Source organism: Nicotiana attenuata, unplaced genomic scaffold (genome assembly GCF_001879085.1).
Source record: "Nicotiana attenuata strain UT unplaced genomic scaffold, NIATTr2, whole genome shotgun sequence".
NCBI lineage: Eukaryota > Viridiplantae > Streptophyta > Magnoliopsida > Solanales > Solanaceae > Nicotiana > Nicotiana attenuata.
Window position 1 is genome coordinate 17,930 of NW_017674635.1, and position 72,089 is coordinate 90,018.

General features: G+C 38.6%; 2 protein-coding genes and 1 long non-coding RNA gene across 5 annotated transcripts; 1 reads left to right on the forward strand and 2 right to left on the reverse strand.

Annotated features, from left to right (window-relative positions):
- Positions 1-7,355: 7,355 nt before the first annotated feature.
- Positions 7,356-11,888, forward strand: LOC109219045 (calcium-dependent protein kinase 24). Of its 2 annotated transcripts, XM_019383450.1 has the most exons (10): positions 7,356-7,729; positions 8,270-8,612; positions 8,723-8,770; positions 9,263-9,386; positions 9,503-9,646; positions 10,357-10,509; positions 10,700-10,815; positions 10,924-11,091; positions 11,218-11,451; positions 11,552-11,888. In XM_019383450.1, exons 1-10 carry the CDS (start codon positions 7,545-7,547, stop codon positions 11,696-11,698), a joined length of 1,662 nt encoding a protein of 553 aa, XP_019238995.1. In that variant the 5' UTR covers positions 7,356-7,544; the 3' UTR covers positions 11,699-11,888. The 2 variants fall into 2 exon arrangements, with proteins under 2 accessions (XP_019238995.1, XP_019238996.1); XM_019383451.1 differs by lacking the exon at positions 8,723-8,770.
- A 579-nt stretch (positions 11,889-12,467) lies between these two features.
- Positions 12,468-36,340, reverse strand: LOC109219044 (probable E3 ubiquitin-protein ligase ARI7). 2 transcript variants are annotated; one of them, XM_019383448.1, is made up of 15 exons: positions 35,850-36,340; positions 34,935-35,059; positions 34,588-34,693; positions 34,362-34,452; positions 33,135-33,307; positions 31,884-31,988; positions 31,714-31,802; positions 18,469-18,576; positions 18,066-18,156; positions 17,830-17,919; positions 16,464-16,511; positions 15,988-16,059; positions 15,022-15,121; positions 14,794-14,920; positions 12,468-13,037 (listed from the first exon to the last, which is right to left on the reverse strand). In XM_019383448.1, exons 1-15 carry the CDS (start codon positions 36,027-36,029, stop codon positions 12,875-12,877), a joined length of 1,668 nt encoding a protein of 555 aa, XP_019238993.1. In that variant the 5' UTR covers positions 36,030-36,340; the 3' UTR covers positions 12,468-12,874. The 2 variants fall into 2 exon arrangements, with proteins under 2 accessions (XP_019238993.1, XP_019238994.1); XM_019383449.1 differs by having other exon boundaries at positions 35,865-36,029.
- Positions 36,341-62,926: 26,586 nt separating this feature from the next.
- Positions 62,927-64,568, reverse strand: LOC109219046. Its single transcript, XR_002066885.1, has 2 exons — positions 64,164-64,568; positions 62,927-63,057 (listed from the first exon to the last, which is right to left on the reverse strand). It is a non-coding gene; the product is annotated as an uncharacterized LOC109219046 (long non-coding RNA).
- Between the last annotated feature and the right edge of the window lie 7,521 nt (positions 64,569-72,089).

A 72,089-nucleotide genomic window follows, 5' to 3' on the forward strand; every position in this document is an offset into this window, starting at 1 on the left:
TTAGCTAACAATAATATCCTTAGATGGGATTTTCAAAGAACCAATAAATACTGTGCAAGTTACGGTCGGACAGTGGCAGTGGTATGTAGTGAATATTCCACAAATCAGAAATAACAATATAGCATTTAACAACAATAAACAGCAGTAAATGGCATTTAAGTAAATAAAATGAATGTGTCACCCAAGAAAGGATGGAATGAGGGGATGTTCTTTCTGACATGATGAATGATAGACAATCCCTTGTATATTTGAGTTATTCTCGGATCTAGTGGGAAATTGTAGACAAGAATCTCATTGAAAAGGTGATGTTTGTATCTTAGCAAATGAGATCTGATTCTCTTTCTCAAGTCAAAGTGTGTGTTTTACAAATGAATATCACCTCTCCTCTATTATTGTCTCTTTTTCTATTTATATATGGGACATGTTCCTAAGAAACCCTAATAGTACAAGCGCAGAGAATATTCACTAGAATATTCTCTTTAATATCCTATCATTAAAATTAGTCGTTACAGCTCTGTCAACGGTACTCGACCTCGACCCTTGTTGACGCCTTGACTACGGCTCTCGTTGACTCTTCGACCATAGACTTCGCTGCTTCTTGGGCCATTTCGACAAATGACGACTTGGGAACTCTTCCCTTAGTACTATCATTGTTTGACTTAAAAATTATTGAACAATTTCTAAGCAAATCAATTAGTATACAAGGAGGGGTAAATCATAGTCAATCATAATTGATACCAGATCGAAAGACAGAAGAGTAAAGCGGAAGCCTTCGTAGAGATAAAAATTGGGAGATTTTTATTCATCATCGGAGTTTATCCTGTCTCCTCTTGGAGGATCCAAGAAATTACAATTTTTGTTATTTTTTCTGAGAGTAGTCGAGAAAATGAATCCTCTTCTTTTTTTCTCCCTTCCCGCTCCCCTTATATAGCGGAGGGGCTCTGTATTTACTACCATAAAGATAAAGATAAAATAAATACTATAGAGGGACCGACGTGGTTGCGAGGTCGTCCTTTGTACAGTTCTTGAGTCATCCTTTTCAGCCGGACTTGTGTGTATACGGTCGGTCGTGCTTACTTGGGGACGTGATCATTCAATTCGGCCCCATACAAGTACCGTCGTGACTGAGTGGTCAGATTTTGACCAATACAGTTAGTCCCTCCGTCTGTCGGGGTCGTATCCTACCGATCTCGACGGACGAATCATGTTTGTGACGTACCCATATTGAATTCGATGTGCGTATTATTCCTTATTTCATGTCGCGAGTTTTCGGAACGGCCCGAAGGGATCTCTCTGATACCCTCGTACCGTTGCGACGATATCGAAGCTGAAGTGACGGCTGACAAATGGAGCAGCACTTCGTGTAAGTAGTTATAATAGCGCGTGTTCCCGAGAAGTTGAAACGTTTCACGCCTGGTCAGATCCTAGTGGCGGCCGTTGGTTTTCGTGCTCAGAGAATTCGTGTCCTATAAATTGGATGAGCCTTGTCATTTTTCTCTCGCATTTCTTCGCTTGTCTTCGAGAGGGTTTTCTGGGTCTCTCTCCTTTGGTCAATTTAAGCTTTTTCTTTGCCTCTTCTCTCGCAGCACTCCTCCACTCTCCAACAAAGTTCTCTCCTCTTCTTCTGGGTTAACGATGGCGGGAACTTCCTCTCACGATAATCTTCCGGCTATCCCGCTGGCGACTGGGGATCACGCTCCGGCGGACGGGGATTCAGACTTGATGGAAAACGAGGAGGTCCCTTCAGTAGAGGAAATTTTGTTCCGCTCGGGGAAGGTGGTGGAAGATTTCAGCGCCGGCATGGAGCATGTAGATATTAAACCCCTTATGGAGGAGGTCGGAATAAAGGAGTTGAGGGAGAGATGGGGCATTCCCAGTTACATCGAGATGGTACCGGCCACAAACGATGAAAGGGTCCAGATAGACCGTCCCGGGTTCTGCTCGTTCTACGCTTATCCCTTCCTTGTGGGGTACACACGTCCGCTTCCGATGTTGGTGGTCGACTTCTGTCGCTATTATGAGGTGTGCCCTGCCCAAATTTCCCTTATTTGAACAAGCTTTTCCTTATATTCATCAAGTACGCGGAACTGGCCGATCGTGAGGTCACTCTGAGGCACGTGCTCAGCCTATTCGCTCCTCAACGGATTCGCGGCACAATGATCCACGCACGTCCTCGGGGGTCAAAAGGTTTGGTGGTCAAGATGGATGACAGGACCAATCGCCATTTTTTTGATAATTTTTTCTATGTGCGGACAGAGCATCTTGTAGCGGACCTGACTGGGTTTCCGGTAGTGTGGAATTTTGCCCGTAAGCCTTCGTCCTTGGCCAACAGAGTCTGTTTCGACCTCTTCCTCCCTATATCTTGCGTTGCATATACTGATTTATCTCAATGTTTTGCAGCCGAGAAGGCGCCACCGCCTCCTTTGGAGGGGATTCAGGAATGGGTCGAGGCCATCCTTCCTCATACAGCGGGAGTTCGTACGTGGGCGACGTTTCATCGGAGATTTGGACGCAGGCCCCTTACAGGTGAGATAACATCTTTACCTTCTGACCTTTCTTCTGTATCGGTCTTACTTTTCGAGCTTTGTTTGCTGTGACTAGGGAGGGTTCGCAGAGTCAGGGCCCCTCAGTTGGCGTTCCGTCGCCCGGCTGCATCCGCTCGTATCAGTGCGGCACAATCGGCTCGTCCTTCATTGAGGGCGGCGTCTGTGGAGTCAGTGGCCTTTACAACTCCCACCCAGACTATGTCTCGGGATGAGGGTCCATCTGGCGTCGTCCGTCCTCAAGTTGACTCGTCGTCGATCGGAGAGGAAGAAGGGTCGTTGAAGAGGCGGAGAGTTGGTTTCGAGATGGCTCCTCCGACAGTGATCAACTTGGATTTTCCCCCGATGAACCCAGAGGAAGGTGTTGCAGGAGCATCTACCGCCGAAGGGGAGCGGATCGTCGGGGTTGCTCCCGTTAGCCAGGGCCAGGAGGACTCTGCTGCTACTACGGCCCGATCGGGAGTTCTTGCTGCGGATGTCGAAGAACATCTTGTTGTAGCGGAGGATCGTTCCCCTAATGCCGCCGTCGCGACCTTGAGTACGCCACTATCATCTTCATCAGCGGAGAGGGGGAAGAGTGTAATGGTCGATGAATACGAGTCTGAGTCTGACTTGGACCCTGATGACGTTCGGATGTTCGAGGATGGCATTACCCACTCGGTGGTCAACGCAGGGGGGTCGGCCCGCCTCGTTGAGATTCCTGCCGATGTGAACTTGTTGACTCAAGGGGGCAGCCTGGTTCCTCAATTCAATCTACTGTGTTCTAAGGCTGAGAATGAGTCCCTGAGGAGTGTTTCGGCTGTCGAAGTGATGGACGAGGTGGCTGTGATGGGTTTACGGGTATGCTATATCAGAATTCGGTTTATTTCCCCTTTATTGCGGAGTGGGCATAAGTTTGACTGTTCTTCTTGTTTTGCAGACGTATATGTTGGAGGTAGAGAACATTCGTAAGGCCAATGTCCGGTCGAGGATCTTTTTGCAGATGCTGGAAAAATACCGTCGCTATCGCGATAGGTGTCGCGAGTTGCATGAACGTTTAAGAAATGATCCCCGCAACCGGGCATTGGGCGAAGAGTTGGAGAGGAAGGACCGTGAACTGGCGCAGGTGCTCCGCAGCAGGAGTGAGCTTGAAGAGCAAACCGCCTCAAGAACGAGGAGCTCGAGGTGGAAAGAGGGGTCGTCGCGGAGTGTGAACATCTGCAGGGCAAGTTGCGAGCACTACAGTTGGAAATTGAGCAAAACCAGGCCAGAGCTACGAAGGTCGACTCTGAATGGAGAGTGAAGCTGGCTGTACTGGAAGGCAAGGTCGCCGATTTGGAACGCTAGGAGAGGGATGCTTCGACGAGGGCGGCGGCCTTTGAGACGGCGGTCTGCGTTCATGAGTCCGAGCGAGAGTCGGAGAGGACTACTACGGCCCTTAGAGAGGCGAGACTTGAGGAGCGGATCAGTGAGATTGATCAGGAGGCCCAGGACTTGTCGGATAAGGTTGCGGCCTTAGAGGAGGAGAATCAGCGGTTGAGGGCCCTGGTCGGACCGTCCCGTGCTGATGTTCCTAGCCAGGCTCATGAACTCTAGGTTTATACCGAGGCTAAGCGTGACATTTTCAAGAACTTGTTGGAGGCGGGCATCGTGTCTGAGGCGGCTTTCGAGGAGGCATGGCAGAAAGCTCGGGAGGCTCGAGCCAACTGCGGATATGATGTGGCGACGCCCGAAGCCGATGGTGGTGCAAGTGGCGATGATGATGGTCCTTATGGAAGTGATGATGGCGACGGCGGTATTGGCGCCGAATGAGAGAGACTCTTGTTTCGTTGTTTGTGTTGGTTTGTTTTCTTTGGTTACGCCGATGGGCGTTTGTTTGTTCCTTGTTTTCTTTGTCGATTTTCTCTCTTTTGGCTGGTTCGGACCGGATGTGAGCGGCGATGGTCCGCATTTCTGATTCCATTAATAAAGAATTCTTTCTCGCTATTTGCCTTGCATTTCAGTTCATCGATTTGTGATTTGGTTGAGGGGGGCGGAACTCGTCTTAGTTCGAGTGAGGTTGAACTGTACTACTTTGATGGCGAAGGCACCTAGCCTGAGTCCCGGTTCGAGCGAGGTCGAACTATAATACTTTGAGGGCGAAGGCACTTGGCCGGAGTCCCAGTTCGAGCGAGGTCGAACTGTAATACTTTGATGACGAAGGCACTTAGCCTGAGTCCTAGTTCGAGCGAGGTCGAACTGTAATACTTTGATGACGGAGGCACTTAGCCTGAGTCCTAGTTCGAGCGAGGTCGAACTGTAATACTTTAATGGCGAAGGCACTTAGCCTGAGTCCCAGTTCGAGCGAGGTCGAACTGTAATACTTTGAGGGCGAAGGCACTTAGCCTGAGTCCTAGTTCGAGCGAGGTCGATCTGTAATACTTTGATGGCGAAGGCACTTAGCCTGAGTCCCAGTTCGAGCGAGGTCGAACTGTAATACTTTGATGGCGAAGGCACTTAGCCTGAGTCCCAGTTCGAGCGAGGTCGAACTGTAATACTTTGATGGCGAAGGCACTTAGCCTGAGTCCCAGTTCGAGCGAGGTCGAACTGTAATACTTTGATGACGAAGGCACTTAGCGTGAGTCCCGGTTCGAGCGAGGTCGAACTATAATACTTTGATGGCGAAGGCACTTAGCCTGAGTCCTAGTTCGAGCGAGGTCGAACTGTAATACTTTAATACGAAGGCACTTAGCCCGAGTCCTAGTTCGAGCGAGGTCGAACTGTAATACTTTGAGGGCGAAGGCACTTAGCTTGAGTCCTAGTTCGAGCGAGGTCGAACTGTAATACTTTGATGGCGAAGGCACTTAGCCTGAGTCCCAGTTCGAGCGAGGTCGAACTGTAATACTTTGATGGCGAAGGCACTTAGCCTGAGTCCCAGTTCGAGGGAGGTCGAACTGTAATACTTTGATGACGAAGGCACTTAGCCTGAGTCCCAGTTCGAGCGAGGTCGAACTGTAATACTTTGATGGCGAAGGCACTTAGCCTGAGTCCCAGTTCGAGCGAGGTCGAACTGAATGATTATCTGTTTGACCGTGACATTCAGGTTGCTTCAGGGTAATTTTTGATTCCTCGTTTGCAGTGCCTTTGCCTCGGTTTCCGCCCTGACACGGTGTGAGGATGAGGGGGAGTCGAATCGGGGGGAGGTTCTTCACCTCCACGATCCGGGAAGAACCTCTTGGTGTCTCTTTTTGCTTCGATCCGGGAAGAACTAAGTGCTTTCACTAGGAAATCCCCACAGACGGCGCCAAATTGTTTGACTTAAAAAATATCGGACAATTTCTAAGCAAATCAATTAGTATACAAGGAGGGGTAAATCATAGTCAATTATAATTGATACCAGATCGAAAGACAGAAGAGTAAAGCGGAAGCCTTCGTAGAGATAAAAATTGGGAGATTTTTATTCATCATCGGAGTTTATCCTGTCTCCCCTTGGAGGATCCAAGAAATTACAATTTTTGTTATTTTTTCTGAGAGTAGTCGAGAAAATGAATCCCCTTCTTTTTTTTCTCCCTTCCCGCTTCCCTTATATAGCGGAGGGGCTCTGTTTTTACTACCATAAAGATAAAGATAAAATAAATACTATAGAGGGACCGACGTGGTTGCGAGGTCGTCCTTTGTACAGTTCTTGAGTCGTCCTTTTCAGCTGGACTTGTGTGTATACGGTCGGTCGTGCTTACTTGGGGACGTGATCATTCAATTCAACCCCATACAATTACCGCCGTGACCGAGTGGTCAGATTTTGACCAATACAATCATGGATAAATATTCTAAAGACAGATTTTGACCCATACAACACTAATTCAATAAGGACATGAGATGTATGATCGTGTAATCAGTGAATTTGAATAAGCTTTTTTCTAAAATCCGATCATAGTAGTTTAACATTTACTACCTTCTTTGTAATTTTTGGCTTCTTGCTTTGAATTTTTACTTCGTAACAATTTTGAAGTCTTATTATTAGTGATGGTGCAACTTTGTGAAATTTAATTTGATGAATTTGGCATCTTTTCATTTTCTTGCTTTTGGATTATAGAAAATGACTCCACGGGCTAATCAAAATGCAAAAAAAGCTGCTCTGAAATTACTTGAGTATCGTTGTCAAAGAGATCATGCACGTAAAAGGTTCACAAATTGCAGTCATTTTTGTAGATGATAATAGGGATCGGTTAGATTTAGAGCCAAAGGAAAAAAGAACAAAACTTTTATCTATTATAATTACGGTGTCCAGGTCAATTTGCACATATACCTCTACTAATTTTACGAGGTATAGTTGCTACTTCCACCAACATAAATATCAGGTAACTCTACCTATAAATAGAACTTTCTCCTTATACATAGAGTAACTATTCCTACATAAAGGGAACATATATCGAACAAAAAAAGAAAGGAAAAAAAAGGGGGGGGGGGGGGGGGGATACCATGTACTATTGAACAATCTAATAACATATAAAAGCTTAGTTAGTTGCTTCCTCGTATCTCATATCTAATTACTTTGTATTATGGAAACTTCGATTGTCTTAAATACAGTATAAGATATCAAAAAAAAAATAATAAGAAAAATGAAACATTGTTACCGATAACGCACAAGTAATTAAATGCATATTGCTAGTCTTCTAGATGGGACTATATATTAATTCTCTAATTAACACAACAAATAAAAATTAAATAGGATAATTCCTCTAAATTTGTAAGTTTTTCTGCATTTGTATGCCACAAGAGAAAAGTGGTCAAAGGGACTGAGACAAAACCGGGGAAATCAAGAAAACAACATAATACCCCTGGCTTAAGACTTCATCAACTCCCTTCCCCTAAGATTGGGGTTTCCTTTCTCTCCCTCGTCCTTCCTCTCTCTCATTGTTTTCCTTCACTGCATTTAATTCTTTTGATCTTCTGTTCCCTTGGGATGTTACGTTCAAGCTAATCTAGCTATACCTACATTATAACAAAAGAAAAACAAAAATATATAATCTAACATCCCAAAAAATGGGGACCTGCATGTCTGTACAAAATGCAAATTTCTTGAAAAGAACAAAAATGAGACCTACTCCTATTGATCAAGAAACTTGTTCCAAGATCAACTCCAGCCGCACATCCGTTCCTAAATCCCAGAAATTCTCTCGTCCCATAAATGTCGTTAAGGATCCATCTGGAGATGACATTTACAAGAGGTATCATTAGATAGTTGTAATATATATATAAACTTTGGATTAAGAGACTTGGTATTTTCCGTTTTCATATAAAACCTAAATTTAAACGGAAAAATATAAATTTAAGTTTTGTATTTAAACGAACATGTTTGTTCATTAAAATAAGATGATTATTCTGAATCAAAGGCGAACCCAAGATTTTAAGGCGATGGGTGCACATGATTCTGCTCAACCATTGCCCCCTAAAGATTTTAGTATCCAGGATGTCAAATATCAAATGTCAAGTGACTTAAATAAATCATTTTCAAAGAATACCTATAGTATATAAGATTTCTGTCAAAGTTTACAGGGTCTAGTGACCCCTCAATAGTACATGTAAATCCGCTATTGTTTTGAATAGTCTTCTTTTAATTATATTAATTCATGCGAGAAGTCATGTCTAAGTTGGTTTGCAGTATACGACTTTCTTTTATGTTGAAGGACTTGTATGTATTTTTACAAACAATACCTCTTTAAGAAAAGTTGTTTGTGTTTTAGTTTATGTGATTATTCTTCTAACAGGTACGAGTTTGGGAAGGAGTTAGGAAGAGGAGAGTTTGGGATAACATACCAATGTGTAGACAAGGAAAGTGGAGAGAATGTGGCATGTAAGACAATAGCAAAGAGCAAGTTGAGGACAGAAATAGATGTGGAGGATGTGAGGAGGGAAGTAGTGATAATGAGGCATTTGCCTAAACACCCTAATATTGTTAGCTATAAGGAAGTTTATGAAGATAAAGAGGCTGTTTATCTTGTTATGGAACTTTGTGAAGGTGGTGAACTCTTCGATAGAATTGTTGCAAGAGGACATTATACTGAAAGAGCTGCTGCTCGTGTTACAAAGACTATTCTTGAGGTTGTCCAGGTAATTATATTAAGTATTCTCTTCTCCATTTGCCTGTTTTGAATGATTTAACCTGAATAGCCACCCATGTGACCTTGGCGTAACCGGTAAAGTTGATGTCATGTGACCAGGAGGTCACGGGTTCAAGTCGTGGAAACAGCCTCTTGCAGAAATACAAGGTAAGGTGCGTACAATAGACTCTTGTGGTCCGGCCCTTCCCCGGACCCCGCGCATAGCGGGAGCTTAGTGCACCGGGCTGCCCCTAGCCACCCACCCAACTGCTTATAAAAATACATTAACTTAAAATAGCCAGCCACCCAACTGCTTAAGCTAAAAATAGCTGACGAATGTGTAATAGACATATAATCTATGTATACTGGCTAGAAAAGTAAACAATGAATATGACCGGCTATTTGTGCAAGATCCTAAACTAGCTAAAAGTAGCTGGTAGGTGCATAATATATGTATATGTTATGTATATTATGTGTATAACCATGTATAATTAATATATAGACAATTTTAATACTAGCTAGGAAAAGTAAACAGTGAATCTGACAGACTATTTGTTTACAAAACCCGGAAGGTGTTTACTCTTCTTTCAATTTTATGCACTTAACTATATGCTCAGTTATTTGCAATTGCTAAACAAAATCTTGTATGCTTCGTGATAGGTATGTCACAAGCATGGCGTAATTCATAGAGATCTTAAACCTGAGAATTTTTTATATGCCAATACAAGTGAAAATGCTCAGTTGAAGGCCATTGACTTTGGCCTTTCTATTTTCTTTGAGCCTGGTAAGTCTTTTTCATCTCCAAAATTATACTAGTGTTTGAGTTTGTCGTAATTAATAATTATCTTGAGCATTGCTTTGGCATCTTATCTAAGTGAACATTATAATTTTATCTTTTAGGCCAGAGATTTGGTGAAATAGTTGGAAGCCCATATTACATGGCTCCAGAAGTTCTTCGAAGAAATTATGGACCAGAAGTTGATGTGTGGAGTGCCGGTGTTATTCTTTACATTTTGTTATGTGGCGTTCCCCCTTTTTGGGCAGGTAATTCACCATTTAAACTTAATTAGTTCACCATTCTGATCTTCTTTTCCTTGAGCCGAGGGTCTATCGGAAACACTCTCTCTACCTTCACAACGTAGGGATAAGATCTGCGTACACAGGGGTGTACGCAGAAATTTTTTGTAAGTGGTGCATCATCTAAAAAATAAACATTGTAATGACATGAAAAATGAAAAGTTGAGAAGAGTTCGCCTACTCATAAGTTTAATAATAGAGAAAGAGGGGTAAGTTTTTTTTCTAAATTAAAGTTCTAAATCCGTTTAAGTTATACTATAATTGCATGTTATATTTGTTAATTTTTTATCACTTTGATTAATGTATAACGAATATAGTGTTGGTATTGGTTTAACCAATGTTTTTAGCTTAGAGGACACCAAGTAAGATCGTTTGTAAAGTGGTCCCCTTTTATTGTTATATTCGTAACACTGTTTATATTGTATTAGTAAAATTTTCCGATGAAGCGGCGACTTCGACTAACGTGTCGTCCGCTCATGTGAGTATACACTATCTTCCCCGGATCCCATAATTATACTAGATTTTTTGTTGTTGTTATTGTTGTTGTTGTTGGTTGATCTTCTCTATTGTATGTTTTTCCAAATGGGGTTGAATAGTTCTGTTAGTTTTAAAGATTATGTGAACTGTCTAATTGTCTTTTCCTTATATATGGGGTTTCTTGGTTGTGATTAGCACAGAAACCGAAGAAGGAATTGCACACGCAATAGTAAAAGGTACAATAGATTTTAACAGAGATCCTTGGCCAAGAGTATCAGATGAAGCTAAGGACCTTGTCAAAGGAATGCTTGATCCAAATCCTTATAATAGGTTGACAGTTGAAGAAGTCCTTGGTAAGTATTACTATCACAATATCATTATATTAGACCCGTGTATTTTAATATGCTATAGAATATTACCCATCTTATTTTTCAGGTTAGTAGTTGTTAAACTCGTATCATTTCAATTATTTCATCATGTTTGATCCTGAAAGATTAGGAATTTGCAAATTCAGACTAATTGATAAATTCTTGATGTTTAAAGAACATCACTGGATACAGAATGCTGAGAAGGTCTCTAATGTATGTTTGGGAGAAGGTGTGAGAGCGAGGATTAAGCAATTTACTTTGATGAATAAATTCAAGAAAAAAGTTCTCAGAGTAAGTCCCTAATTAAACATTCGTCGTCATTCATTGGAGTTGTTGTTTCTCTTTCTTGGACGTACAACAAGTGTATCATGAATATTTCACGCATAACTGTATTTACAGGTTGTAGCAGATAACTTACCACAAGATCAAGTTCACGGAATTAAACAAATGTTCTATATGATGGACAGTGACAAAAATGGAAACCTAAGCTTCCAAGAACTCAAAGATGGTCTACATATGATGGGGCAATCTGTTGCTGATCCTGAAGTCCAATTGCTAATGGATGCTGTAAGCTTATAAATAATGCTCTCTTTTTTATTACTCTGTTACTAATATTTAAGTACTCTATATATGTTGATATAACATATATATACCTTCTAATTAAGAAAATTTTGTTTTGTTATAATGGAAAAGGCTGACGTAGATGGAAACGGAATGCTAAACTGTGAAGAATTTGTGACAATGGCTGTACACTTACAGAGGTTAAGCAACGACGATCATCTCCGCCAAGCTTTCCTTCAATTTGACAAGAATCGAAGTGGATACATTGAGTTTGAAGATTTGAAAGTTTCTTTATTTGATGATCATCTTGGCCCCAAGAATGATCAAGCGATCCACGACATCATATCTGATGCTGATTTGGATAAGGTAATTAACCTTAACACGTCTCATATTGTCAGTGCATAGAGAAGTTAAATTCTATTCTATTTTGTTATTGGGTTGCTTCATTTTGCTAATATATATGCAGGATGGAAGGATAAGTTACCAAGATTTCAAGGTCATGATGTCAACAGGAATGGATTGGAAGATGGGTTCACGCCAATACTCAAAAGCAATGCTAAATGCACTCAGCATGAGACTGTTCAAAGACAAATCCATCCAACTGAAAAATTAACTCTTCCATTCTTGAGTTTTTCTTATATCATTTCCCTAACCTGAGAAGAAAATTAAGGAATGTAAAGAAAAAGAAAATGAAATGTATACAGGGTTTTGTTCCACTTCTTTGATTAATCAAGTATATATACGTCTTGTTTCACACTCTGTTTTAAAGGCTAGTAATTATATGACATTAGATATTTTGGGGATGACTGATCTTTCTGCTATTAAGGAGAAGATAGTGATCTAAGAAGCTTTTATACTCTTCTTTTAGCTTCTATTTTTAACCGAAATTCACTCTTAGGAAATCGAGAAAAGTTTTACTTCTACAAAAAGGAATCCAATTTGTGTAAATTAATTTCAAATTGGTAATCGAACTTTACCTCAAACAACTAGAAAACTATTTGTTGTGACATTAAAATAACTAGATTTTACCTACTATAACACTTGAAGACATAAAACTACCTTCTGTGAAATCAAAGTAGCCAAACTTCATACAGTATAACAGCATAGTCACAAAACTTTAATCATTATAACAATAAGATCACCTTAATGGGTAGAATTGACTTTATTGCTATAGTAGATAAAGCTTCGTCACTTGACTATTATAGTCACTTTACTATTATAGTGAATAAAGTTTAGGGTGATATTTCCAGAGGCAAAACAAGTCATTCTCCGAAAACATTTTCGGGTAATACCGAACAGGCCGAGACGGCGAGACAGACCGAGATCAGTCAAAAAGGCTGACATGCTACTCAAATACGTGAAAGGATTATCTGCATACCAGGGAGAAAGAAACTTAGAGCAATTCCAATAACAATGTATATAAGCAGCATATATCATTATATACACACAAGGAACCCTTATACACAAGTGACCAGTAAGAACAACAGCACAGTTATGTTTGCAGCCACTGCCCACTTCCCCTGAAAGAGGTGAGTTGATAGTCCTGCACCTAACTATCACAGACTATTTACAACAAAACCATTAGTTTCCCCTTGAAGATGCACAAGAGCAAACTTCATTGTCTGGGGATCTTTTTTACCTCTATGCTGTTCTCTGACAATTGGCTTCAATTAGAGAACATCAACCCCTCGTTTGCCTCTTGTGAGCACAAGTGTTTAACATACCCATCTGAACATCATATTATCCCACAAAATCCCAGTATATAGTCATCCAAGTATTCACTTGAGTCTCATGTCCGAGTGGAGCTCTTACCCCTACCACCTCCTTTGGCCTTGCTGCTCCCAGCTACGTTCTTTGAGCTCGGTGCCTTACTACAAGCACCTTGGGAATCCACATCTGCAAGACCATTCTCCAGTGCTCTAACCAGATTCTCAAAGTAATTTCGGGTAACACTGTTGCAATTACAGAAAAACAACTGGTCATTAAAATGTTTATATATCAATATGAACTATCAAGCACAAAATCATCTTATCTCTTCCACATGTTTGAGAGGCGAACTTCCACAGGAGAGTCAAATAAGTTCGTTACACAGTAGTGTTATCAAAGGTGAAAAGAGAAAAAAGGGGTTTTCAGGTCTATTTAGGGTTTAAAAGAAAATCTCAAATTAAAGCGATGTTTTAATGAAAGAAATCGCAAACGAAAAAAGAATAATAATTTTATGCATAACTCAAGATCAATAATTCGTATCATGAAGAATTATATAAAGAAAGGAGTTAAAAATTATAATTAAATGAAAAAGTTATCGTTTAGTGATGCCCTACTCAAAAAGGTGCTCATGGGTGAAGAGAAACACACTTTAGTGATTCGATGCTTGAACTTGAACCAAAGCGCTATGCTAAGTGAGGCAAAGTACTCAGCCTACTTTTGCATCTAGCTTGAGGACTTAGGTGTGCCACATGCACCTTTGACAATACTGTTACACATGCGTTAAAATGGTAACATCTGAAGGAGATTATCTGAGCATATGGCATCATTGCTTAACAAGAACTTCAGAGTAATAATATGTCCGATCATTTATGTAAAGGCAGAATTTAGCCTAAGAAAGCATAAATGGTTAGATCTTGTATGCACAACAGCACAAGCCATTCCACCACTCTAACCCCTAATTTGTTCTCTCCTCACATCCTCATCTATCTCCTCATTAGTTCTCCGCCTCCAGCCTAGAGATTCATCTTGCCCAAACTCCCTGCCTTACCACCCCCACTACACCCGGAGTCGGGAGGGGCGGAGCTAGTTCTTTGGTAATGGGTTTGGTCGAACCCAGTAACTTCAGTTCAATCACTGTATTTGTCTCAAATATTCATTGAATATGTAAAATTTATTAATTTAGAACCCACTAACTTAGAAAAGACTAGAATCCCAAATCCATAAGCTTCAAATCTTGGCTCCATCTCTTTGGTTATGCGCTTTCCTGGTTAACCCTTCACAATTTTCCCGATTAACGTATTCATTTTTGTCTAAGCTACGGATTTATTTCCCCATGAGGATGTGCTGGAAATCAATTGATGAAACAAACAGTTCAGTTTTGTAAATAAGAAATTGTTGCATCAAATTGTTTTATTTTTGTACATAAGTGTAAAGTGTGTACATGTCCCAGTGCTTAAGGACTAAAATTGTGATCCAATTGCAAATAAAATGCAGGATCAAACTAGCAATGAGACATCTCTACCTTAAAATCATTTAAGCTAACATGAGATGATAAACGGTATTTAACCCATTCGGGCAAGATTGTAATTCTCCCTTGTGCAATGTAGCTATCAAATGCTTCCTTAGTCTGAATGAATCTAGGCTGATCAAGAAATTACCCGCAAACAGTAATTCTCCCTAAAGCAAATCGAAGCACCAGCACTCATGACCCATCACAACCCACAAAGACTATCCAACCATCATTGGACCAGCCTAAACCCCCTAGCTATTTGCTCTGCAGCCTAGGGACTGCAAGTGCACAAGTAAATTAAATAACCACAGGGGAAAACACTTCCACTTCCCAAAAGCTGAATCATATACCTGGACTATGCTATCTTCAATAACAATCACATTTAAGTAAAACTGTTAAACGAGAACTCCTGAACTAATTCAGCAGAGTAACTCTTAGCTGAAGAAATGTCCATAGTTAATGCTTCTAGGCAACTCTGTCAGATAAATTACCTTGTTAGACCAGCGAGCTTCGTACGAAAATCATTGAAATCCTTGGACGATCCTGTAGCATTAAGGTAAGTTTGGAGTTCCTTTTCAGCACATTGATGAAGCCTCTCTAAACCAGCCTCTGCCTCACCTGTACAGATGGTTGCATACAAGAAATAAACAGAAACATGAGACAAGTTCATTGTAGATGATTCAAGAACAAGCAAAACAGATGATCAAATCTTTAAATACCTTGTAAGTACTCAAAAAACTGCCTTTTTGCATGCTCATGTTCGGGTAGGTAGTATCCATATGCATAAGTCCATTTTAACACTCTCCTACATTCAACTATCTGCAATTTGTAAAGGGAAACATCAATTGCTCCATATTACAAGCCCCAAGAAAAGAACAATTCCAAAGTTCAGAATAACTAAAGCATTAACTACTGATTACCGAATGATAATGTCCGACTTAAAAAATCCTATAAAAAAAAATGAGCTTGCCAATATCAAAAGGTTTACGCATCCCAGTGAGTAGGTTTAGGCATATCAAAAGTACAGAGGATCATCCCAGTGAGCAGGTTTAGGCATTCACATATTACTCATTTTCAACCAAAGCCTTTAATGGGAAATAGCTGTAGAGAATTGCACACGAATCGGAAGCCCTATGGATGAAAATTATTCTTGCAAAAACCGTCTATAAATAGAAACTATTTTCATGTCTTTCATCTGAATTTGCAACCTCATGTGAGGCGCATATGGAAAGGAATGTGACGGACAGAAAAGATTACTCAAAAGGGACCAGATCCAAATTTCATTTGATGTGTGATGCAGGAACTTAACCTTGAAAGACGAATCCCCAACCCCAGATGTATGGTGCCAAGACTTATCTTTGAAAGACAATTCCCCTCGCCCTCATCCATTATCATGGATAAGGATGCCAGAGTAGTACAAGCTTTGGATACCAACTGTCCTCGGACATAGGTTAGGAAACCAATTCAAAACAGGGAAAGGGATGAGGCTGATGATTTCCTACAAAAGATACAAGCGCATGTACCACTCGAGAGTGAAAAGCAAATGTGGATAAGGCCAACCATGAAATGATTCCCAGGGAAGTCATATTATAAATTCTTATTGTTCAGAGAATGCCATTTTGAATAACTTATGTTTTGTATGATGTAAATGTGAAGACGAAGAGGAAGATGATTGCAGTGTTCACCTGTTGCCAGGATTCTAAAATGAACTTCAACTGTGACTCGGGTTGGCACTGTATTTCGCTAAGCTTTTCAAGCTGCAGAGATAAACCAAAAGCTTACATTAAACACATATTTGAGTAGACATCACAATGAAAAACAAATGTTATGCCTTGAGAGATAAACTGGAGCAAAGAAAAAAAAGTTCCAGCAAACAAATTCTTCAGCATTGAGACTCTTACGATGTCATTTCATTAGCCTGTGTATAGTAAGTGGAGCAAAATCACAACCAGGTATCAAATATAAATCAAAACCAAGTAGTACAATAGTAATACACATCGGTCCCACAGCAAACCAAGATCAAATCAAACAACAGCCACACTTCATAGATTCCACATCAAATTTACGACTGCAGCCCAGTTTCAGGTATCTTCACATAAGCGAAAAAAGTACACCATCGTAGCAAGAATAACTGTTGGATATAGCAGATATCATTACTTACATGAACAGTTTGCATTTGATGCAGATCTGCCATTGCTTTTTGCCTCGACTGCCATTAGGAAAACAAGGAATATTAGGTTTACAAATAGTGAACGAAAACTCCAATTTCACAAATTAATGTAAGTTTCACCATTATCGAGAAGTATACAACGTTAAGAGGAACTTTCAATTCCACAAATCAATGCATGTGTCACCATTTTCAAGAAGTGTATAATCTGTTTCCAGAAAACAGTAGAAGAACTGAAGAAGAGAAAGCTCACAAAAGATAAAAATCAATGGCATCAGCTGATAATCTCATTTCTATTCTAGGCATCAATCATCAATAATTCCAAAAGGAAACTGTAGATAGGGAATTCCAATTCCAGTATCTACAAAGAGAAGAACCAGAAAGCAGCAGCAAACAGGGTAAATACCACATAACCCTAATCCTCCTCTCACACTCCATAACAGATCTTCTCCATGCACAAAGGGCTACGGAAAAAATATTGGTGCAGCTTCAACCAACACTGACAGATTTAAATGTTCATAGAGAGAGATGTTTCGGCCAACTGCAAATCTCCGGCAAACAAGGCATGATAATTTGATTAAGCTGAGTTTTGGTACAATCAAAGGAAAGGTGATTGGATTAAAATTGGTCTAGGCAAAGAAAAATGTATCTCATAGCTGGTAGCAAACCCTTTGACATTGTCAAGAAAGCCCCCGACACGGACATCTGTATGGGTGGGTAGAGAGGCTGAGAAGCTTCAACAGGCGAATGATGATTAGCAGACCGACTGTTACCATGGGTGTATGACCTAAAAATCAACAAAAATCAAACTCCCTTGACATGCATAAACAGGACGCAGATGTGCCTACGCATGACTAATACAAGTATTTGTAATTCATTTTGGTGTTATTAACACTATAGACCATGGTGGACTGTCAAGCTCCGATTTTTACAACTTGTCAAACTCACTTGTTTCCTTTTCATTGTGTCAACATGGTTTCTGCTTCAATTCTATAGAGATGCAAAAACCTATCCAGCTGGCAAACACCTCTCACAGGTTCTAATGACTAAAAGATGTGGCACAAAAATATAGGAGCAGACTCACATACTACATTTTTGTATCCTGCAACCCAACCTAGAGCATTGGGGAGCCACTAGACCATTAGGCCAACATTAAGGACATTTAGGAAAAAGATATCCCCCTTCTTTACCAGTTTTCTTTAGCAGTCAGTCTCAAAGACAATAATTAAAAATGCCCATGGATATTGAGTGAAATCGATGATTAGAGAAAAAGGAAGTACTAACAAATAAAACCAACTAGAGAATACCCACTTACACAAACAAGAACTGAAAATCTTTAGCCAAACAGAGTTATTCATACCGATTGGTTGGTTGCCCAACGTTCGTAGTAATGCGTGTATCTCTCCAGAGAGTTTTTGGCCATCTCTCTCCTCCTCTCGGCTTCATCATACTATATGCAACAATGTATACATGAGTATATAGCACATCATCTATTACGTTCAGGATCAACAATTACAACAAACCCAAATTCAAAGAATAGGTTGTAAAATAATAAACTGCAATTCATTTATGCACAAACCAGAAAAAACAACTCACCACGCCCTCTTGTTTTGCTGATTCATAGCGATTACATGCATAAAATCCACCAGTCCTTTCACCATGGTCTGACCACGCACCAAGACATAACCTACGAGATATAATACACCACGAGTAAGGACCTTTGGGTAACCACATATTTCAAAATGAGTATATCCGGTGATCATCTTCTTTAACATGTATAACAAACAAGGAAAATCCTTGACAAAGTAAGCCCAATGAATGCCCTAGAATAATCTTCGAAATCACCCTGAACTTTTTATCATGTAGAACTTCAAGACATGTTCATTGATAGATATGTTTCTTTTTTTTTTGCGCTCCCACAAAAGAGTACAAGGTAGGTAGTGAAGTTCAAGAAAGAGCAATCTAATGTACAGAATAGGTCTAGGTGTCAAAGTCTTACCAGCAAAACTCAAATTTACATGGTGGCGTACAAGTCATGTGCATACACCCTTGGTTCTTCTCAATTGGCCGCTTGCACTTCGGACAGGGCTTGGAATTAGCCAAGATCCTGAAATCACCACAAAGGAAAAGTTAAATGTCACACAAACAAGCCTGTTTTTATCTGGGATCTAATAAGAGTGAGATCTCAGCATATTAACCAAAACAATTTCAACCCGAACTGCAGTGGATAACAAGAAACACTGAACAAAATATATAGATCAGTATAACACGTTATCCACTCCGTTGACATTATATATCACAATTACTAAGTGTTGTAGACATATAATAAAAATACAAGTGTTCTATCTCTATCAACTTAAGCTTTCAGATGAGACGGTTCATGTACATCAACATGATACTAGAGCAAAGAAGATGTGAATTTGAGTCCCTTTGCAATCGATCAGCAAAATATTTCCACGTGTTTGACCCAAAAAAACCAAACCACGTGTCTGGGAACGTGGTGACATAAACTAAAACAAACAAAAATGCTAAGCTGCTCAGAATCTTCAAAAATACCGCCAAGTGTGTGTCGAATCCTCCGAAACTAATGCTTTTTGGAGTATCCAACACGGGTGCGGCTGCATATTCGAGCAACATAGAAAAAATGTCCACACTCTAATAACTAATTCTTTTAGATAGACAGTTCATACACTTCAAGACCGAGTTTCCTTGACATCGAGACAACGGTTGAACATAATCATATTTTTTCTACTATATTAGTATCATTGTCTCAACAGCAAGGGAAGAGCTTGTTAATAATCAAAGCCTAAATCTTTATTCATAGTTGTCTGTAGTAATTGGCACATAAAGTCCTCTTAAAGTGTAGAGAAAGACCAAAAAAGTCCCACCAGCTTGTGGGAGAGAATGTTCGAGTTCTCTGGAAGCTCCCCTATGTCTTTCCTTCCAAATGATCCTCATAAGCCTCGAGCTGCTTCTCATGTTATACCCACTCCTCTGCCTCTTCTAAATTTTCAACCTTGCATCACGTCTTCTACACATCAGCATTATCAAATGAAGTCCGAACATGTTTCACACAGTTGATAAGCCTCCAGGAACTGGGGAACTGAAGTAATAGATGATTGATGTCTTCTCATGCATTTTAAAGATGAAGTACCACTGACACAGACATCCTTCTTTTTTCCATGTACTATCAACTGTTAAATGGCTTGCTATGCTGCTGCTCATGCAAAGAGATGCATTCCTACTTATTCCGAAAATCATTTTTTTTAAAAGGATTCAAAAGTGAGAACAACCGATGAAGCTTTTTGTGCAACTTCATAAGTGCTCTTCGGATTCATAGTGAGAGAGGAATGTCACCACCCTCTCTCCTTATTAGGCTGTTCTAAAAATACCTCAGTATAAATATGCTATGCTCTCTGGTCCACCGCAAGGAAAACACTATCCAAAACTACTACTATTTCTCTTCTATTTTATGATGAAGTCTACTCTACATTTTTTTTTCTGGGGAAGAGAGGGGCAGGTAATGGTTTCAACGGTAAGGCATCCAGAAATGCAAACTTATAAAAATTGGTTCTCATGTATAAGATAAAGAGTCGACAAACCTAAGAAGTTGCACTACATTTTTTTGGAAAAATAGATAAATCATATATTTCGTTAGTAAGAGTACAAAGAAGGTACGGCAGAAAAATCATCAAGAGATAAAATTGCACAACGTTATTTACATCCAAAATGTTTTTCCCAGCAATATGAATTCAAAAGGCAACTAGCTTTTAGGGAAGGGATTGATCTGGTTTTCCTTGGAAAGATATCTTTTTAATAAATCGACTTTTCTTTTTTCTTGAGTTATCGTGATGGTTCATTAGACAAGGCTTTTTCAGTTTTTTATAAGGGCATGGGATTCTTCAAAGCTTCAATATTTCATGTTCTAAATCAATAAATAAGATAGAAGTCCATAGCTGATTAGTACAACAATACAATTGATTAGTGACCTTTAGCCCATGCTAAGCACGGACCCAAGTGCATGCAATAAATTAGAATTGTTTTTAGACTAAAACTATAGATTTAATACATACATAGATTTTATGAGATATACACCAAGTTATAATATTGCAACACTGTATCATGGTAGTTGCTCTTTCGTTCGGTTCAGTTTTTTGCTATTTAAAATTGTAATATATTCTTTGATAGTAGCTTAAAATTTTACCTTTGGTTGTGATTTTCAAATAAATGAGCTATTACAATTATTTCATATTTAGTCAATAAAAGTTATAACATGGAGGAGCGAAGTTGTTTTCTAGCTATGTGTGCATAATCAATTATATTTCGTTAGATGAACTTGGCCTTAATTTCCCTGTATTGACATTTATTCCTGGAAAAACCTATTGGACTCCAAGGAATGCGTTGAGAAAAAAAAAGACTAGTGCCTTCCCATGAGATTCTGTCTTGCTGTGAAGCTATTATACTATGGCCTTCAATAGGTTCAAAAAATCATCACACTTCCAATCTTGTAGGTTCCTTCTGAAAGTGACATTCCATGTGCTCCCTTCTCTATTATCAGCAATAGTGGAGTCAATAGTGGAGTCAGGATTGCATGCAATTGAGGCAAGTGCTGGGTATGATTATTTAAGTACAATGTTCCCCAACCATTTACCCTTCCAGAACTAAGGCTGTATTCTGGGCCGGGGCCGGGCCTAAACGGGCCGAACTTAGGCGGGCCGGTCTTTGGCGGTCCCGGTCCTAACGGTCCCGGGCTTCACGGTCCCTATGGGTGGAACCGGCCCACAACGGTCCTAAGCCCACATGGTCCCGGGCTAAATGGGCCTGGCCCACTGGCCTAACGGGCTTTTCATTCCGGGCTATTTTTTTTATTTTTTTTATCTAAAGCAATTTCTTGTAAAATATATATATGTATATACTAATATAAATTGCTTATATATAGCTATATAAATATATATAGTATATATTAAAGTTTGCATTTAAAAAGTAAATTAACAAAAAAATAGTAAAACTAAATTTTCATGCATAATAAATTAATAATACTTCAAATTAATCTAACAAACTAAAACATTAAGCATAAATACTTCTAATAATTTTAAAATAACACAAATTGTCGAAAAATCTTAAATACGAATTTCCGGATGACGCTCAAGACAATACTTTATATGCCTCCTTAAACTGCCTGTGCCAGACCCTGAACGAAAATTTAAGACTTGACCACAGTTCTTGCACTTTAATTTCTGACCTTCTTCATTTTCTTCTAGCACCTCAAAGTGTTGCCAAACAAATGAGCGCACTCTTTCCGTACGAGGCATGATTTAACTTGAGATTTGAGATTTGAGAATTTGAGATTGAGACTTAAGTGTTGAAAATTGGAGAATGAGAGAATGAGAGAATGAGAGAAATTGAGAAATAAGTATTGAGTGAAGAAATGAAGAAGAGGGGGGGGAGGTATTTATAGTTTTAGAGAAGGTTAGTTTTGTAAATTGAAAAAGTGTTTAAAAAAAAATAGGCTATCTGTGCAATATTACCGTTGGCAACGGTTGGTGGGACCCACCGTTGGTGTGTGTATATATACTGCATATATACACACACACACACACATATATATATATAACACACATATATATAGTATGTATACATATAGTATATATATATTAATATAATTTCTTGTAAATATATTATAGCTTAAAGTTTGGGGGCCAAATGGCTATTTTTTAAAGTCCCAAACGGCTCTTTTTTGATGGCCAACGGCTAGATTTTAAAATCTGACCGTGGGTCATTTTTTAAAAAAAAAAAATTTTTTTTTTAAATTATAGCCGTTGAGGCCCGTTTGGCCCGGTTGAACCGGCCCAGGCCCGCCTGCCGGTCCCGGGCTCGTGGGCTAATTGTTCGAGACCGGCCCGCTACGGGCTTATCCGGTCCACTTAGACCGGCTCATTAGGCCCGTTTGGCCCGCGGTCCCGGGCCGGTTCCGGGCTGGGCCCGGCCCACAGTTCAGCCTTGTCCAAAACTTCGCATGTGCTCCACTCCCAACCTTGTATGATATGTTTTCGAAGAACTCATCCCTGAACCTAGAGTATGTGCTTCCAAACACCAGTACCGTGTGCTGATGTAGCTCTTTTTGTGAACCAGCTGTTCTGAGGTCCATACTTGGCCGAGATTACCTTTTTCCAGCAACCAGAATCCCCTTGCCCATACCTCCAAAGCCATTTGAGAAGCATGCTTTTGTTGTGTAGCTTAAGATCGCTTATACCCAGGCCCCCCATTGCCTTGGGCCGAGTACATCTGCTCCACTTTACCAAGTGGAATTTGTGCTCCGGGTTGTTACCATCCTATAGGAATGAGCTTCTCATATGTCGAGCTTCTTAATTACTGAACTTGGCATACGGAAGAAGTCATGTAGTATGTAGGAATGCTGTCAAGCACACTGTTGATTAGTGTCAGTCTGCCCCCCATGGATAAGTATTGCTTTTGCCAAGTGGCAACTCTCTTCTCAAATTTCTCAATTATGCCATTCCAAATCCCTGTTGACTTGAATTTCACTCCTAGAAGTAAACCTAGATAAGTGGTAGGAAATGTGCCGGTGCTGCAGCTGAGAATCCCAGCAAGTTCTTCTAGATTTGCTACCTCTACCTCATTGACGGGGTATATAACACTTTTCAACATATTGATGCGCAATCCAGATAAAGCTTTAAAAATGAGGAGTGTTAGATTGAGATTCTGAACTTGTAGTTTGTCGGCTTCACAGAAAATAGGTGTCATCTGCATAAAGAAGGTGGGAGATGTTAATAGTATTCAAAGGATCTCTTCCAACTTGGAACCCCTGTACCCACCGCAATTGCTTTGCCTTGTCTAGCATTCTTGTTAAACCTTCCATAGCTAGAATGAAAAGGAATGGAGAGTGAGGATTCCCTTGCCTTAAACCCTTTCGTAGGGAAAGAAGCCAACTGGTTCCCTGTTCACCAGCACCGAGTACTTCACAGTCTATAGGCAAAATTCAATCCACCTTATCCATTTAAAACCAAACCCCATTTTCTTTAACATGTTTACGAGACAAAACCATAGTATTCAAAGGATCTCTTCCAACTTGGAACCCCTGTACCCACCGCAATTGCTTTGCCTTGTCTAGCATAAACCTTCCATAGCTAGAATGAAAAGGAATGGGGGGAGAGGATCCCCTTGCCTTAAACCCTTTTGTAGGGAAAGAAGCCAACTGGTCCCCTGTTCACCAGCACCGAGTACTTCACAGTCTATAGGCAAAATTCAATCCACCTTATCCATCTAAAACCAAACATCATTTTCTTTAACATGTTTATGACCAGTTCAATTGATCAAAAGCCTTTTCAATGTCAAATTTACAGAGAATCCCAGGCAAGCCACTTTTGGTCCTCCAGTCCAGTACTCCATTAGCCATAAGATATGCATCAGAGATCTGTCTACCCTTTATGAATGCATTTTGCTCCCCTGAGACCAGCTTCCCCACCACCTTCTTTAACCTTTTAGCCAAAACTTCAGCCACCATCTTGTAGACACCACCAATTAAACTAATTGGTCTATAATCCTTTAGTTCCACTAAACCTCTTTCCTAAGGAACAAGTGCTACGAAAGAGGCATTATAGGATCTAACCATGTGACCTGTTTGATGGAAATAATTCATTCCATTCATAATGTCACATTTAAGGAATTCCCAAGCTTTTTGAAAGAAAGCCATGGTGTAACCATGCGGGCCAGGCGCCTTGTCTGGTGCACAAGATCTTAAGATTGCCAAACACCTCTTGCTCTTCAAAAGGAATTTCAAGGAAATTTCTTTCCTCCGGTGAAAGGGTAGCTAACCCTTCGAAGTCTACTGTTGGCCTCCATGGTTCAGATTCCGTGTAAAGCTTCTTATGGTAGTTCAAAATTTCAGCTTTTATGCGATCTTTGTCCTCTGTAATCTCCTCACCAATTTGAAGCCTTTGTACATGATTCTTCCTTCTGTGAGAGCTTGATAAGCACCTAGATTTCTGTCTCCATGAAGTTTCTTCAACAATAGCTAGCTGCTCCAATTCTAACTTCAGGTTGAAGGCCCTTTGTTTCTCATCTTGAGACTGCAGTCTTGATTCTGTTGCTTGTTCTAGTCTACACAGTTCATCAAGAGCCTTGCTTCTTTCCTGTCTACAAGCCCATATACTTCCCTGTTCCAAGTAGAAATATCTTTTTTAAGCATTCTCAATTCTTGAGTCAGTATGAAATCAGAGGTGCCTTATATTTGGTATGACAGCCACCATCCTCTGACCATGTCCAAGAAACCTTCTACTTGGAGCCACATATTTTCAAATTTGAAATAGGAAGGAGATGCTTCCCGGTCCTCAGAATTGGCTTGTGATCAGATAAAACTCTTGGCATTGCCACCTACTTCACAGACCTGAAGCATTCATTACACTCCGGAGAGATTAGAAACCTGTCAGTTCTCGAGGCTTGGAGTTCTTCCTCCCCTCTTGACCAAGTGAATTGGCCTCCTTGAAGAGGAAGATCAATGAGTTCCCGGTCTTGAATTATTCTTGAGAACCCTGACATTGTCCTAGATATCCTTGAACAATTGAGTCTTTCACTTTGGAATCTGCACAGATTGAAATCTCCTCCAATTACCCACAAATCAGACCATAGCCCTCTAACTGCAGCTAGCTCCTCCCATAACTCATCCCTTTCAGGATTTGTGTGAGGTCCATAGACTCCCGTGAAAACCCACTTGAAATCTTCTTGGAGATTTTCAAGTCTATGAGATGGTGAACTCACTTTGTTGTATGTCAACACACTTCCAGTTTCTTTTGTCCTATAAAATGATAAAATGATGATTCCCCCACTGTTGCCTTGTGCATGCAATACAGCCTATGTAACCCATCTATTTCCCCAAATTTCTCTAACTAGTCTAGTTGACCACTCCGCTGCTTTTGTTTCTTGCAGACATATGATATCTGCCCCCCCCCCCTTTTCTTAATCAAAGATTTCAAAGTACTCCTCTTTTTCCTTTTGTTAATCCCCCCGAATATTCCAGCTGATGATTTTAACCATCATCCGAAAGACTTTTGATGAGACCTGCCCCAATCACTGCTATCATTCAATCCCCATGTTAGTCAATTAAGTTCGAGTCCTCCCTTTTTTCTTGCTCTTTTTTGGTGTGACCGAATTTGATTTTTTACTCAACTGAATTGCTCTTTTTTCCTCCATTCGCAGGATGATCCCAAAAATTTCGCGTTCAAACCCAGCAAAATTGACCCAAACACTTTGTATGCCCTAACCATAGCCATTTTCGTCCACTTTGATGTTTCAATCACTAAGGGATTTGCAAATAGCTGGTTAGTTGAAGTTGCCCCTTCATACCAACGCAATGGGAGAAAGTCGTTGAAGGACTGAGAAGATAGAACTGAGTCAACATCACTAACCCCTGACCACCCCTGCCCTAATTGAACTTCTTCAGCCTCATTGTCTGGAACTATACGGTCACCATTTGGAAAATTGGGTGTGCTTGGAACTCTGCGGAGACTGGGTCAAAATAAGTTGCGTAATCAAGATGGGATGATTTTGTTAAGCATGGGTCAGGGGGCCTCTTCGCTTCCAGAACTTTTTAAGTTTTTAGTATTTGGGCCTTTATTGTCTTGGGCCTTTGAATAATAACCATAGAAGCAAGTTTATTTTTCTTAGGCTTATTAAAGAAAGTTTTTAGCTTGACCCAGGACTAGTTTGTAAGGCCTAGAGATTTGAATTTTGAATTGATAGCTGGGGCCCTATTGCGGCCCTACTGCTGGAGGCTACTGGTGCCCAGGGTTCGATTTTTGCCCTAGGCTCAACTAGTGTTTTAACCACCGGATATACACCAAATGTCCTTTCTTGTCTAGCAATTCCCACCACATTGCTAAAAGTTCCAAATTTCTCAAACACAACAGCAATTTCATGCCTCTATTCTCCCAATCTGATTCAATCGTTGGTGGTGGCTTCGTCCCTGTGCTTTTTATGCATATTCGAGCCCCAAAAAATGGGTACTGCCTTTTAGGTCTTCATCAACCCCGATGAACCCACCACACTTTTCCCCAATAAACTTGAAGGTTTCTAGAGACCATGCATTCAACGGGACCCTGAAAACTTTAACCCAAATACTCTGCGGAGGTGCTTGCCCTTTATTATCACCGGAGTCCGGTGACCACCATTCAAGAGTCAGATGCCTACGACTCCAAAACCAATCACCTGCTATGATTCTGCTTGCCTCTTGCCTTGAGGGGAACTCGAAAAGGAAAAGATTGAGGTCAATTGGAGTCAAAATCAGACCTGCGGGAATTTTCCACCTCGAGACAAACCATTTTTGGATGGCCTTTGTTTTGTGGTTGTGGTTGAAAGGGTCATTGAACCTTCCAATTAGACATCTAGAGATAGGATGATCGTTTTCATGCCCAAGAGGAGCCGGTGCTGCCTCTACTGACCAGCTTGGAATAGTTGCAGCTGCATAATAAGTTTTCAGTAATGGCGTTGGAGGTGCGAAATGGTTTCGATTCCCCAGAAGACGAACTATTTTGTTTGCATTTTCTACCCGGCCATAGTCATATTCAGATTCCAGAATGATGATGGCTTTTTTCCGGTCCCCTAACCAAGCTTCCGCCCGCAAGAATCGACCATATACGTTGCAGTTTTGGCTCCAATATACGTGTAGGGTGAAGCACCAATGAAAGTGAACCTTTATTGTTTCTTTTTCTCTTCGAAGCGATTAGAAGGAAGGCAGTAGCTCCTCCTACATATTCGTATGTAGATCCTAAACTAAGGTATGATTGCGAACATTATTGAGGTCAGTCTTCTCGGATTACAGGTGAGAGGCGAATGCCAAAGTCCGAAAGGTATGAGCAGTTTCCACTCTGCTCGTACTGAATACGGGTAATTCCCCGCCACTTACCCAACATTTTAATAGAGGGACAGCCAGCGGTGAGGCCATTGGACAAGTAAACAATAGGCGCAAATATCTTGAAATCAAAAAGAGACCCGGTACAGATTTGATTGTTGATTCCTTCCCCATCTTCTGTATAAATCCCCTCTTCCCCTAGATGCTAGTTGAAGCACTAAACATAGCCACCGGAGGTTACTTTCGGCGATCTTGATACTGCTCGTAAATCGTCTGCCTCGTTCAGTAATGGAGAACCATCTGCTCCGATTATCGCGAATATTTGTTAACGCAAAAGATTTATCACCTGAAATAAAGATTAGTCTATCACCCATAATAAAATGACACCTTAGCCATCAAAATGCTTACAACCTCCCCCACCACATAACATACCAATGCTATTACTTCTACCACTTCGATATCCACCAATTCAACCGCAAGATACATTGACTTATGTGGCACTATTACTATTTAAAGAGTTGAAGAGATATTTATTTCACCGCTATTTTTCATATACAGGTATTTTTAACTATCGACTATCGTGACCTGTAGTACTTGTTATGTAGTTCTAAATATGTAAGTTTTATTTCAAACAGCAACAGCAACAACAACAACGACCCAATAAAATCCCACAAGTGGGGTCTAGGGAGGGTTGTGTGTACGCAAACCTTACCCTTAGCCCAATGGGGCATAAAGGCTGTTTCGGATAGACCAACGGCTCAAGAAGACAAAAAAGACAAGAAGAGATAATATATCAGTACCGTCAACAGAAACCATAAAAATAATAATAACATAAGAACCAAAAAATAAATGGCATGCAATAACAATAACCAGTAAATAAGGCCCGGTGCTATGAAAAACGGAAGGATAGCGAGAACACAACATTAAACACTAGCCATTGAAGATCAACCCTATCAAACTAGCCTCACCCCCGGTTCGAAGAAGAAAATGCTCGACTACCTCCTAACCTACAATCCTAATGCTCGACCTCTACACCTTCCTATCAAGGGCCATGTCCTCGAAAATCTACAGTTGTGCCATGTCCTGCCTGATCACATCTCCCCAATACTTCCTAGGCCCGTAACCGCCAAAGCCAACCATTCACACCTCCTCACCGGATCAATAGGACTTCTCCTCCGCACGTGCCCGAACCATCTGAGCCTCGCTTCCCGCATCTTCTCATCCATAGGAGCCACACCCACCTTCTCCCGAATATCTTCAATCCTAATCTTATCCATCCTAGTGTGCCTGCACATCCACCTCGATCCTCATTTCTGCTATTTTCACCTTCTGGATACGAGAGTTCCTAACCGGCCAGCATTCTGCCGCATACAACATGGCCGGTCTAACCACCGTTCCATAAAACTTACATTTGAATATCGGTGGCACTTTCTTGTCACACAGGACTCCAAATGTTAGCCTCCATTTCATCCACCCCATCCCTATACAGTGTGTGATCGATCTCTCCGTCACCCTGGATAACCGGACCAAGGTACCTGAAACTACCCCTCTTGGGGATGACCTGTGATCCAAGCCTCACGTCCATTCCCACTTCCCTCGACTCGGCGCTGAACTTGCACTCCAGGTATTCTGTCTTAGTCCTGCTCAACTTGAAACCCTTAGACTCAGGAGTTTCTCTCCAAACCTCCAACTCCCGCCAAATAAAATAAAACGGAGGTCGTATTTAGAATTTGCAATTATTTTTGTTCTTATTTAAAAGTATTTGTTCTAAGAGAGATTGCACATATAAAAGTAAACATTATATATGTAAACTCAATAGAAAAAAATTAATGGTTTTAGTGAAATAAGATTGGTGAGCTAAATGTAAGGAATGAAAATTCATATTGCCGCCCCAACTTGTTTGAGACTGAGGTATAGTTGTTTGTTGTTGTCGTAGAGAAATAACAACAACAACAACAACAACAACAAAAAACCTAGTGTAGTCCCACAAGTGAGGTCTGGGGAGGGTAAAGTGTACGTAGACCTTACCCTTGCCTTTAAAAAGGCAGAGAGGCTGTTTCTGGTAGACCCTCGGCTCGCAAAGGAAAAAGAATTTATTCTTATATATTTATTAGTTTCTATATATATAAGCGTATGTTATGTTTATCATTTTACAATCATATTCAAAGCTTGATCAGGGGTTGTGGAACAAAAAAGCTTGTTAGAGCATTGCTGCAATTTTCCAAAAGGCGCAGCCACTGGGAAGTAAAGCTGTGGAAGTTCAAGATTGGAGGAAAGAGAGAGAAAAGGAGAAAAGTAGAGACAAAAGCAATGACGTGGTGCCCTTATCTAAACATCTAAGAGAGAGTTGCTAGTGTCCTCACACCACCTTTTGATGCTATCGAAAGGTCATAATTGTCCCTGTGAGGACGATGAAAACTTCTTATTCTCATTTATATATACCTCTCCGTCCCAATTTATGTGGCATCTTTCCTTTTAGTCAGTCCCAAAAGGACACCTTTCTGTATTTAGTAATTAGTAACAATATTTTTCGTTAAGTTGCCCATTTTATCATTGTATAGACAGATCTATGGCTCATTTAAAACCACAAGTTTCGAAAGTCTTCTTAAACTCAAGGCCCAATCAAATATCGTCATATAAATTGGGATGGAGCAGTGTTTTTGATAGCGTGCGGCGACAAATAGCGACGAGGGCCCGCTTCACTGAGGCAAGAGTCGTGCAGCGAAGCGCTCGCCTTTTTTATGTGAAGCGACAATTTATACAAAAACATAAAATATTATATACATCTAGCTAAAAACTCAATAACAATAATATATTAATAAATATATCATTCAAAAACTAAAGACTCAATAGATAGTCAGACTCATAGTAGATTCATAAGTTAAAGTCTAATAGTCTAAACTCTAAAACAAGCAACATCTATCCTTCTTCAACTCAATATTCAATTAATTCTACTCTATAAGACTATAAATCTATAATTGAAAAAACAGAGCAACAAATAAAATAAAGCTACTGCCTCTCCTCGATTTTGAAAAACAGAGCAACAAAAAAAAATTAAAGCTACTGACTGACTGCTTCTGCTCGATTTAGAAAAACAGAGCATCAAAAAAAAAAAAAATACAGCCTCTGCTCTGAAAATCAGAGCTGAAAGAGATGATGGAAGAAACAGAGCAAAGAAACCCAAAACAGAGCAAAGAAAGAAAGAAGAAGAAAAACAGAGCAAAGAAAGAAGAAGAAAAACAGAGCTGAAAGAGATGATGGAAAAAAGAAAAACAGAGCTGAAAGAACAAGAAAAACAGCGATCACTGAAGAAAGAAGAAAGAAAAAGAAAAAAAAAAAGAAGACCAGCAATGGTGGTCGACCAGAAAAAGAAGAAAGTAGAAGAAGAAAGGAGAAGAAGAAGAAAAGAAAAGAAAGAAACATACCTGGTGAAGAAGGGGTCGCTGATGGCTGACGATGGAACCCAAGCCCTAATTTTGTGAACCCAAGCCCTAATTTGTCGAAGGAGAACTAGAGAAGAAGGTCGTTGCTCGTATCGTGAGAAGTGTTTTAACCCAAGCCCTAATATGTTGTTTTAGACTTTTAGTAATAAACAGATGCCTTCTCTTGCGTTATATTCAAATAGCGACGCCTCGAATCGCTTCTCGCATCGCAGCGCCTCTCGCTACAAAGGCAAAGGCGCTCGCTTTTCTTCATCGCAACGCAACAGATCAGGAATGGCGACACTACCTCACATCGCATCGCTACACGCTTTTAGCTTTGTAGCGAGCGCTATTTATAACACTGGGATGGAGGGAGTAATAAAATATTGATCACTCACCAACTCTTGTGTCACATGTTTACCTAGTCACCAGCTAAGTATCCCTTCCCTCTATAAGTGGTATTATGCTCCTCTGTTCCACTTTATATGAAACGCTTTCCGTTTTAGTCTGTTTCAAAAAGATTGACACTTGAATACTCTTTAAATTTCAAAATTCTTAGTTTACCCTTAACATGAAATGTTGAAAACCACAAGGTTCTAAAGGTAGTTTTGGTATGTTATACTATATATTTGATGTGCCAATGGTCTTCCTTTCTTTGTCAAATTTTGTGCCCACAAAAGCACTATTACATACAAGTAAAAGGAGCGAATACTCTTGGTACTGATCTAAAACAGAAAAGATTAATCATTCTGGATAGGAACAACAGAAGGCAAACCATCAAATACAATTATACAACAGCTTTAAACTGCACAAATATATTACCCAAGCAAACACCAAAAAGAAACAGAAGCTCTCTGTTTTTTTATCTCAAGAACAAAATGTTCTCATTCATCAAATACTAACAGAGATATCATCAGACGAAATAAGAGCGCACAATGAGCATAAGATAAATACTTACCAATTCATGTTTTCTGACTCGGCACTGTTTTTCAAAATCCATTTGGCCACGGTATCACAGTCCACGGGCCGATGAGCCTCTTCTGTACACTGCAAGGGAACAATGAAAGAGTAAGAATGACAGTCTCATGAAGTAAAAGATAAAGCTAATAGAAAATTGAAGAGTCTTACATTCCAACAAAAATTGAAGGAACAACCGCAAGTAACGTCATAGCTTCCACTTCCAAGATCGTACTCTACTGCAGAATCACAACCTGGGGCAGGACACCATTTTGTCTACAGAAAACAAGGTAAACAAAGATATTATACTCGTACCAATAAGGCAAATAATCAACAGTGATGGCAAGAACCCTCACAACCCCCCCCCCCCCCAAAAAAAAAAAAACATGTCAATACAATGTGATATATAACAACCAATAATAATTTAAGTACTCCATGGAAGATCCAAACCACTCAGCAGAGACGGCAGCATCAATAATTTATAAATGTGAAGGGATATCCCCTATACTAGATGATACATCATTACTAGAAAGTTCATGCAAAAACAGATCATCTATACCAGAAGGCAGCAAAAACTGCAAAGAACGTGTACAAACTATTGCTTATCTTGAATATTGGATAGGAAAAAATGCAAAAGACAAACAAAAATGGAAGAGTGAAAGAGAGCAGGGGAAGCAAAATTATGTATAAGTGAGATAAAAGACCAAGAGATTTGTAGTTAGTGTTGTTACTTATCACCAAAATAATGCAGGACAAAAGCACTGAACTCTAAGCAACTGTCTCGCTTAGAAACATACAAGAATTAGCCAATTAGACAGATGTCGTTCCCATTACAATTGTTATGCAGGTCCTCGACTTTGTTCCAACATATATATATATATATATGTGTGTGCTTACAGAAGTATAAAAGAAGCATAACCACTTCGAAAGGAAAATCTTAGGCCAGCGGATAAACATAATTCTGAATAATTCACACTGAGCATATTGTTACTTCATCAATGGTTCAACCAAATATTTATCGGTAGAACAAAAGAATCTGAACTATACAAGTTCTCAATAACATCCATTAGTTGATTATGGCATTGTTCCTGGCCACAGTCTTGATAAAGTAATGGCAACTAAATTAGTATTTTTCCTCATCGCATGCTGAATAAATAAATGCATACGGAGTGAGTGAGCAAACTAAACAAGCACCTCTCCTGTGATATGAGAGACTCGAATTCATGGACAACATATTGATGCACAAATAATCCTTTTGCACCATGGTGCGATGTCCAACATAATACGCCTAGCTCATTAAAAACCAAACTTTGACCTCATGTGAGATGCACATCAGACCTTTCAATTTGAGCATAATGCAAGGCCTTGCCTTAATTTTCCTAGCATTAAGAACACACCAACCTGGCAGCATTAGACACCTACCTTTCTATTGTCTTCAATATAGGATCTAAGAAGGTAACGACAGTATTTGTCCTTATCTTCACCAGATGCCAACGAATCAATCATATTTTGACCAATGGCAGCATCACATGATGGGTCAGGACACCGCAGTGTTAAGCATCCAGGGCCATCATTAATGGATGTGGTAATGTAAGCTGCCAGAACAAGCACAAAACCATTAGACAAGAAAATAAATGCCCCACACAAAGACATGGAAGGTAAACGACAACCAAAATTCTTCAGTAAAAATTTGACCAGAATAAGAGATAGGGTGGATTGTTCTCCCTTGCTGATGCTGCACTAAAAGCCTCACTGGTAACCATTTAAGCAACAGTATTCATGATTGGTCCTCAATTTTTAAAACAAGCTTCAATTTAACCACTCAATGTACTCCCTCCTAAAGCTAAGATGATAAACATAACAGCCCTCCTTCATTAGATAAAGCCACCTCTTCTGAAAGAATTCCCATCATGTCTCTTAGATTGTTAGACCAACTTAGTTATTTTCTCTCTCAAACGTGGAAGCAAATATTGAGAACAAGGTCATCAACATTGAAATTGTGGTGATGCTATCCTCCAGACTAAGTGATAAGTCACTCTCTCCTATTATCTAGTATTCATCACAACTTGGAGGTTACAATTTTATATTACCCCCCGAAATCCACATACACCACTTCACCATATTGCTCCCACTATGTGGCAGTATTCAAAAATCTGACATTTGACACCCTCATGAGTCACGTGCATCAAAATTTTGTACTGCTCCCTAAATGATCCACACACACCATTTCAACATATTGCTCACACTAAGTTGCCACCCCGGCAGCATTTAGAAAGCTGATATTTGACACCCTCACGTGCATCAATGAAGTGGAACTAGAAAGATTGCTGCTTGGTAATACAAGGGCTTCCCCACTTTTCTAAGATGCCCAGACAATAGATCTTAAGATGTGAATACTTAATTAATACACGGGTCATGGTTACTACTAGCTTGACACAGTCTGGAAAGTAAAACTAGTGCCAAGCTTCTAGGGTTTGCACGTACAGATGGCTACACTTTTCAACAAAGGAGGAACTGTAACCCGGGACAAAAATGAAAACAAATAACCGGATAATAAACCTCAAAGCGCATGATAGTTTAGCCACTACCTTCAATTTCAGAGCAAAAGCAAAACTATAGGTGGGCCAAAAGCTTCCACAAGAAACAAACCTTTCCAGCAAGTAGTACAAAAAGGATGACCACACTTAAGAGATCTTATGCCATCAGGAGAAAAGTTGTCAAAGCAAATCCCACACGCCACCTGCCAAGAGGATATCTTGGTGAAATAAGCAATATATATAGATTTGGGTCACCAGGAAGAGAAAGCTGTATCTACCAATCATGATTATTTGGCTAAAAACTGTATCCGTCTCTGCAAACATAGTAGAGAACTTACTTCCTTAACTTTTGAGAGATGGATAACAGGCTTCTCCAACAAACCGACAGACTTGCGAACTCTTTCTTCATCAGCAAACCACTCCTCATGCACCTTGTTCACACTCCTAAAGTAGAATCATCATAGTTTTAGTCTTTTTAAAAACAAGTCAAGCAGGAGGAAAACCAAAAACCAAGTCTGTCATAACTCATATACAAGCGGAAAGCACAAGAGCATAGGATGATGCACCATTAACATTTCCAAAGATAATTCATCAAGTCAAACACATGTCAATACAAGCAATAGCATCCAAAGGTACACAGAATAACTATTAAGTTGCTAGGTAGGGGGGAAAAAGATCAGGTTACCAGTTATAACGTCGAAGTAGTATACAGGCATCTTCTCTTTGTAAGGACAGAAGAGCCGAAATTGTCGTTATATCATCTTCCTGTCGTTGACGTATATCTTCTTCCTTCAAGACTGTATAATTTTTCTGCAAATTGCAACAGGAGCATGTGAATACAAAACCAAAGAGGTAGTAATGACTAAGAAGAAGGAGAAACCAAACAAAAATAGCACAGGTAAAATGGGAATTCTCACATATCGGAGCCTAAATTAAGAGAAGCTACTTATAACACATCAAAGCTGTCATAAATCAACTGTAGCCCAGGAGAAGCCACTTTGTAGCACATCAAAGTGATTATTAGCTAAGAGTATACAGTTGTTGCACACTTGCACCAGAATCAAAAAACAAAAACAAGCAAGTAAATATACCAGACACAGCAATTCACTATTCATTAGGATTCCACTGGGCTGTTCATTTATGCTACAAACCATATACTAATTCCTTTAAAAAGTTGGAACATCGTCCAAAATAAAATTACATAAACCATAACATCAGAACTGATCACAAAGTCCACAACCCCATCAATCAAGATAGTCTACTTGTTAATCACGCAATGCCTTTCCATAGTTTAGACAATAAAAAAGAGTAACTTTTGAAGTCACGCGGCTCAATCATCCTATCCCCATGTACGAGGATACAATAAAGATACAGGTTTTATATGGAATTCACTTCGAAATAGACAACACAAAACGTAATATTGGGACCCATCATAATCCGCAACCCATCAAGCAAGATCATCTACTCGTCCCTTTCCACAGTTTAAGACAAGGAAAAAGACCCCAATTCCAATAACCACTCATCTTGATCTTACTGCTCTACATAACAATTTCTGAAAGTTACAAGAAGTAGTGGGATGAAACGGGGCAAATTTCAGTACCTGGGAGCGACTTACAGCTTGGTCATTGGAATCATCGGATTCATTACCCATGAAATCATAATCAGCATCATCACCGTCACTATCCAACGCATCACCGCCATAGCCATCACCGTCACTGTAGAAATCATCATCCACCGACTCCATATCATTAGCATCGTGCATATCATCCTCAGACTCCATCGCAGTTCAAACCCTATAGATGATCAAACCAAAAGGAACACCCAATTGCAGCTGAAATTGACGTTAAAAAAGCCCTAAAAGCGAGAAGTGAGTAGGGCACCTTTTGGAGAGGGTGAAATTGGGGAAAAAGGTAGGTTGATTATGGTGACGGGAAAAGGGGAGATTGGAAATGGATGTTTTGTAGAATTGTTATAATAATGTTTGAAAGGCAACAGTTGTCGTGTCCAACTCCAAAGTCGACAAAGGGAAGTGAGAATCTGTGGTTTGATTAGAAAGGGGTTTAAATAAGAGAGAAGGGCTTTAGAAGTTTGGTGGGGGTAGATGAAAATTGGGATGTTTAGTGGCTTTTCCCCTTTCAGCATACTTTCCGAAACAGGCTAGTAATAAAAGTCTTAAGAATTACTACTACTATAATTAATTAAATGCCGAACTAATTATATATTTACGTATTTAAATTTTTTACGCATTAAAAAGAATTGACTTATTGAGTAGAGTTCACGAAACTAGGGGTATAATTTGTATTTTCATCTTCGGTTAGTTTAAAAAAAAAAGATAAAATAAAAATTTAAGATGCTTGGTGGTCAGAGCGTGGGATGCTTCAAACAGAAATTAGGGGGGAAATAAAAAATATATTTTTTGAATGTGTAATTGAAAAAAAACCATAAATTCAGAAGTCATGAAAATAGCCGATTTTTTCAGTTCAGTGTCTTGAATTTTAAAATTTTAATATTATTTTAGATTTCACTTATTTAAATTTGAAACTCATAACACTATCGGAGTATTTTCGAATTAAAAGTGACTACTTCAATATTTTCAAAAGTCGATCCATAAAGTGGCTAGCCCGTAAACTTTTACTAGTATAAATTTGCATTGTGAAATTATTGGGTTCGTGAAAGGTGGCTTCTACAACTTGTATTATTGTATTTAGGTTGTATTATTTGTTATTGAATCGAAAATCTAGGATTACTCCATAGTGTCACAATTATGAGAATGATTTCCATTCCCATAGTTTGGCGTTGCAAAGATTAGTTTGTCACTGTGTGTTGATTTCTTCATTATTTTCTATGTATGACTTTATACCGTTTGTCATTTTTACTCTTTAAAAATAAATTTTATTTTGAACAAAATTATTATTTAAGTTTTATTCCTAATATTTAGTACTTTAAATCAATTAAATTTTTTATTTACTAATCGTTAATATGTAAAAAAAATCCTAATTATTAGGACTCTAAAATTTATTAAAAGTTTTATCTTATATAAACATATTTTTCTAGAATTCCAATACCATGTTTTTTGTTCTAGAACGTCCAAAGAATTTACTACAAAATTATTTATTTTTAATTGTTAATAAATCTTTTTAAGAAATTACATATAGTACCTAACTAAATAACTTAATTGTCCATCTTTAGTGATTCCTGCATATCTAAGTATGACGAATAGTAATATACACTGTTACGAAGGAAACAGCAATATGATAAGATATTCTAATTTCAAATTACTAATAAAAATTTGTGGTATACCTTAATTTAATTTGTAACTTAAATAAATATTGTTAGATAATATCAAGAATAAATGAAATATAATCCATTATACGTATCAATTTTTTATCAATATTTATCATTTTCAAGAACTTAAATCGTTTACTTGATGTTTATTTTGTGACTAAAAACATGCTTTGAATGTTATTTATATTTAGTTTTTTAAAGACATATTCTCATCAATCCCGTGAGACTAGTTATTTTATCGTATGTGCTTGAATCTTTGAAAAATATGATAGAGCCAAAATATTTTTTCTCTACTTGGGACAAAGAATAATCGCTATCATAGTTTCATTAGTTACTTCGATATATCAAATGCTGAATTACAGTCTACACCTACTTTTAATAGTACCAACATGCGGCAAAAGCATAATCCTTTTTAGGACCATAGTTATTTTGATGAAGAGTACATTAAGAATTGTTTTAGTTGGACTAATGATGGAATATAAGATATTTTTAATAAATAAAGCTGACGTTTTGTATTTTAAAAAAATGTCAAATAGCGGAGAAAAGAAAAATATGTCAAATAAATATAAAATATCTTATATTCCATCTTAAGTCTGTATAAATACTATAGTAACTATTAACCTCACAACAACATTTTGATTTATTGAAGAATTCAAACGCCTTTACTTAAGAACAAATCAAAAGAATAGATTCGGATCTTGACCGCTTTACGAGTAACTTGAGACAACAGTTAATAACCATTATTAATCGCCTTCTAGAAATACCACAATGGAATCAATGATATCACAATAAAGAAGTTATCTTACTACCTGAACTATGAACTAGTAAAAGTTGAAAATAAATCTCAAAGCATAAGTAACAAAGGTTCAAAAGATCTCTCAAAGTATAATATTGTTAATCAATAATGAAGTACCACAATGGACGAAAAGAACTATTTGATAGCATTCATGGCAGCTCAACATCATTAAAGGAGAAGGATGAAACTCTCGAAGCTCCAAGAAGGCCAATGACAAGGTCAAACAAAGAAATTTCAAGACAAACTTAATGAGCTTCAATTGGCAATTAAAAAGTGTCTTATAATAGAAGAAGAGCTCCAGCACAAGGAGGATCTTTGAGCCAAGTCTTACAACTATTTTGAGGCCCAAATTAAAGTCCAAGAGGAGATAGAATGGGACCCAAATTTGCCCCAAAAGAGAGGAATTTTCAGCAGCCCAAATAAGCCCAAAAATAAGTTTCTAGAATATAATTTAATAGTTGTTTTAATCTATGTTGACTTGCATTGGTCTATGTGTATGTTGACTACATTGGTCTTAGTGTGGGTAGACTTCTATGCTTCTAGGGAATATAATTCTCATTTATTGAAGTTTTGACTAGGTCGTTCTTTACTACTCCATCCGTTCCAATTTATGTGAACCTGTTTGACTAGGCACGAAGTTTAAGAAAAAATGAAGACTTTTGGAATTTGTGTCCTAAACAAGTCAAAAAGGGGTCCAGAATATTTGTGTGATTATAAAAGCTTCTCATTAAGGGTAGAATAGTTTAAGCTAAATTGATACCAAATTTAGAAAGGGGTCATTCTTTTTGGAACGGACCTAAAAGGAAATAGGTTCACATAAATTGGAACAGAGGGAGTACTATATAAAGGGGGGGCTTGTCTTCCATTGTAGAAGGACATTGAAGATTAATATTATTATAGTGAGTTCTTTTGAACCTTTATGAACTTTACTTTGAAGATTTATCTTGCAACCCTAACTAGTTCATAGCTTAAGGTAGTAAGATAATTTTCTTTCTTGTTATATCTTTGGTTTCTTTTGATATTCTTCGAAGGCGACTAGTTTCTTTTACTAGTTGTTGTCGTAAGTTATTCAAACTAGAAGTCAAGATCCGAATAGAGTTCTTGATTAGCTTATCTCAAGTGATGGCAATTGGTTTCATAACCAACTTGTTGTCATTAGGATCTTGTCAAAATCTAGATTAACATAATCTCGGGGTTCTTGGACCTTCCCTTGAATTTCGACATATCTAGTTTATTTTTCTTGCTTTTGTTAATCCGCTTGCATTTCTTTACTACTTCCGCATTTCATCAACTTATTTTCTTTAAGTTCTATGATCTCCCAACCTTGTGTTATCAACTATTTATAGGAATAAAAATCCTTAAAACTAGGTAGGGTGGTTGCCAAGGCAAACCCTAACTTGGAGGTTAAGCTAAATACTAGAAAACCTAATAAAAATAAGAGGGTGGGCCTTAAAACTACTAGTTTAGGCCGTTGGTTTGGACTCCAATTGGGCTCCTTTTGGAACACCCCCTTTTGGACCTCTTTTAAGCTCATTTTAAGCTCTTTTGGGTGCCCTTTTGGTGGACTTCAAGGGCTGATGTTGGTACCCAATCTTCCTCCTCTTGGACTTCAATTTGAGCCACAAAATAATTGTAAAAACTTTGACAATTCATCTCCTTTGGACTTGAGCTCTACCTCTACAATTAAAAGCTTCTTTATTTGCCTATGAAGTCCAGCAACCTTAGTTTGCAATTCTTTAGCTTGAGATATTGTAAATAGCCTTCTTGGAGCTTCCAAAACACTATCATTGTCCTTGATGCTATCATTCACCTCTTCTTGTAAAGAATTCATCCCCGAATTTGATCGTATGTTTACAAGTCAGCAACATTGAATGTAGCACTTATTTATAACTCACTAGGAAGGTAAGCTTGTAAGCATTGTCTCCAATCCTTTCAAGGACTAGAAATGGGCCATCTCCTCTAGGATGCAACTTTGACTTCTTTTGGTCGAATAAATCATCAATCCTCGGGAGAGGGTACTTATTCTTGATCGTCACCTTATTCAATTGTCCATAATCAAAACAAATCCGTAAGGAACCATCTTTCTTCCTTACAAATAACACTGGCGCTCCCCAATGTGATGTTCCTTCAACTCTTTCAGCTCTTCGGGGGCATTTCTGATCATATTTCTTGCCTTGGGATAGGAAATAAATCTACCTCTCAGCGACGCCGTATTACCTTTCCACTCCAAAACAAGATCCCCTGGAAATTGAAATCGGACTCTCTTTGATCTACAATCAACGTTGGTATGACAAGAAGCCAACCAATCCATACACATTATAACATCAAATTCTACTATATCTAAATCGATTAGGTCCGCTACTGTAGATCGACTATGAATTATTATTAGGATATACTCGCTTAGCTATCACTGAGTCCCCAACAGGTGTAGACACCAATTCAGGTTTTATTCGAAACTTACTAGCAACCAATAGAGTAACATATGATAAGGTGGAACTTGGGTCAATCAGTGCATATACATTATATGGGGAGACTGATAATGGTACTGCATTTTGTTAGATCAGATAATGCTCACAGTGAAGGTTGTTAGATCAGATAATGGTACTGAATTTTTCTCCTCCACCAATACTGCTGTCTCAAATCAGTGTAACAAGGTAGATAACTTAAGGGTATTTGGTTGTTTGTGCTATGCAAGTAACTTAAGGGTGATAAATTTAAAGTCATTGCAAGAAAGACTGTTCTTATTGGATATTCAGAAACTCAAAAGCGTTATGTTATATGATCTTGAGAATTGGAGTATATTTGTTAGCAGGGATTTGGTGTAAAAAGAGGAGATATTTCCTATTAGCAATACAACAAGTGTCATAAACATAGAAACAACATCATGAATCGGAGTCTCATTCCTTGGATCACAAGTAGGACTAGAAGTATGTCCGTACTGCATGATACCTACAAAACGAGGAAACAAGATAGTAGTAAAAGTCCTCACCAACTCACTTGATGTCAACATTGCTCAACTCTCGTGTATCCAAAAGGTGAATGGAAGGGTGCTCCAGCGAGTTATTCTAGATGTCGGAAGTTTAAAGATTGGATTCCCCTTTTCTGTGACAAAGGCCAATGTCGGTAAAAAAACATCACACTTTGTACCAGATGGTTCTTGCGTTGCACCTAGCATGCGCGTCACCTCCAAACTAGTCATATGACACGATATCCTGGGTTTCATACCCTTAGGACCAGATTTATAACCGTTACTTATCTCAATCCGAGCAAAATCATACTCCGCGATGTATTTTTCTCTCGAACCGACCTCCAAACGTCCCGAATCTAGTATATGCCAAGGAACCAATTCCACCAAACAAACTACTAACTGGACTCAAATCCCAAAATCGACTCTAATCTGGCCCTCGGACCCACGTCACAAAATCCGAAAAAAGTAACAATCCCATTCACTAACGAGTCTACCCATACCAATTTCATCAAAATCTGATAGCAACACGATAAGAGTTTCGATAATTACAAAAGAAAATCAAGAAATGTGCGGAAGCTAAACGAAAATAGAGAAACAAAAAAGGACGGAAAAACAAGATATAGATTGTGAAAAAGTGGCTTTATGTAGGACTTCATGGGCTGCAAGTTTTTGGACCCATTTTAGGAGCCTAGTTGGTCCAAAACTGACCTTCTTCAAAGGATGTCTTTATTTGCCTAATTGGACTTGAGCTCTACTTCTACAAATAAAAGTTCTTTATTTGCCTATGAAGTGCAACAACCTTAGTCTGCAATTCTTTAGCTTGAGATATTGTAAATAGCCTTCTTGGAGCTTCCAAAACTCTATCATTGTCCTTGATGCTATCATTCCCGAATTCGATCGAATGTTTACAAGCCAGCAACGAATGTAGCACTTACTTAAAACTCACCAGGAAGGTGAGCTTGTAAGCGTTGTCACCAATCCTTTCAAGGACTAGAAATGGGCCATCTCCTTTAGGATGTAACTTTGACTTCCTTTCGGAAGGAAATCTCTCCCTTCCTAAAGTGAACCCAAATTAAATCTCCAGGTTGGAAAACAACTTGTTTTCGACCCTTATTCTTTTTCAAGGCAACCATCAAGAGTAGCAATAGCATTAGTAGGTAATGGTAATAAATAGAGGGGAGTAAAGAATGGATTGTTCTAATGTAACTGAATTCAATCATAGGTAAGTGATCTTCCCAACATATTTCCTAAGGTTCTATTAACCACTTCAGTTTGGCCATCAGTGTGTGGGTGACAAGGAATAGAAAACAACAATTGCACCAAAAGTGGCTCAATATAACAACTTCTTTTACAAATAGATCAGCAACATGTAAAGCATCATTAGTTTTAAACAAGGAATAAAACGAGCCATTTTGGAGAACCTATCTACCACAGCAAATATACTATCCTTACAATACCTTGTTCTAGTCAAACCTTACACAAAATCCATAGAAATATTGCCAACGTGAAGTAGGAACAGGTATTAGATTTAGCTTGTTTACATTACAAATAATGTGGCACATGTTCATTCACAATGTGCTTCCCTTACAAATACTTCACGTTAAGAGCAATTAGGAATACACAACTTATTTTCCTTAAAAAGAAACCCATCTTGAAGATAAAACCTCTAAAAAGGCACAACTTACAACCTACAAATTCTTGCAAAAATTAACATCATTAGCATAAAGTCCCTTGATTTGATCAAAACCCATCAATTTAGAAGTTAGAGTAGTAACTAAGACATACCTTCTTCATTGTGCATCAGCAACAACATTCTCTTTCCCTTGTTTGTAAGAAGATACATAAGGAAAAGTTTCAATGATTTCAACCCAATTAGCATGGCTCCTACTAAGCTTACCTTGACTCTTCAAGAACTTAGGTGTTCTACATGCTCCTCAAATGTGTTAGAAAAGATCAAGATACGATGGTACACCAGAACAAATTTCATGAAAATCATAAAAGATATGATTCATTAGTCAAGCCAAAATGCATAATAACTAACCCCTCATAAAGCCCATATTTGGTCTTAAAAGTAGTTTTTCATTCATCTCAAGGATTCATTCGAATCTGATGGTAACCACTTTTTAGATCAATTTAAGAAAGATTTTGGATCCATGTTATTGATCCAACATGTCATCGAGACGAGGAAGGGGATGACGATACTTTACCGTTATCTTGTTGATTGCTCTACAATCCACGCACATCCTCCAAGTTCCATCCTTATTGGGTACCAATAGGACGGGAACAGACCAAGGGCTCATGGTCTCTCTCACAAAGCCTTTCTCTGAGGGCATCCCATCATATTATCTCGGCCATTGTGGGTATCAACATATACCAGCTGATAAGGTGGTGGTGCGTATAAAACGCCGTAACCTTTTCCCATATCCCATATACATATTCTTACGTATATACGTGTATATAACGCCCTCTCACCTTCACGAATTTACTCATCACTTGTTTGAAATAGCATAATGCTTATAATCTCAAAATAATCTTATTCCCGAACTTACGTCGATTAGATGAAACTTTAACATACGGAAAATATGGGGTGTAACAAGCACTTTCCAGGTGACGGGCGTACAGGCGTGCACCGTGAGAATTGTGGCCGGGGTGATTCCATGGCGTCGTTTATTGACTCTATCCTGTTGATATCCATGTGTTCATCATGCAATAACATAGTTGAGCAGCAAATCATGTTTAGGCCTTGTGCTGGTTTGTTTTGACCTTAGCGGTCATTTCTTGGGTTCATTTCACTAGTTTCATCACAGTCATGATCATGCAAATCATATCATATCAATTTTTTGGTTGTTTTCATTACAATGTGAGCCCGTAGTGAGACCAAAAGGTGAATGACTGATTGAGGCCGAGAGCCTGATTATGAGTGACAATTATGGGGTCGGGCTGCATGCCGCAACAGTTATATTGATTATGATGGTGCTTCGCCTTAGGAGCCCCTCCGGAGTCTGCACACCCACAGTGGGCGCGAATAATATATTTGAGGGATGGATCTTCCCTGGACATGGATCTTGTCCGAAGTACTGATACCTAGAGACCCTCTCCACAGGGCTGGAATGGCCTTCCTCGGTATTTAGTGACTTTTGTCGATGATGTGTTTATATTCCGTGATGGATCTTCCCTAGGCCAGATGGCCATACACAGTACCGAGTGGTTGAGCACTTGAGCGTCGAAGTACATGGTGCATTTCATACATTCTGTTCATTGGCGCGTAGAGGTTAACTGAACTTTATATATATATATATATACTCTCACATTGTCCAGAGTTGTATTTACATTACTTCTTGAGCTGAATAATTGACTTGAAAGCATGCCTACTTTCTGTACAATTTGTTCTTGTTTACCTGTTGAGGTTATGTTCGTCATTACCTATCAGTCCATAGTTTGGACTTGTTACTTACTGAGTTGGGCATGGATTGGTTATCTCCATGTCATGCTAATCTGGATTGTCACGCTAAGACGATGACGTTGGCTATGCAGGGCGTGCCACGGATTGAGTGGCGAGGTACGTCGGATTATGTCCCCAATAGAGTGATCTTATTTAAAGGCCCAACGGATGGTTGGGAAGGGTTGTCTTTCTAATTTGGCCTTTGTGAGGGATGTCAGTGGCATAGACAGGTCCTACTAGTGATTTAGTTCCGGTGGTAAAGGTTTTTTTTGACGTGTTTCCTGCAGTCCGGGGGGCATGCCGCCGGACAGGGATTTTGAATTCGGATTAATTTGGTGCCAGGCACTCAGCCCATTTCTATTCCACCGTATCGCATGGCACTGGCTGAGTTGAAGGAGCTCCAGGAACTCCTTGAGAAGGGGGCTGCAAATGTTCACGCGTTGAAGATTTGGAGGCACTTTATCTATGTAGTGCCTTGTGAGATGTTAACTGATTGTTGTAGCCTCCAGCACTTGTTCAAATAGAAGGATATCTATTTGAGGCAGCGGAGATGGTTGGAGCTGCTGCCTTGAGCAGTGAGTAAGGGAACTCTTGCATTCATTCCTATTGATGAGAGACCTCTTAAGTTGAGATAGGATATTTCGGAGCCCAGTACGGTCCTAACTTGTGTGGTTTCCCAGTCTTTGGGTTCACAACGCCAATATGATGATCCTTATTTGCTTGTCCTCAAGGACAAGGTTCTGCATGATGATGCCAGAGATGTGAGTATTGGCGATGACGGGGTATTGAGGATGCAGGGCCGGATATGTGTGCCCAATGTAGATGGGCTTCGGAGTTGATTCTAGAGGAGGCACACAGCTCGCGGTATTCCATCCACCCGGGTGCCGCAAAGATGTACCGTGATTTGAGACAGCAGTATTGGTGGAGGAGAATGAATAGTTAAGTATTGGTGCCTACTTCAGCAAATAGAGATTCCAGAGTGGAAGTGGGAGTGGATCACCATGGATTTCGTTGTTCGGCTCCCACGCGCTTTGAGGAAGTTCAATGCTATTCGGGTGAATGTGGATCGGCTGACCAAGTCCGCGCACTTCATTCCTGTGTGTACTACCTATCAGATCGGTAAGCTGAGATTTACATCAGGTGGAGTGCCAGTTTCCATCATTTCAGATGGAGGCACGTAGTTCACATTGCAATTTTGGAGAGCCATGAAGCGAGAGTTGGGCACAGAGGTGGACTTGAGCACGTCATTTCATCCTCAGATGGACGGACCGTCCGCACGCACTATTTGGATATTGGAGGACATGTTACGCGCTTGTGTCATTGATTTTGGGGGTTCATGGGATTAGTTTCTGTCACTTGCGGAGTTCGCATACAACAACAATTATCAATCGAGTATCCAGATGGCTCCGTATGAGGAGCAGCCTAGCATAGCACAGTTAAGACAAAAGAGTTATGCTGATAGAAAGGTTCGTTATGATATGGGTAGAAGGTTCTACTAAAGGTTCACCCATGAAAGGTGTTATGACATTTGGAAAGAAGGGCAAGTTGAGCCCTCGGTTCATTGGGCCTTTTAAGGTGCTTCGGAGGATTGGGGAAGTGGCCTATGAGCATGCTTTGCCACCCAGCTGATAGTGCATCCAGTATTTCACGTTTCTATGCTCCAGAGGTACATCAGCGATCCGTCTCATGTTTTGGACATCAGCACGATTTAGTTAGATGGTGTTTTGACTTACGATGTGGAGCCAGTGGCTATTTTGGAGCAGGAGGTCCGAAAGTTGAGATCAACGGATATAGCTTCACTGAAAGTGCAGTGGAAGGTCAACCCGTGGAGGAGGCTACTTGGGAGACTGAGCGGGAGATCCACACCTACTTGAGGCTTCAGGCATGTTTGTAGCGACCCGGCCGGTAGTTTCGAGTGTTGTAGCCCCATTTCCCCATTTCTGTTCTTTTTGTGTTCTTCAGCAATATATTATGATATGTCAAGTCAGTTAGTTTGGGTCCATGGTTTCAGAGAAAAATTTAGACACTCAGTCTCTTTTCTGAAGGCTTAAGTTGGGAAAGTTGACCGGATGCTGACTTATGTGTAAACGACCTCGGATGTGAATTTTTATGATTCTCACCATTTTTAAGACGAACAACTTTTGAGAGCATTTTTGATTGCGCTATCTTTGGTGTGTTTTCCCGTTGTTTGGAGGCCGATTTGAAATACAAAGGCATCGTGGAATATGATTTTGGCTTGGTTGAGGTGAGTAACGCTTCCAAACTTGTTTCTGCGGGTTCGGAACTCCAAACTATGTGTCATCTGATTAGTACTGAGGTGACGCACATGGCAAGTGACGAGCATACGGGCGTGCACCGTGAGAATTGTGGCCTAGGTGATTCCATGGAACCGTTTATTGACTCTATCCCATTGATATCCTTTTCATCATGTGATAACGTAGTTGAGCTTCAAATCATACTAGATATCATGTTTAGGCCTTGTGCGGATATTGTTTGGACCTTAGTGTTCATTTATCGGTTTCATCTCTCTAGTTTTCGCTTTAGATTCCACTCAATGATGATCATGCATTTCTATACCATATCTCAGTCTCGGTTAGTTATTGGTTAATCATATCATCGTTCTGGGTTGTTTTAATGACATTGTAAGCCCGGGGTAAGACTGGAGAGCTGAATGACCGAGTAAGGCTGCACGTTACAATAGTTATATTGATTATGATAGCGCTTGGGCCTTAGGAGCCCCTACGGAGTCTGCACCCACAGTGGGCAAGGATGATATTATTGAGGGATGGATGAAGATCCATGGATCTTGTCGGAAGTATAGATACCTGGAGCCAAAATCTCGGGCTTACTTTACCTTTTGAGCTAAATACTTGAATTGAAAGCATCCGATACATTAAGGAGCATAGACACATGAAAGACTAAGTTGTACAAACTCTAACAAAGGGATACTACTTGGCCTACCTTGCGTATATGGCCCAATGTACCGAGGGCTAAGTTTTCCTTTCTAACCGAACCTCATAACACCTTTCATCGGTGATACCTTTAGAAATACCTTTCCTGCATTAGCGTAATTTTCTCGATTGCCTGTTGTACCAATTCTGGTCCTACTAACGTTTTTTCCCCAACATCGTACCACCCTATGGGCGACCTACACTTCCATCCGTAAAGAGCTTCGTATGGAGTCATTTGAATACTGGAATGATAGCTATTATTATACGCGAACCCAATAATAATAATCGGCAGATGATCATCCTAGCTACCTTGAAGTCAATCACACAAGTCGTAACATATCCTGGACCTCAAGTCTATATTTGAAAAACACTTGGCACTTCCCAATTGGTCAAATAAATCAACAATCCTCGGGAGAGGGTACTTATTCTTGATCGTCACCTTATTCCATTGTCTATAATCAAAACACATCCGTAAGGAACCATCTTTCTTACCTACAAATAACACAGGCGCTCCCCAATGTGATGTTCCTTCAACTCTTTCACCACTTCGGGGGCATTTCTGATCATATTTCTTGCCTTGGGATAGGAAATAAATCAACCTCTCGGCGACGCCGTATTACCTTTCCACTCCAAAACAAGCTCCCCTGGAAATTGAAATCGGACTCTCTTTGATCTACAATCAACGTTGGTATGACAAGAAGCCAACCAATCCATACACATTATAACATCAATTTCTAGTATATCTAACTCGATTAGGTCCGCTACTGTAGATCGACTATGAATCATTATTAGTATATACTCGCTTAGCTATCACTGAGTCCCCAACAGGTGTTGACACCAATTCAGGTTTTATTCGAAACTGACTACCAACCAACAGAGTAACATATGATAAGGGGGAACCTGGGTCAATCATTGCATATACATTATATGGGGAGACTGATAATGGTACTGAATTTTGTTAGATCATATAATGCTCACAGTGAAGGTTGTTAGATCAAATAATACATCAGAATAGTTGTCCATACACCCCACAACAAAATGGGTTAGTTGAACGAAAGCACGGGCATATCTTGGAGGTAGCAAGTGCATTTCATACGCTTGTTATAAATAGCATATATAAGTTAACCTCAAGATAATCTCATCTCCAAGTCTATGTCGATTAATTGAAGACGAAACTTTAACGTATGAAAACGCGAGATGTGACAACTACATTGGCATGATGGGGATTGGTAGAGATAACAATGGATTGTACCTGATAAAAGAGAACCTACCAATAACAGGAGCAAGCTTCTTAAAGGAATATGGAGATACAAGATTGTGGCAATTGAGACTAGGCCATGCATCTGCAGAGTCTATGGAACATGTTTCGGCATCAACGAATTAAATACACACTGGAGTGCCACACAATTGTGAAGTATGTCCTTTGGCAAAGCAGTGTAGATTACAATTTCCTACTAGTAGTACTAGGTCAAGTGGCTGTTTCCAGCTTGTTCACATGGATGTTTGGGGACCTCATTAGGTACCTGCATATGACAAAAAACTCTATTTTGTTACAAATGTAGATGACTATAGCAGATGTACTTGGGTATGTTTTATACAATCCATGTGTGAAGTAGTTGTTGTAATAAAGAACTTCCTTGCAATGATAAAGATTCGGTTTGAATTCACAGTGAAGGTTGTTAGATCAGATAATGGTACTGAACTAGTTCATGCAAATCCGAAGAAGTTATCACGGACGAGCCACATGCACGGAAACTTGGACGTGTGGTTCTGGCTGGGCTTTCCTGAGGTATCTAATAACCTTGCAACACTTTATTTGCTTCTCTTGAAATAATACATCAGAATAGTTGTCCATACACCCCACAACAAAATGGGGTGGTTGAACGAAAGCACGGGCATGTCTTGGAGGTAGCAAGTGCATTTCCTAGAAGATTATGATTATGTAAGGACTGCAGTATATTTGATAAATAAGGTAGTGTGACTTAAGGTAAGACTGTTCTTATTGGATATTCAGAAACTCAAAAGCGTTATAGGCTATATGATCTTGACAATTGGAGCATATTTGTTTGCAGGGATGTGGTGTTCAAAGAGGAGATATTTCCTATTAGCAATACAACGAGTGTCATAAACATAGAAACAACTTCATGAATCGGAGTCTCGCTCCTTGGATCACAAGTAGGACTAGAAGTATGTCCGTACTGCACTATACCAACAAAACGAGGAAACAAGATTAGTAAAAGTCCTCACCAACTCACTTGATGTCCACATCGCTCAACTCTCGTGTATCGAAAAGGTGAATGGAAGGGTGCTCCAGCGAGTTATTCTAGATGAAGGAAGTTTTAAGATTGGATTCCCCTTTTGTGTGACAAAGCCATTATATCGGTAAAAAAAACATCACACTTTGTACCAGATGGTTCTTGAGTTGCACCTAGCATGCGCGTCACCTCCAAAATAGTCATATGACACGATATCCTGGGTTTCATACCCTTAGGACCAGATTTATAACCGTTACTTACCTCAATACGAGCAAAATATGCTCCGCGATGTATTTTCCTCTCGAACCGACCCCCAAACGTCCCGAATCTAGTATATGCCAAGGAACAATTTCCACCAAACAAACTACTAATTTGACTCAAATCCCAAAATCGACTCTAATCTGGCCCTCGGACCCACGTCACGAAATCCGAAAAAAGTAACAAAACTAGAAATGTGCGGAAGCTAAATGAAAATAGAGAAACAAAAAAGGACGGAAAATTAAAGATAGAATGAATTGAGGAAGTCTATTCTTGACAGTAAGCCTAACAACAACAATTAGCTAACGAAGAACTAACCGCCTTTGTTAGAGACTTAAAAGCAAGATATAGATTGTGAAACCGGTCCCTTTAGAATAACAAGAACAACAATTGCACTCAACATCTCTTGGACATCAAGTAAGTCCTTTTTATGTGATAAAAATGTGGCTTTGTGTAGGACTTCATGGGCTGCAAGTTTGGACCCATTTTAGGAGCCTAATTGGTCCAAAACTGACCTTCTTCAAAGGATGTCTTTATTTGCCTAATTGGACTTGAGCTCTACCTCTACAATTAAAAGTTCTTTATTTGCCTATGTAGTGCAACAACCTTAGTCTGCAATTCTTTAGCTTGAGAATTCTTGGAGCTTCCAAGACTCTATCATTGTCCTTGATGCTATCATTCCCCTCTTGAATTCATCCCCGAATTCGATCGAATTCAGGAACATTGAATGTAGCACTTACTTAAAACTCACCAGGAAGGTGAGCTTGTAAGCATTGTCTCCAATCCTTTCAAGGACTAGAAATGGGGCATCTCCTCAAGGATACAAGTTTGACTTCCTTTCGGAAGGAAATCTCTCCCTTCCTAAAGTGAACCCAAATTAAATCTCCAGGTTGTAAAACAACTTGTTTTCGACCCTTATTCTTTTTCAAGGCAGTTTGATCATTTTTCTTCTCAATTGCAAGCCTTGTGTGCACATGAATTTTTTTTCATCATTTCAGCCTTTGTCCAACCATCAAGAGTAGCAATTGCATTAGTAGGTAATGGATAAATAGAGTGGAGTAAAGAATGGATTGTTCTATTGTAACTGAATTCAATCATAGGTAAGTGATCTTCCCAACATATTTCCTAAGGTTCTATTAACTACTTCAGTTTGGCCATCAGTTTGTGGGTGACAAGGAATAGAAAACAACAATTACCCCAAAAGTGGCTCAACATAACAACTTCTTTTACAAATAGATCAGCAACACGTAAAGCACCATAAACAAGCCATTTTGGAGAACCTATCTACCACAACAAATATACTATCCTTACAATACCTTGTTCTAGTCAAACCCTTACACAAAATCCATAGAAATATTGCCAAGGTGAAGTAATTAGATTTAGCTTGTTTACATTACAAACATTGTGCACATGTTCTTTCACAATGTGCTTCCCCTACAAATACTTCACGTAAAGAGCAATTAGGAATACACAACTTATTTTCCTTAAAAAGAAACCCATCTTGAAGATAAAACCTCTAAAAAGGCACAACTTACATAAAGTCCCTTGATTTGATCAAAACCCATCAATTTAGAAGTTAGAGTAGTAACTAAGACATACCTTCTTCATAGCGCATCAGCAACAACATTCTCTTTCCCTTATTTGTAATAAGATACGTAAGTAAAAGTTTCAATGATTTCAACCCAATTAGCATGCCTCCTACTAAGCTTACCTTGACTCTTCAAGAACTTCAAGGATTCATGGTCAGTTTTAACGACAAACTCTCTTGGCCAAAAATAATGTTGCCATGTGGCTAAAGCCCTTACGAAAGCATATAGCTCTTTGGAATAGTTCAATGTGGCTCCACTCAACTTCTCACTAAAGTAGGCAATAGGTTTAGAATCTTGCATCAAAACATAACCTATTACTTTACCAGAAGCATCACATTCAGTTTTGAAGTTTGGTGAATTGCTGAAGTTGGAACTCAGTTGTCATGACCACACCTGCATAGTGGGAGCCACAGGTGCGAGCCGTAGAAGCAGGAATGTGCGTGTGCGTAGGTGGAAGAGAGGGCGCAGGTGCGTGTGTTGGGTGACAAGGAATAGAAAACAACAATTACGCCAAAAGTGGCTCAATATAACAACTTCTTTTACAAATAGATCAGCAACATGTATAGCATCATTAGTCTTAAAACAAGGTATAAAATGAGCCATTTTGGAGAGCACAACAAATATACTAACCTTACGATACCTTGTTCTAGTCAAACCTAACACAAAATCCATAGAAATATTGCCAAGGTGAAGTAGGAACAGGTAATGGCGTGTAAAGACCATGTTTACCACTTTAGATTTAGCTTGTTTACATTCCAAACATTGTGCACACACTCTTTCACAATGTGCTTCCCTTACAAATACTTCACGTAAAGAGCAATTAGGAATACACAACTTATTTTCCTTAAAAAGAAACCCCATCTTGAAGATTAAACCTCTAAAAAGGCACAACTTACAATCTACAAAATCTTGCAAAAATCAACATCATTAGCATAAAGTCCCTTGATTTGATCAAAACCCTTCAAATTTAGAAGTTAGAGTAGTAACTAAGACATACCTTCTTCATAGTGCATCAGCAACAACATTCTCTTTCCCTTGTTTGTAAGAAATTACATAAGAAAAAGTTTCGATGATTTCAACCCAATTAGCAAGCCTCCTACTAAGCTTACCTTGACTCTTCAAGTACTTCAAGGATTCATGGTCAGTTTTAACGACAAACTCTCTTGGTCAAAAATAATGTTGCCATATGGCTAAAGCCCTTACCAAAGCATATAGCTCTTTGTCATAAGTGGAATAGTTCAATGTGGCTCCACTCAACTTCTCACTAAAGTAGGCAATTGTAACAAAGGAGCAGAACATAACTACTCCTTCAACAAGTTAAAAGAGCAAGTCCATGAGAACTCCTAACTTCAGTTACACTCGAAGGAAAGGCCATTCCTTTATTGCTTTGATTCTCTCTTGATCAACCTCAACTCCTTTAGAACTAATTAAAAACCCAAGAAAATCACACGATCCACACAAAAAGTACACTTTCTAAGAACTTCAAAAACTTGTTTTAGGTGTTCTACATGCTCCTCCTCAAAAGTGTTAGAAAAGATCAAGATACCATCAAAGTACACCACAACAAATTTCATGAAAATCCTCAAAGTTTTTTCATTCATCTCAGGGATTCATTCGAACCTGATGGTAACCACTTTTTAGATCAATTTAAGAAAAGATTTTGGATCCATGTAATTTATCAAACATGTCATCGAGACGAGGAATAGGATGGCGATACTTTACAGTTATCTTGTTGATTTGTCTACAATCCACGCACATCCTCCAAGTTCCATCCTTTTTGGGTACCAATAGGACGGGAACAGAGCAAGGGCTCATGGTCTCTCTCAGAAAGCCTTTCTGTGAGGGCATCCCATCATATCATGATAAGATGGTGGTGCGTATATAATGCCGAAACCTTTTCCCATATCCCATATACACATTCTTACGCATATATACGTGTATATAACGCCCTCTCACCTTCACGAATTTACACATCCTCCAAGTTCCATCCTTTTTGGGTACCAATAGGACGGGAACAGAGCAAGGGCTCATGGTCTCTCTCAGAAAGCCTTTCTGTGAGGGCATCCCATCATATCATGATAAGATGGTGGTGCGTATATAATGCCGAAACCTTTTCCCATATCCCATATACACATTCTTACGCATATATACGTGTATATAACGCCCTCTCACCTTCACGAATTTACTCATCACTTGTTTGAAATATCATAATGCTTATGCTCTCAAAATAATCTTATTCCCGAACTAACGTCGATTAACTTACGATGAAACTTTAACATACGAAAATATGGGGTGTCACAAGCACATTCCAGGTGACGGGCGTACGGGCGTGCGCCGTGAGCCCGTGGTGGGACCGGAGAGGTGAATGACTGATTAAGGCCGAGAGCCTGATTATGAGTGACAATTATGGGGTCGGGCTGCACGCCGCAGCAGTTATATTGATTATGATAGCGCTTCGCCATAGGAGCCCCTCCGGAGTCTGCGCACCCACAGTGGGCGCGAATTATATATTTCAGGGATGGATCTTCCCTGGACATGGATCTTGCCCGAAGTACTTATATACCTAGAGATGGATCTCTCTAGAGGGCTGGAATGGCCTTCCTTGGTACTGAGCGACTGTTGTCGGTGATGTGTATATATTCCGTGATGGATCTTCCCTAGGCCAGATGGCCATATACAGTAGCGAGTGGTTGAGCACTTGAGCGTCGAAGTACATGGTGCATTTCATACATTCTGTGCATTGGCGCGTAGAGGTTAACTGAACTTTATATCACATTGTCCAGAGTTGTATTTACTTTACTTCTAGAGCTGAATAATTGACTTGAAAGCATGCCTATTTTCTGTACAGTTTGTTCTTGTTTACCTGTTAAGGTTAAGTTCGTCATTACCTATCAGTCCATACTTACTGAGTTGGGCATGCATTGGTTATCTCCGTGTCATGCTAATCTGGATTTTCACGCTAAGACGATGACGTTGGCTATGTAGGAAGTGCCACGGATTTAGTGGCAAGGTATGTCGGACTATGCTCCCAGTAGAGTCCTGCGGGGCATGCCGCCGGACAGGGATTTTTAATTCGGATTCCATCGTATCGCATGGCACCGGCTGAGTTGAAGAAGCTATAGGAACTCCTTGAGAAGGGTTGTTTGTCACCTTTGAGTGCAACCTTGAACTATTTGTGAAGAAGAAGGATGACATTATGAGAATGCGCATTGATTACAGGCAATTGAACAACATAATAAAGAACAACTATCCTTGCCGCGCATTGATGATTTATTTGACCAGTTTCAGGGGGCGAGGGTGTTCTCCAAGAATGATCTCATGTCAGGGTATCATTATGAGTTCCTTAAGATGTCTTTTGGCCTAACCAATGCCCTAGAATCGTTCATGCATTTGATTATATATTTCGTGTACTGTCGTAGCCAGGAGGAGAAGCTTTATGCTAAGTTCTCCAAGTGTGAGTTTATGGTCAGTTCAGTGGCGTTCTTGGGGCAGGTGGGCCAGTGAAGGTATTCAGGTGGATCTGAAGAAGATAGAGGCGGTCCGGAGTTGGCCCACACCGTCCAAACAACAGAGATTCGTAGCTTCTTTAAACGATGTCTCTTGGGATCCAATACTCTTCTTCTTGGACATAAAGTTAAGCCATAAAACAATTATAAAACTTACCACTTGCCTTCATCCTTGTCTTTGATTAGAGTTGAGCTTCCTAGGATGCTATCATCCCCTCTTCTTGAAGAAAATTCGTCTTGGTAGAAACGGTAGGAATAAAACAAGATAGTGTCCATGTGTCCAATGAAGCCTAATTGGTGTATAATCCCTTATTAGCATATGGACTTCATCATCCCAATAAAATTTATGCTTACTTAGGTAGTCTACTAAAACCTCTCTTAAGGTAGTCCAAAAATGTGCATGGCTAAGAAATTGAAAAAGATTGATCATACATCCTTTTAGTACAAGTATCTCTACCATATGAATCAAATAAGACACTTTGAAATATAGCCAAGTATCAATTACTAATCTCATGGATTTTTCTACATGTAAGTTATTCAAAGAAGCACATAAATTCTCAAGAAGCACCGATCATATCATCTCGTCCTCTGTGAGCGAAATCATCATCGTATAAGACACGCATCGTCATCTGGTCATGGGTCATGTAAAAATGAATGTAATGCAAGTAAATCAATATGCCTTTGCGATATAATAATAGGACACAACAACATAGGGTACTTCTATGAATAGAGTCTTTTATCAAAGTTGCGCGCTTGCTCGTTTCGTTTGTATCATATGGATCACGTCAAAAAGGAAACTTAACATCAATGCAACTCAACAACAAGCTTATGAAAACTAGCGCGCCAACCCTATAACAAATAAATACATGTACAACTTAGATGGCGCTACTATATCACGTATCGCAAACGATAACTCGATTCTAAAATAAAACGGGCAGCATTTCCCCTGATTTTACTGCTCCCTCAAGCCTACCATATGCGAGACAACAACACAATACAACCAGCAACTCGAAAATAACCTAACTACAATTCGGGACCTTTAATACAACAAAAACGCCAAATATACCATAACACACCCAAAAAACAAGTTATCCATTAGCGTGAAATTGAAACGACGAGAGACCAGCCCACTACCCACAACTTCCGATCATCTTCCAGTGAGTTCTAACTATAAGGAAACGAATTTATCAACCTTCCTTGATATTAAAAGATTAAATACAAAAAGTAGGGATATAGCGATACTTACGTCGTAGGGATCGTTCTAATGTTATCGCTTGTTGATTTCGTAGAAATGCGCCGCTATATTTGACCTAATTTTCTGCACATTTATCAATGTAACTTGTGATGACCATTGCTAACTTTTGTTCCACAACTCGCTTGGCTTCAAAAGGTCACACATGACTATCATAAGCCTAAAATAACTCATAACATAACCTTCATATCAGAAAATTAGGTCAAATTGAGCTTACATCAATTATCTCACGTACGAAGATATGGAGATATCTAGGATTTTTGAATCCATTGGGCCAGCCTTTGAAACCGTGGTGGTTCCCATCAAGTAGATGGAATGAAGAAAATAAAATTTCAGCTAATGACAATGAATCGTTCCATCCACCGACATACGTGAGATGGGTGTGCTGACAACACTTGCTAAGGTTTATCCTGCCCCCGTAGAAAATTTAGGGGGAGATCATGTGCGCAAAGGTTAAGGTTTCGTCGATTTTAGAGCACAACCGACGGAGATAAGCCATCGTACGCCATAGATCGGCTGTGCACATCAGACCTGCTACCCTAGCTTAATCATCGCCATGCAAAATGGATTGAATTTGTTGAAACTTTCCATAAGTGATTGCTTACAAGCAAGGAAAAGAGAATGTGGTTGCTGATGCACTTTCAAGAAGGTATATCTTGGTTTCTTCTCTTACTTCTAAATTGATGGGTTTTGATCAAATCAAGGAACTTTATTCTAACGATTCTGATTTTGGTAAGGCTTTTGCAGAATGTAAGTTGGGTTCAAACATTAGAAACAAGTTTGTAATGTGCTTAGGGAGCAACAACTGTATGCAAATCTATCCAAGTGCACTTTTTGTGTAGATAAGGTAGTTTTCTTGGGTTTTGTTGTGAGTTCTAGAGGAGTTGAGGTAGATGAAGGACAAGGACATTAATCGGGGAAAAGAACAAGAGCATGCATTTAATATTTTGAAGGATAAATTGTGTTCTGCTCCTTTGTTACAATTACATGATTTTAATAAGTCCTTTGAAATTGAATGTGATGCATCTGGTAGAGGTATTCGGGCTGTTTTAATGCAAGATTCTAAGTCAATCGCTTATTTTAGTGAGAAGTTGAATGGGGCTGCATTGAATTATTCTACTTATGATAAAGAATTGTATGTCTTGGTAAGGGCTCTTGCTACATGGCAGTATTATTTGTGGCCAAATGAGTTTGTGATAAAAACTGACCATGAGTCCTTAAGATACTTGAAAAGCCAAGGTAAATTGAGTAGAAGACATGCCAAATAGGTTGAATTCATTGAGACATTTCCTTATGTGATTAGCTGCAAGCAAGGCAAAGACAATATAGTTGCTGATGCGCAAGAAGGTACGCTCTTGTTTATTCTCTTACTTCTAAATTGATGGTATTTGATCATATTATGGATTTATACGTTGATGATTCTGATTTTGATGTCGCATTTTCGGCATGTTTAAATGGGCCTTTTGAGAAGTATAATCTGAAAAATGGGTTTCTTTTTCAAGAGAATAAGCTTTGTGTCCCTAATTGTTCTTTGCGAGAAGTTTTTGTGTGGGAAGCACATTGTTGGGGGCTTATGGGACACTTTGGTGTGCCTATAATACTTGGCATCCTTGCTGAAAATTTCTTTTGGCCCAATATGAGAAAAGATGTGGAAAGATTTTGTGCTCAATGCCTTGAATGCAAACAAGCTAAATCTAATGTGTTGCCACTTGGTTTATACACGCCATTACCGGTGCCTATTTCACCTTGGATTGATATTTTTATGGACTTTGTGTTAGGATTGCCTAGAACAAGGTATGGTAAGGATAGCATCTTTGTTGTGGTAGATAGGTTCTCAAAAATGGCTCGTTTTATTCCTTGTTTAAACACTAATGATGCTTCTCATGTTGCTGATTTATTTGTTAGAGAAGTTGTTAAATTTTGTTAGTGATAGGGATGCTAAGTTTCTAAGCCACTTTTGGCGTGCGCTTTGGGGAAAATTGGGAACAAAATTGTTGTTTTCTACTTCGCGTCATCCACAAACTGATGGGCAAACTGAGGTAGTAAATAAAACCTTAGGAAATATGTTAAGGGCTGTTCTAAAAGGAAAATTAACTTCTTGGGAGGATCACTTGCCTATGGTAGAATTTGCTTACAATCGAGACTTGCAATTGAGAGGAGGAATGATACGAAGAAATATGGTTATTTGGTTTGGGTTCATGTGAGGAAGGAGAGATTTCCTTCAAAAAGGAAGACAAAATTGCACCCTAGAGGAGATGGACCATTTAAAGTACTTGAAAGAATTGGAGATAATGCTTACAAATTGGACCTTCCAGGTGAGTTTCAAGTAAGTGCTACTTTTAATGTTGTTGACTTATCCTTGTTTGATGTAGGTTCAAATTTGAGGACGAATTCTTTTCAAGAGGAGGGGAATGATAGCTTCATGGACAAGGTTGTTGGGCTTCAATGGGAGATCAAGAAGGTGCTAATGGTGGAAGAAGAGCTCAAAAAAATTATGGAGGGGATTTAGCTAAGTGCTACACTCATTTCATGGTCCAAGTCCAAGTCCAAGAGGAGGTTGATTGGGGTCCAAGCACCAGCCAAGGAGGGCCTAATTTAGGTGCCTAAATCAACTCACAAAGGAGCTAAAGGAGGGGCGACCAAGACATAGGAGGAGTCAAAGTTCCTTATCTTGTTTCATAGCCTGTTAGGACATATTTGATGATTTCCTAGGTAATTAAGGTTTTGTTTTTCTTTTCCTAATATTATTGGAGTTACTTTCCAAGATTGAATTGGTTTTTGTTTCCTAGAGTTTCACCTTCTCCTATGGTAGTTGGACATGTTGTCCAAAGTAGTTTAAGACTTTATTTCCTTGTTTTTTTAGGTAGAATTTCTATATAAAGGGTATCTTCTTTGCTTTTAGACTTAGACTATTATCAATAAAAATTGTGAGATTTTTCTTGCACTCTTGTGTGTGGCTACTCTTGGATTTATTCTTCAACCTTCAAGTCTCAACTTAAGGTGGTAAGACTAAATTCTTTCGAAATCTTAGATCACTTCTAGGTATTCAAGAAAGGTGATAAGTCTACTTATTGTTGTTCTTGTTATTCTAAAGGGTCGGGTTTCTCAATCTGTCTCTTGGGTTTAATTCTCTACCAAAGGCGATTAGTTCTTTGTTAGCTAATTGTTGTTAGGATTCAACTTTAAGAATAGAATTCTTGAATTCAAGAAACTCTTTCTTGATTTAGCTTCCGCACATTTCTCGTTTTTCTTAGTAATTCTTGAATCCCCTATCGTGTTGTTATCAGTGAATCACTTTGGGATGCTATGAAATACGGTTATAAAACCATGGTAGCGCCCCAAGTGGATCAGTCTAATCATTTCAGATGTTCCCCGATGAGACGTGAGCCCTAGCGACAATATTACATAGAAGGTCAAGTTATCGGTGGTAGATTATAGATCAATATTAAGGTGAGTCAGGAATGGATGAATAAAAGTTATAACGTATGAGATGAGATTAGGCCGTCATTAAAGGACTTGGATTTATACATATGGGATAAGCAACAAACGTAACCTGGAGTTTGGAAACAGACTTCAGTAACGATAAATCGAGGTAAGAGTTATGGTATATTATGACCTACTTAGATGTAGTAAAGTCATGCGGATACTAATCGGGCCTATGAAATAAGATATACCAATATTCGTAAGTTTGACAAAGTACCGAGCGAAGAACGTAAGTATACCTATAGATGCTTAGAGGGACATCTTGTCAAGCATATGTTTACAAAGTGAGGCTGAGAGATGGGCTTAGCAAGAGGAAAAAGGAGAGAAGAGTCGCATAGGCGCACTTACAAGATCAGAGTCGTATATGCTGCATGATAGGCGATCGTAACAGTTATGAGATTCAAAGGATTCCGATCGTAAGTGTGTGAGAAAGAGGCCTAAAGGGGGAATGCCCTGGCCTTTGCTATTCTTTCCATTGTTGAGTCATACTCATGCATTTAGTTGTAGTTGCTATTTCATGCTACCTCTCTTATTGTTGAGCTTATGTTATGCATTTGAATTTGAAGTTGCAATTTTATAGAAATACCTTCATTGTTGAGTTATGGAAGTTGTAGTTGTTGAGAGCTATTGACACGTTTGTGGTTGAAATTGTTAGTTATTGTAATACCTTTTCTTGTTGAGTTATTCCTCGTTCATTTTGTTGTTATTGAGATTTCTGTACATATTGTGGTTGAGCAATGGGCTATGTGTTGTGGTAACATTGGTATTGTTGATTTTGGTAATGTTTTGGCAAATGGGCATTGTGTTGTGATATTGATACGCATGCGGTGGTATAAGGTAGGATTTATACGCGTGTTACTAGTAAGGAATACTTGAAGCCACGCGATGAGATAAGGGGCTAAAACGCGTGTAGCTATTTCCAAAAAAAAATTTTAAAATAAATGCAAGGCTCACACGATGATATAAGGAAAATTGTGATTATGACTTGGAAATGTGAAAATGAGGTGTGGTACCTCGATGTGATTCTTGTTGTACATTCTATGTTGGAAACATTTGTTGATTGGAACAGTTATTATTTTGTTTTTCACCTTATTCCATTCGTAGTTTTGATTGTACTTGGTTATTTCTTGTTACTCTTGTGTTGGAACGATTGTGATTTTTTGGGTGAGTCTTGCATTCTACGTGATTTGATATGTTGCTTTAATATGCTAATATGTGCTTCCGTTGTTACTTGGTGAATTTGGTTGATTGATAACATGCTTTACTATATGTGACTCTCAAAATAAAACTCGTCATCTCACTTGGTGATTTACTATATTTGAATTGTTATCATGCTTTACTTTAAATGATTCTACATTTAATTTGTTAATTTATCCGATGTTTTACTTTATTTAAAAATGTTATTTTAATTTACTTTACCTTAATTGATTCTAAACTAAACTCATTTTTCCCATTTGATACTCTACTTTATATAAATTGTACTTTATTTTACTTTATTTGACTTTTAAAATAAACCCATTAAATTTGTAGCCTCATTTTATTCGAAATTATTATTTTTCCTTGTTTTTTTTAAATAAATTATCCGAATGTTTTTATTTGGCAATCGACACGGATACAATGTACATGGTAGCACGTTGACTTTTCCGGCGAATGTGATTGATAATGTGGGCACGAGGTGCCATGTATGTAAGATTCGGGATAGTGTGGCTTATGGTTTGAGGTGTGTGCCTCGGAGAAAATTCTTATTGTAAGTCATGCGTTGGGAACAATTTGATTACTTGAATTATTATCTGTCCCTTAATTGATTTCATTCATACCTTATCGGTGTTCTGATTATTTTGTTGCCTTGTTATCCATTTAGTTCTTGTTGCTATTTGTGTTTCTGAAAGCACCAAATATGAAATTTTATTCGTTAATATTATTTCCGTTCTTATTTGTCATTTTCGATAAAATAAGTTTGCTTGTATACTATAAACCACGCTATAAATTCAATTGTATCGTTTTACAGGTAAAAACCTACCCGGTATCTCGACAATGAATTTGAACACATAAAAGCAGAGAATGACTCCAAACTACTAGGAGACTACAGTAATGGCTATAATCAGATCCAACGGAAAATCAGCAATGAAATGCGGAAGACTTGTATGTTGAACCAAAGTAGCATCTTTTGAAACATTGCTACAAGGAGACAAACCAAGTAATAGACAAGTTAGCAGCTTTGAGTTTCGATTCAGTGAATAACAAAACTTAAACTAGTTTTACAAATTTACCGATTCAAGTGAAGGGACTACTAAGAGTTGATAGACGAAATATACCAGAGAATCTCCAACAGAAGGAAAAAGGCTTCACTTTTGATCCACTACGATGGCCTTACAAATCTTCAGCCTTAACCTTAGTACATGTAGAGGTGAATATCTTCATATCAAGGGATTTATCGCATTTCATGTAAGGTAGTTAGCTACCTTTCAGGGATATAAGGAGGTTCTAGAGACTTAACTACCTCAAACCACAAGTAATCTTGTCTTGGAATGAATAATATACCTTTTTTTTAAATGTATGCTCTTTATTTTCTTCTTATGTATTACTACTAGAAGTGGATGCCCGTGCATAACAACTTGATGGAGAACGTACATTATGTACAAATCTATTCAATATGCTGACATTACAGGACAAAATAATGTTCAGTATCTACATATCTACCAAACACTACAGTGTATGTCAGAATATGGAGTAACCAGATTACGTCTTCATCGTATTGTTGATCCTGGTGATATGTCTGTAAAGAAAAATGTGCTCCAAAACTTTTTAAACAAAGCAAACATTTGATAAATAATCTTCACGAATACATAAATGTAAATGGTTAAACAACTCGTAACATATCAAAAATCCAAATCAAATTCAAGGTCAACAATAAATCAAATCAGAAAATTACTCAGCCCACATTATGTTCTGGTTCTAAATAAAGAAAGAAAGAGAAGTCAATTCAATCCATAATTGTCAAATATCACCATATGTCCTGAGTCCTGCGACAAGCGCACATACAATCGTAAAATATTCGTCAATCTCAAGAATAAAAATTAAGCTTCAGATGGAAATACATCCAATCTAATGTACTCAGGCTTGGTCAAGGAGATGCAGAAATAGTATTTCGAGATCCATAACATATCAAAGAACCAACAAAAATGAGTAGAGTACACACTAACTGTTATCGCATCCCAAAATCTTGTCCCCTTCGTGAGACTTCAATTAACTTGGTATCTTGGTACGATAAGTAGTCGTTATGAAATTTAAAATTTAGAAGGATTAAATTAAATGATAGGATCTTCGTACAGATAATTTGGGGGTAATCCATCAATAGCTGCAAGTAAGAACTTAAATATAGAACATGCCAATCAATAGTTACTTTATGAATTTCGTCAATCACTTTGAGTGTTTCTTTCAAGAATGTAAGGACATGTTGCGTAAATAAGCAACTTATTTAAGCTACTTCAGACATGGACATGCTTGCTTAAGTAAGCACTTCAGACACTCTTTTTTCATTCCTCAGTAGACGGGAAGCTTTGAAATGGAACAAATTAAAGGTTGTAACTGTGTTGAGGGTGATAATAAACGTAGATTACTTGCACACTTTATAAATAAAGAAAGAACTACGACACTTCTAAGTTAATTAATTTTTACAGCGATGCAACCCCATCAATTCCTAGTGCAATTCTCATCTACAAACTTGCCCAAACTTATAAAAGTAAGAAAAATATACTCTGATTTTGTTGGAATACTATTTTTTTCATTTGGATAAAACTAAATACCATCTTTATTATTGTTCTTTAATTCCTTCTAATGCTTCATTTATATCAACAAATTAATGTATTAATTACAATTATCAGGGAATGTATAGATTCCTTTATTAGAATCATATATTGACATTCAAAATCATGGTAATCCATCCTCAATATTCATCAATATCACCTAATTTGCTACCTCAAAAAAGAGAACATTGAGGATCCACTTTACTAAGAGTCTTAGGAGACCAAAAGAGAAAAAGAACCAAATTAGAACAAAGCACATTCATTTAAAAAAGCTACTCTAAAATGATAGCTTCATATGAAACAGGGAAAAATATAATACTTACCATGATAAAGCAATCATGGAGTTGCATTCTCAATATGGCTGCAGCAAGAGATTGAATGCATTGTGGACATAGTCTTGAATGACCTACTGTGCTTTTGGACAAATCCTGGAATATAATAAAGCTTGGACAGCTCTTGGCATAGAAATAAAGCTACAATTCGGCAATGTTCAGAGTATAGGATTTCAAGCTCAAATAGCCAATTGAAGCCGCATTTATTGCTCGGTCTGAAAGTAATGTTCCTTTTCTTTAATGTGTTTCCGCGTGTGCATCAACTCTAACAGCATCCTAGCAAATTTATATGGACCGGGTGACTTGCTTATCAAGCTAACAAGTAACATGCGGTTATTTATTATTAATCAAACTTTTTATAACAATAGAAATGTTATAAATAGAATTGTATTTTTGGTGAATGTCTATATTTAGAGAGATTCTAGGGTTCATTGCTTGGTGGCTAAGTCACCCTCTCCCTATAAATAGAGGGTTCTATTCCATTGTAATTCATCCCAAATCAATAAGAATCCTCTCTCTCTTTTTCTCTGCAATACTCTTCTTCTTCTTTTATTGTTTCATAACACGTTATCAGCACGAGACTCTAACCAATTGAGTAGAAGCTTTGGGATTGAGCATAATGATGGTCAATTATTCCATGAACTTCCTTCATAATTAAATTCTAGATTTAGGGTAAGTATTTTACTTTATTTTTCTCTTTTAAATTCTTGAAATTCTATAATTTGATTTTATATACAAGCAAAGACAACAAAGTTTGATTATAACTCTAATGGAGTTTGTAAGAAATTATAACCACTTGAAGTAAATTTCTATGTCTTGCCATGATCAAAGTCATGTATGATCGCGAGCACAAGAAGTGAAAACCCGTCCCATTGAATTTGCTCCATTCTCATTCCCTTAAGAGAAGGTGATAAGTTTGAAAGAAGACAAAATTATTACCGTGAAGGTATCAATGGATGTGGACGTGTTATTAGACGAAATTATAATCGTCATCATTGTGATAATGAGAATAATAAGGATTCTCAAAATAATCCTTCACTCTGTGAAAGTAATATTTGTCACTTTGACATGATATTTTATAAAGCACATATAGATGATTATGGTCCATTCATGATGTGAATGTGAAAACATCTGATTTATGAATACATATTCATTCTTGGAAGAATATGAATGTGCTAGTGGTAGTGAATATACCACACTCACCTCTAAAAGGAGGTTTGAGATGATATGAGAAAACAATGTCATTATAATAGCATGAATGGTCATTGGTCACGTACCTATTGTACGCCAAAATATTCTGGTAATGTGATTATTAAAGAATAACAGTAATGCAAGAAACAGATCTTACATATAATTTTGACCATGACTATAACTTTCTCTTTAAAAGAGATATTCACCATATGATGTTGATGAATATGTGGTAGTGCAAAATTAATTGAGAGCTCTGGAAGAGCCAATTATTTATTTTGGAGGAATAAAATTGATTATCAATAAGGTATTGTGTTGTAGTAAGTCTCAAAGAAACTTATTTAGTTTCCAAAGTATACGCGAAAGCGGTTGATTATATTGAGACTATAAATAAATGAAAGATTTAATATCTTCTATTACTACAACTTGTAGCGGGATAATATGCATGTGAAAAGGCACCCGCTTTATTCTCCAGTTTGTACTACACAAATAAAAGAATACCACAGTAAAGTGGATGTTTATTGATATAAAAACTCATATCATAATAAACTTGGAGTTTATTGATAATTGCACACGTCATGGTGTAAACTTGAAGTTTATCAATGTTGATAATTTATTCAGTTGGCATAATTATTTTAGCCATATCAATTTAAGTATGATGTGCAAAATAAAAGAGAATTTACATGGGTAAATATTAAAGAACTAGAAAGTTCTTTATGAATTCTCATATGTTGCTTGTTCTCATTAATTAATATACCAACTAAAAAATTGGGATGAATCCCATGAATGCTGGAAATATCAAAAGGTGAATATGGGCCCATTCACTTGCCATGTATACCACATAAGATGCATCTATGAGATGGTTACATGTGCGATTATTATTAACCCGCAACATGGTGTTTGCGAGGTAACTTGCTCAGTAATTTAATTTCGAGCATAATTTCCAGATTTTCTATTCAAGAAGTTCATCTTGATAAGTTGGTTTACATCACAGTTGGTTTAGCAAAATAATTTAATAAGTGCCTCTACTTAATAGCTAAACAATTGCTTATGAGAACAAAGTTATCTATATCAGTTTGATATACGTTATATACGAAAGTATATTATTTTCTCCCTTCACAAGTGGTTCAGGGCCAGGAACCAAATAATTCCATCTTATTATTATTGATGTGTGGTGTATATTTTGATTAACACCATAATACACAAAGATGGGTTCCAAAATTGAGGAAGAAAGTTAGATTTTCTAACATGAGAGGGAGACATGATAAACAGTTGAGAAAAAGTTACGTGGAATGAATTATCATTTGTACATCTAAATTCTCGAATAAGATAATATGAACTTGAAGTTCATAAAAGGATAATTCATTTGCAATATATTGCAAAGCATGTCAGACGCATTTGCTGACCCAAAGAAAGTAACTATATTCTCATTGCAAATGCTCCTATTAAGTCCTAGAAGGACAAAGTCTATGGTACGCTTAAAGCGTATAGACAAATCGGTTTCAAATAAACTTCTTGATAAAGAAGATAATCAAATGATCAAAATGATCATAATAAAGGAGGCAAGTGATCTGGAAGATCACATGACATAACACTTCATAAAATCTCAGGAGAGATTCAGGTACCTGAAAATATGAATGAAGAGATCTCTATGTCATGTCTTTATGAAAATAAAGCTGGAACCGATATAAAATGTTTGTCGATGACATCTATAATAGCGCTAAATATATATGAGGATCTTAAGTTTGAAGAAACAATTCGAATAGATTTGGTTTCATATGAAAGACATGTAGTTTTGAACATGTAGTTCAAACACTTGAAAGTATAAAGTCAATGGTGTGTGCAATCAGTTTTCGATATCTTATATGTCTAGCAAGACATGAAAACTTGATATGCATCTAAAATCTATTATATGGCTTATATGACTTAAAAATCCTTGAAGGATTTAAATTGCTTAAAGCATATAGAATTCATGATCATGAAGTACTATATCCTAAATGCAATTTGTGCACATATGTATCTTGCTATAACTATGAGCATGATAATACGATAGCAAGAGTTTTCACCCCTATGTGAAGATATTGAAATGATGATTCCAACAAGATCATATGAAGACAATACATCTATCAGGGATGATGATTTCAAGTTGAAACAAATTCGTTGAAGTTAATATGGCTGATATTGTTTATCAAATATCTATCAACGATCTTTTGAAGATGGTGATTGGAATGCAAATGCTTAAGGATATGAATTGATGCTCTCATCAGGGGGAGTTAATACGCGTTGTACTCTTTTTCCCTTACAAGGTTTTGTCCCACTGGGTTTTCTTGCAAGGTTTTTAACGAGGCAACCAAAAAGCGTATTGTTAGATATGTGTACTCTTTTTCCTTCTCTAAAATTTTTTTCCCACTGGATTTTATTTTAGTTAAGGTTTTAACGAGGCACATTATCTGTTGAATAGACATTCAAGGGGGAGTGTTATAAATAGAATTGTATTTATGGTGAATGTCTATATTTAGAGAGATTCTAGGGTTCATTGCTTGGTGGCTAAGTCACCCTCTCCCTATAAATAGAGGGTTCTATTCCATTGTAATTCATCCCAAATCAATAAGAATCCTCTCTCTCTCTTTTTCTCTGCAATACTCTTCTTCTTCTTTTATTGTTTCATAACAAGAAAATGTTAGTTACTGACTATTTCTTATTGCACTCATTCAGTGAGATTAATGTATCATATTCACGTTGATTAATCTTCTTTTGACACATAAACAATCCCTCTTTGATTAATTTCTAAAAACCAAATGTCAAAAAGAAGAAAATTAAAGTAAAAGTAAATTGGAAAGAAGGTCGCAGAGCTCACTGGTTGTCAACGTAGCAAGTCACTAAGAAAAATCCAGCGGCATAATTTTTAATGTAGAAAATATTAACGAAGAGAGAAAAGCGATATGACAATTTGATGCCTAGAGAAGAAAAGGAAGAAGTAAATAAACAGAGGCGAGAGTAAAGAACAAAGGAAGACTGATACACCCCGACATTCACCTATTTCATCTAGACCATTCACAAGAAGCCAAGCAAAGAGTTGCAAGATCTTGGATTGTTGATTATGAAGCTTGAAGCATCCGAAGGAAATTTAGAGAAGTCTCATACACATTACAATGTGTTCCAATGGTTTGAAGACCAAGAATTGAGGCAAGAAGATGAACTTGGCGTAGGTTCTACCCAAAGTGGCTAATTTGCATTATAAGTCACTCTTTAGGGCTATTTTAGGAATTCCTTGTACCTAAAATAGCAATAGTATAAATAGCTAAGCATTAGTGCCTTTTTGAATTAGACTTGATGAATGATAAAACTTGAAGACATGCAAGTCTCACACTCTTTCCTTATCTTTTAATTAATGCATTTATTTTTATGCCTTTAATTCCTTTATTGCTTTGTTTATGCTTTCATTAGTGCTAAATTAGTCTTAGTTGGTGAGCAATTAGTAGTGAATGCTTAATTGCTTAATTACTTTATCCGGGTTTTCAAGAGTTGCCAATCTCTTAGGGTTTTCATAGCTTAGGGTTACAATTGATTGAGTTCATAGAGGTAATTAGGCTTCAGAGACTAATTGGTTCTTGTTCATCCAATCAATTTTAGGTCTAGCTCTTATTGTTGATTCTGTGTATTTTGTCATATCCGTGTTTTGGTTCATAGTTCGTATCATCTTGGTATCAGAGCGGAGCTTTTGGATTGTTCTATCAATCCTTGGGTCTTTGTTTTGATTATCAACAACTCGCAAAATTCAAAAAAAAAAAAAAAAAAATAGTAAGATCACTGTTCATCTGCTATTGTTTATCACTGTTTTGTGTGTATACTGCAAAAAAAATCGAATTCCTTGTTCTCTCTAAGGATTTTTATTCCGAAAATCCTGATTCCTTCATTATCTGAGTTTAATCTGCTGATTTGACCTAAAAATTCGGAGTTACGATTGAATCTGAGCACAATTTGAACCCCGCCATTGCTGAGCTCATCGAAGAAGCTAGGTTTCATTTGAAATCTAAAATTGGGGCTCCAAATTTGCAGCTTGGGACATCATTTGAGCTAGGATCAGTAGCATTGGGGCAGTGTTTGAGAGCAAATTTCTGCCCTGTTTCTCCCCTGATTGAGCTGCTGAAAATCTGCAGTTTTGGACAAGAGTTTGAGGCTTTGAGCTGAGGATTTAGGTGCTTAGGAAGGGATTTGAAGCTGGAAAATTGAAGTTTCGAGAAAGGAAATCCAGCAAATTGCAACAAGTCCAGAGAGGAGTTCAGAAGTTCAGAAATTGTTCTGTCCAGTTTTCTTTGTGTGCTTAACTTTCTTTCGTGCCAATTGTTTCATGCTTTTGTCTTTTAATTTCGTTGTGAATTGCTTGGTTCAAGTCCGTTTGCTTTTAATTGTCCGTCCTTGTGAATACACAACTTCCACTCCACCCCGAAGACGGTTGGAACTTGTTGTGAAACCTTGGAACTTAAGTTCGCTAGCAATTTTGACATTCACTACTTGAGCGGGAAAAGGCAAGAGCGAATAGGACTTTGAGCACGCAAGAGCCAATTGGTGCAAAGTGTGATACACGAGGGTTGAGCGACACCAAGTGAGTTGGTGAGGACTTTTACTACTAACTTGTTTGCTCATTTTGTAGGTATCATGGAGTACGGACAAACTTCTACTCCTAATTGTGATCCACGGAGTGAGACTCCGATGCATGATGTTGTTTCTATGCTTTATGACATAAGCGAGAAGGTTACCAACTTAAGTGAGAAGGTTACCAATATTAGCATACGGCAACACCAAACGGATGCAAGGTTGAATTCCATGATAAAGGAATCTCACTTGAGGCAACAAGGAAGGGAGCGTAGTATGACGCTTACTAATTCTCTACTACACCCTCTCCTTCACAAGTGCGAGAAATGCTTCAAAGGGAAAAATTGCAACACCACCAACCCAACCAAATACCACAAAACTTACCAAGGCAACCACAATCACCAAAGGGACCTTATTTTCCTCCACCAAACTACCGACCACCTATCCCCTACCAACCTCCAACCGCACATCCTCGACCACAAGTACCTCAACTTCAACCTTATCACACTCCACCACAAGTTTAAACTTCACCACCACAACCCCACCAAGGTTACTTTCCACCACCCCAAGTGTCCTACCCACAAGTGCACCAACCACCATTTAGACCTCAAGCACACATACCCATAATACCACCACCCCAAATGACCCAACCTCGACCACCAATGAATATAGCTCCACAACATCTACCTCAAGTTCCACCAAGGAGGGACAATCCCCCTCCCCCACCACACATACCACCTCAAGAGCCCCGGTTGATGAACACCCACTTTTTCAACATGCTCAAGAGGACAAGTTGAATGAGTTGGCCGATGTCCATCAAGTTTTCCATGACGAATATAGGGGAGATGGAGTATACCAAAGGGGAAGAGGCCATGTGAGAGGACGAGAATGAGGAAGATGTCGAGTGAGAGGAAGAAGTAGAGGGCATGGTCACCGGTTTGTACAAGAGCAATATGGGGATATCAACCATTTTGACAAGGGTGACCCACTAGAGGCCCAACCTTATCCTAGAGATCCTAGAGGAGGTCTAAACGATGATGAAAGGCGTCTACAAGTTCCCAAACTAGTTCTTCCACCTTTCAAGGGAACTAGTGACCCGGGAGAGTATCTTGAATGGTTACTCAAAGTAGAGAGGCACTTTGACATCTACAACATAAGTGATGCTAAAAAGGTGAAGTATGCCATTACTCAATTTGAAGGGAGTGCTTCATCATGGTGGGAAAAGGAGTTGAGGAGAAGGGCTAGACACAATGAACCTCCAATAACTAATTGGAGAGCTTTGAAGAATGCTTTGAGGGCAAGATATGTGCCCGATTACTATCAACATGAGTTGCTCAAGAAACTTTATACTTCCTACCAAGGGAGCAAGAGTGTTGAGGAGTACTATGAAGAGATGGAGACTACAAGATTGAGGTGTGATGTTGATGATGATGACCAAGTAGTCATCACTAGATTTTTGGCGGGTCTTCACAAGGAAATTGGTGAGGCCTTTGGAGCTTCACAAGTTTGAAAGATTGGAAGATGCTTACTTGATGGCCTTGAAGGTAGAAAGGCGCAAAGAAAACAAAAGCTACAAGTCAAAGGCTACAACTTGGAACAAGAATGATAAGCCTTGGAAATCCACAAACAATTGGGAGAAATCCAAAGATTCCAAGTATGGTCCCAAGGTTCAAGTGGACAAAAACAAGCTAAAAGTGGAAACTAAAGGGACTTCCAATGTTCAAACCAAGTCCCTTAGCAATGTGAGATGCCTTAAATGTCAAGGACTTGGTCACTACATGAAAGATTGTCCAAATAGAAGAACTATCATTGCCATGGATGATGGAAGCTATAGAACCGAAGCTAGTGACCAAGAGCATAGAGATAGTGAACATGAAACAAGTGATGAAGAATTAGAAGAACAAGAAGATGATGGGCCGAGATCTTACTTGGTAACAAGAAAAGTTTTGGCCGTAGCTAGAGAAGATCAAGATCAAAGGGAGAATCTTTTTCATGGAAGATGCAAGATTTTGGGAAACCTTTGCTCTCTCATAATTGATAGCGGAAGTTGTGCTAATGTAATAAGTTCCTCTTTGCTTGAACAAATGGATTTGCCAACAAAGAAGCATCCCTTACCTAGACTACAATGGCTAC

Excerpts from the sequence above, each read along its gene's own strand:
- LOC109219045 (XM_019383450.1), top strand. The coding sequence starts at position 7,545 with ATGGGGACCTGCATGTCTGTACAAAATGCAAATTTCTTGAAAAGAACA. Across the intron at positions 8,771-9,262 it reads GCCTCTTGCAGAAATACAAG|GTATGTCACAAGCATGGCGT; the intron begins GTAAGGTGCGTA and ends GCTTCGTGATAG. Across the intron at positions 10,816-10,923 it reads TCAAGAAAAAAGTTCTCAGA|GTTGTAGCAGATAACTTACC; the intron begins GTAAGTCCCTAA and ends CTGTATTTACAG.
- LOC109219044 (XM_019383448.1), bottom strand. The coding sequence starts at position 36,029 with ATGGAGTCTGAGGATGATATGCACGATGCTAATGATATGGAGTCGGTG. Across the intron at positions 33,308-34,361 it reads TTGTACTACTTGCTGGAAAG|CTTACATTACCACATCCATT; the intron begins GTTTGTTTCTTG and ends TTGTTCTGGCAG. Across the intron at positions 13,038-14,793 it reads AAGCTCGCTGGTCTAACAAG|TGTTACCCGAAATTACTTTG; the intron begins GTAATTTATCTG and ends TAATTGCAACAG.